This window comes from Neospora caninum, chromosome VIIb (genome assembly GCF_000208865.1).
Source record: "Neospora caninum Liverpool complete genome, chromosome VIIb".
Lineage (NCBI taxonomy): Eukaryota > Apicomplexa > Conoidasida > Eucoccidiorida > Sarcocystidae > Neospora > Neospora caninum.
In genome coordinates, this window is record NC_018394.1 from 428776 (window position 1) to 489723 (window position 60948).

A 60948-nucleotide genomic window follows, 5' to 3' on the forward strand; every position below is an offset into this window, starting at 1 on the left:
AGAAAACAGACGCACGCCCGCGGGGAAAAAGCAAGGAGGACATGCACACAACGAACCGCCAGCTACGTCATGGTCATGTGGGCCTCTGCGTCTGCGGCGCGAACTGCAACTTGGGTCAAACGCGCCGCCTCTCCGTCTTCCACTTAACCCCAAAAGGAGCAAGACACACACAAGCGTCAATTCAGAGCGCGGTCTCCCCAATGCATCGAACCATAATATCTATAGTTGTTTTCTGAACCTTTCAACTCCAACCTCTCTGCTGCTTGATCACGACACCAGCGCTCGACAGGCGCGTGTATACCCGACACAGTGACGGCCGCTCGATCGTTCACGACGCTGTTGTAGTTCCTTTCGAACCCATCTTATCAACGCCGAATGCAGGAGAAACGTGAGCCCTATTCCCGTATTCATTTTTCTCGCGCACATTTTAAGGAGACAGGGACAAGTACTTTGGAACTGTCTTCTCCTTACGGTGACTCGGCTCTCGCGCCTGGACTCCAGGGTACCGTCCAGTTGTGTTCCTCACGAGAACGGCAGAAACCTTTCTCCTGCTTCTTTGTTAAGCCAATAGCGTTTCGCTCCTTCACGACAGGACAAGGTAGCCGTCCATGCGGCACCGAAATTCCTGTCGCACTATACGCGCTATAGCCCTGACGATTTTTCGTGTGGCTTCCAGATGTACCCGATTATACGCCGACCCCGTGTAACACCTCGGGCGGCGTGTGCTGCTCAGGACATCTGCATAATAGATTTAGAAAATGCATTGAGGGTTGTTTTATTGCTTAGCAGCGCTTTCCATTTGCGGCTAAAAAGAACATGGACTTCACTGCATTTTTCCAGAGGCTCACTACTTCGCTGTGACGATTTAGAGAAAGCGAGGCTTCAGCTGCGTAGAAGCGCACACGCCCGTTTGCGCTCAGTTGTCGCAAAGCGATGCGGGCGGAGACGAGAAAACGACGGTGGACCCCAAGCAGCAGAGACCGCCAAGGCGAAAACGAGCCGGAAAGCTGCATCTACTCCTCCACATATATTTTACTTTGTACTATGCGCGGCGGCGAGGAGAGCATGAAAAACCAGAGCGCGAGACGTAACGACATTCCCTTTTTTATGCGCGGCTCGTACACCCTCGCGGCTACAGAAAATATGCAGAGGATATCCGTGTAAAATATACGGAACTGCATAATTTTTTTCGGATACATATATCTGTTTTTCCCGATCGCCAGCATTTCGCCAGCGTCACATGCGCTGCGGAGCACGAGAAAAAACCAATCACACGGCATGCCTTCCTAGTGCGCCTTCCACTTTGTTTTTTCGGTCCGCATTTTCCCCCGTCTTTTCTCTTGTTTTTCTTCGCGTTCTGTGCCGCACCGGCGAAGAGTCCGCGGGAGGAAAGCGTGACTGTTAGCTTCAAGTCTTTCCGTTCTGTTTTCTGCAGCGCCGGCTTTCTTCGTCTCTGTGTTTTGTCTCGAGTGTGAATCGCGAGAAGAAGCGTGTTCCGCCCTTCCTCCGCGAGTGTGTGCCCCGGAGAAAGTGGCGAAAGCGGCAAGTCTGTGGAAGAAGCGAGGCAGGAGGCAACGCTTGGGCCTCCGCTTCCTGCTTCCTCAGAGAGGATCCACGCATTCGGGGTGTCTTCCCATCGTGCTCCCTTCTCGCCTACACACCGTTTGTCTCTTCAGTTCCCCTTCACCCTCTCGCCTGCATCCATTCTCTTCTCTCTGGCGTCTCTCCTCGTCGCTGCGCCGTGCTCGGAGGCTCTTCTCTCTGCTGCGTGCGCCTCTGGCTCCACCGCGTGTGTCCCTGATCTCTCTGCATGCATCCATTCTCTTCTCTCTGTCTCCACCTCGTGTGTCCCCGATTTCTCTGCACGCATGATGGCAGAGGCCTCGGCAGTCGAGATGTGTTGCGTGCGCGTTGATCCGCGGAGAGGCAGCGACAAATCACCGAGGACGGACGCTGTGCCGACACTCACAGTTTACTCGCGAGAGCGAAGAAAATGAATTGAAAAAGATCCACACTTTGGCGCAACTCTGTTTTCTGTGCGGCGCCTCTACGGCCCGAGGTCCTTGAAATCAGCGCGTTTTTTCTGTTTCCTCGTCCCTTTCGTTTTCTCTGTCGTGCTTCTTCCCTCTCCCGCGTTCGTGGTGTCAAGTGTGTGAAGGTTGGACGCATTCTCTTTGGCTCTTTGTCCGTCTTGTCTGCAGGTTTTCCCTGCTTCGTCTCGACTTTTTCCTCCCGTCTCCTCTCGCGTGTGCTCGTTCTCTCCGTTTTTTTCGATCCTCGTCTCTTCCCTCTCTGCTCTCCCTGCGCGCTCCCTGTCACTCCCGGTCTCTCGGTTGTCTCGCGTGAGAGAAACCCTACGCGTTACTTCCACACGCCTTCCTTCCTCTCTCTACATCTTTCGCGGAGAAGGACGTCTCCCCCGCCGTTTTCGGGAACCACCTTCTACTCAGACGCAGAGATGTCGGCGGCTGCTGAGGCCGTGGGAGGCGCTTCGGGGCTCTCAGCGGCGCCCGTCGCTGCTTCGCCCTCAGCTCCGGGTGTCCTCTCGGCTGCCGTCTCGCCTGGAGTGTCTCTGGCGGTGTCTCCGTTTTTTCCGCTCTTCCGCCTCGCGCGTCACGAGCCGGTCGACGCCGTCAAGGAGGCCTTCGAGAAGACTTTCGAGAAACATCGGCAGGAACTCGTGGAGCGGCATCCGTCGCTGGAAGCGTCAGCCTTGCAGGCGCTGCAGGAGAAACTCATCCAGGACCAGCACCTGCTCGTGGACCCAACTTCACGGGGCACACTGCTTTTTGAGATTGCTCAGCGCTCCAAAGACGAGGAAGCAGTCGAGCTCGCCAAGTTTCTCGTCGACGAGAAACGCGTCCTGACCGTGGCGCAACGCGATCGCATGCAACAGACCTGTCTCTTCTACGCCGCTCGCGAAGGCCACGTCGCCCTCTGCAGATTCTTCATTGAGCGCGGCTGCGACCCGAACGCCCAGGACACCGTCGGGCAGACCTGTCTCTTCTACGCGTCCCGCGAAGGTCGAGCCGCATGCATTGCGGAGATTCTCGACCGCGGCGGGAACCCGAACTTGATTGACATCAATCGGCAGTCTTGTCTCTTCTACGCGGCTCGAGACAACCGCCTCGACGCGGTGCGTGTCCTCCTCGAGAAAGGCGCTGACCCACACGTGAAGGACACTCTGAGAAAGACTGCCTGGCACTTTGCCAAGGCAAACAATCACCTGGCGGTGTGCTCCCTCCTCAAGGGTTCGGGGGGTGGTGGAGCCCAGACGAGCGCCGCTGCGGTCGGCGCTCGAGGCCCAGTCCCCGTTCGGAGTTGCAGCAGCATCTCCTCGCTCTCCTCGTTCTCCTCCTTTTCAGGCGCCGCCCCCACCTCGCCGAACGCGGGTTCCGCTGGTCTCGCCACAGGCGCGGAGACTCCTGCCGCGAGCCTTGAGACTCCCGACGGCGCGGGCAACGGACAGGCAGGGGGATCCGGAAAACCCGCGCCAGGTGCGTGCCCGATCTCCTCTCTCTTTTCTCTCTTCTGTCTCTTATCTCTCTTCTCTCTGTTCTCTCCCTTCTCTCTGTTCTCTCTGTTCTCGCTCTTTCTGTTTCTCCGTGTGATGGCCGCTTTGTTTTTGGGACCGTGTGAGCTGTGTGTGTGTGTGGCTTTCGGCCTCCTCTGTTTTCCTTCGTTGTCTTTCGCTTGGGTGTTTTACCTCCCTGCACTTTCGCGCGCTCGTGCTCCTCTTCTCTGCTCAGGCGTCGGCGAGGCGGCGTGCGGCGAGGAGGTACCTCAGAGAAAGAAGTATCGGCTGCAGTTCCGCCCGCTCCCCGACGAGTGCCCAGACCTGTGGCTGAACGCCGGGAATGAGAAGTTAACAGGTAACCTTCGAAACAAAAAAGGAACGCCTCGAGACAAGCCTGTGTCAGCTACCCAAAAATAGAGAAACGTGTCACTCTGCATGCCCAGAGACACACATATCCGGATCTGTATGCGCATGTATAGGTACAAATATATGCATATAGGCGCATGTATGTTAGGCTCAGGCATTGTGCCGAAAACAGACGCGCGTCAACACGCATGCATAACACATACTTATATATATAAATAAATACATATATACCTATCTATATATATACATATATATATATATATATGCGCATGTCGTGGTTGTGTATCTCTCCTGTGTGGCTGCGTGTGCCGTCGCGAACGCACAGCTCCTCGTGTCGCAAAGGAGTGAGAGTGGGGTTGAAGAGGCAAAAGGGGGCAAATTTTTCCCCATTTTTGTCTCTTCTTCCATGAACAGATTCACGTGTATCCGACGAGCGCGCCTCGTGGTTCCCTTTTTTTGCTCCTCACGGTCAGAAGTCGTCGGTGTTTTTTTTTCCAGAGTTCGAGCGGCTCTTCCCCGCCCTCAGTGTATGGCGCCGCGATGCGCAAGAGACCGGTTCTGCGGCGCAGACGAGCAATGAGGGCGGAGCGTCCGTCGCTTCCCAGGGGGCTAAAGAAGCCTCGCAAAACCACTACGACTCGATTCGTCTCGCTCTTCTGCAAAATGCGCAACAAGCGGCGCTGGGTACAGGCAGTCCGGGCATGGATTTGCTGGGTCTGTGGCAAAGTGCGGCCTCGGCGCTCCTCTCCGAACTCAGCAAGTAAGACTCAAAGCGTACGAATGGATCAATGCACACAGGTCCAGAGGGGTGAGCATCTAGAATTGCAGTGGAACACGCGGTAAACTTACCTAGATCAACAGATATAGACTGAGGCAGACCTAAAGACACAGAGCGACATAAAAGTAGATGCATATTTATATATATATATATATATATGTGGATAGATGTAGATAAGATGTACGTGGTGTGATGTCGACATAAAGCGAAGAGAGAGAACGGTGTGTGGCATGGTGGAGGGACGGAGCGGGGATATACAAAGGTCGAGACAGTCGCGCTTGGACGCGGAAAGAGCGTTTTTGGTGTACACACTCGGGGCCCGTCCGGTTGGCTGAGAAGCGTCGACATGCACATGCAGTCGAGGCATTCAGGCTCGTGCAAAGCCGGGACACTTGAACAAAACACGGGGGACGCAATCCAGACCTCGTGCAGAAGCCTCTGTGTGTTATTATAGCTCTCGTTTGCTCTTACGGAAAACGTATTGATCTTCAAGGTGGATTTCCGTGCGAGACCGTGCACCGGACGGTCACACAGAGAGCCGCGTTCGCGGCGCTCTCTGTTTTCGATCGTTTCTTCCGTAGGGGAGCGAATGCCTGTTTTCTCGCAGTTCCACCGAGAAAATGTCGCTTTCACCCCTTTTCTGCATGCAGATATGAAGGTGGTCATATTTTTGAGAAGCCGGTGGATCCAAAGACGGCGCCGGGATACTACGACGTGGTGACCCGACCCATGTCGCTTTCCTGCATTAAGGCCAAAATCCGAAAGAGCGATTACGCCCACCCTCAGCAGTTCCTCAAGGTATGCGCTGTCTTCTCCGATTCTCTCTGTCTCTTCGACTTCGTTTCTTCGACGTTTTACTTCTTCCCTGTCTCTCTTCTTCTCTGTCTCTCTTCTTCCTTGTCTTGCTTCGTCCCTTTCCCTCTTCTTCGCCTTCTCTTTTTTTTCGCTTCCTCTTCATTTAAGCGGAAAGAAGATTCAAGCGGAAAAGCGAGAGAGGAGGGAGAGTGAACCGGGAATGAAGAGAGGGTGGAAAAAACCTCTGGAGGCGACAGCGAGAGAAGGCGCCGCATGAAAAGGAGAGAGGCAACAAGGTGTCGAGCAGCAGAGGAGAAAGTGTAGACATGATGGGGACAAAAATAAGGGTTTTTTGTTCTCTCCGTGTTAACAGGATGTTGAGCAAGTTTTCATCAACTGCGAGATCTACAACCAACAAGGCTCGTGGGTTTGGAGCATTGGCAAGAACATGCAGAAGTTCTTCACGAACCAGGTGTGCGGTGACTCGGCTGTTTATCGTCCTTCTCGTCCTTTTGCGTCCCTCTGTTTTTTTCTTTTGCTCTCCTCTCGTTTTCGTCTTTTCTTCGAGTTCATCGCGAGGGGTGGAGCGGGCATTCCAGTTCGTGACGAGACACGCCGATGCTTCGCATGCTTCTCGCCTTCTCTGCGGTGTCTGGGGCGCCCGTCACGCAGTTGTTCGTCTCGCGCGGCTGCTCTTTTGTTTTCTTTCTTTCCACCTTTTCTTTCTGTCTTTCGGTGCCGTGTGCAGGTGATGATCACGCGCTTCCAGGACTACGTGGACAAGTACAACAAGATCTACAACGTCCTCGCGGAGTGTGAACAAGAAAACCAACGCGCCAAGGCGGCGCGCACAGACGGGGACACTAGCGGTCAGCCAGAAGAGCCCAAGACCGAAGAGACGCCGAATGCGTCTTCTTTGGAAGAAAGCGGCGAGGCGTCTGCAGGAAGAAGCGATACTGTGGAGTTAGCTCCTTCGGTCGAGTCCGCAGGCGCAGAAGCAAAGGCCGGGGAAGAATCTGGCGACAGTGGCGAGAAGGGAGAGAAGGCGATGAAGCGCGAAAACGCGCCTTCGGCAGGTGCCTCGGACGGTGAAGAAGCGAGGTCAAGGGAGAGCCGGAAGGCGGAGGACGCGGAGACGGGCAAGAGCGAAGACGAGAGACGGAGAGACAGCAGACGGTCGTCTGCAGCGTCAGGGAAAGAGTCTTGTGGCCGAGGAGAGGAGGCGAAAACGGAGGAAAAGGAGAGTAAGCGCACTGAGGAAGATGGTGGCAGCGCGAAGAAAGAGAAGGACGAGAACAAAGGGAAAGACACTGCAAATGCAGACGGCCGGAAACGCAGGAGAGACGAGGCGGGCGAAGCTGCCACGTAGGCGAAAGCGTGGCGAAAGGGGAGGGGGTTCACAGCGGGGCGCACGGACGGTTGATGTTTTTCGCAAATGGGCGAAGGGAGTCAAAAAGCGAAAGAAAGACGTGGGCTGAACAGCCGGCAGTGATCGAGACACAACGGCCACACGTGGAGAGAGGGGAGACAGGTTCTCTCGTCCAAGACGTGACGGCACTTGTCAAGAAGATCGCCATGGAGTCGATAGCGACGCGCAGCGCGCTCGCGAAAGCGCAGAGTGTGTGGTTCTCGCGACGTTCCCCTGGAACCGGAGGATGCAACTGGGTAGTCACTGAGAACTCCTGTTTCGCCTGTCTCGAAGGGCTGAAGCGTTGGGCGTCTTCGTATGTGTGCGGTCGCCTAGAGGCGCATCGCCTTCTCTGGAGGTGGCTTCGCGTTGTTCTGCGCGTATCACCCTGAGAGAGAGATCGCGAGAGGCTTCAGCCAAGCGAGGCGCGTACAGGCCGAAAAGCGGCGGCAACGAAAACGCACAGCCAAAAGAAAACCAGAACGCCCGCGTAGTCGTGTCTCGTTGTGTGAAAATGTGTGCACACGTTTTGGGGGGGGCGGCGGTGGGAGAGGCCGTGAGAGTGGAGATCGGTTTTGAAAGGGACGGGATTTTTGGCGGATGACGGAAACGGGCGGCGACTTTTGTGGGCGATGTGTAGCATAGACGAACGTCGACACTTTTCGCCGCACGGAGAAGATTTTTTGCGTCTTTCCGCGAATGGAAAAACGGCGTCCGTGCGGGGGAAACTGGGCGGGGAGAGACTGTGACGGCGGGCGGGTGTACAAATGTTTTTTTGGCGCAACAATATCTGTTTATTATGTCTTCTCTAAAGGCCACTTCACGACGAACTGGCGGGTTAAACGCTTTTGTCGCTTTCTCCTTTTCGCGAAGCCCCGCGCAGCGAACGTCGAGATGCACAGGGGAGAAGCTTCGCGGGGCTCTTTGGAATGACACGCTTCTTTCGATACACAGATTCCCTAAGCTCGTTCAGCAAGTCAACGTTTACCGGAGGAAGCGGAAAATACATGGCCGAGTTTCAGCTTTTTTGATGCACAGACTAAATTCGCTTTCGGACGGCTTGTATACCTACATGTGGGTGACGCTCGCCAGTTCAAAGTTGCAGTTTGTCGGATTTGTGAGCGGCCGCGTGCGCGTACACACGCCCGGCGAACGCCCAGTTTCTCGCGGTGAGTTTCCGGGAAAAGGAAGTTTATGGTGGGAAACCGTTCCTTCTCGCGCCCCCGCGAGCGCGTATGACGCAGAACAACACCCCACAAAACTGCACAACTCGATTCTACACTTCCAAAATTCGAACTGTGCACTGAGAGGGTTCTTGGGGTTCGGGCGATTGATCTCCCTTTCGATACGGAAAAACCAAAAGAGTGGTACACCGCCGAAACACCAGGACCGCGTCGCAGTCACACTCGGTCCTGACAATCTCGTCAACTTTGCAGGTCTGGATACCCGTACTTCCGTTTCTATTTATATAGTATATAGATGTGTATATACGCAGTATGCATACATGTAGGTGTGTGACTGTCTAACTCTAGATCGATATATGTGTATGCGTTTATCACGGTTTTCTGTGGCGGGTCCGGAGGCTACGACGAGACTCTCGAAGAGACGAAGAGCGCAGAGGAAAAAGCGCAGCTCTTCGCTGGAGCGAGGAGGAGGACGTGGATCCTGTAGAGCGGCGCAAAACTGAGGAGAAACGTTGGACGCGCCGCACGCCTCCTGTGTCTAGACACCCGACGTTTTGCGCCGCATGCACAAGGAACCATCGGAAGGCCGGCTAAGAAGTATTTGCTTGACAACGCGCGAGGGTTACGGTTCCGTGTGAAAGCACAAGCGTATTCTCACATGTACGTGGGATCCATTGGAGAGGAGAAAGCTCCTCGAGCGCGGCTCTCTGTGAAAGTTCTTCTGAGAAACTCGAACTCGGGAGACGCCAAAGGAACACAACGGCGCAGCTCTCAGCGCTGCAGACCAAAAAGTGTAAACACAGAGGCACATGTGTGAGTTCTTCCTGTCGAGTACTGCCGACACGGAAGAAAAGAGAGTCGCCTTCCGCCGACTCCGCCTCTCGGGTTTCCCCGCGTTTTTTCACAAGAATCAAAGTGGAGATAACTACCGCCTTGTTGGAGCCGCTCCAGGCCTACGCTGCCTCCCCGTTTTTGCCCTCCGGGACAGCTCCTGGTCCTGCGACAGTCCAGGTTGGCCCACCCCCACTCTGCCAAAGCACACACACACACTTGCATGCAGAGGCACGTATACAGTCGCGAACGGGTATCTCCGTGCTGTGGGGACGAGTAGAAAACGCGTATCAACACGCATTCCGGGCGGCTCGGGGGGCGCATTTGCTTCAGAGGAAGGGACAACGCGTTGTCGATGCCGTTGACGTCGCCAAGACAACTGGCCAAGGCGCCAACCCCTCTTGCTTCTTTCACGTGAAAAAGAAACAGAGAGACCGCGTTTTCCGCACTCCCTCCTAAACATGCCACCGTTCTCTGTGCGTCCGGTTCCGCTGCGGAGTCCCAAATCGCGCGTCCCGTCCCGTGGAGGTTCCCAGAAAGCCCCGAGAGACAAAGGACAGGTCTTCGATTTCCTTTCTAAAGATGGCAACAAAACGGTAGCAGAATATCGAGCGGGAGCTCCTGACGTATACAAGCCTCAAACGCACCGCGCCTTCTCTTGTGACAGCACGGGCGCCTCCTTCATCTGTCCCCGCCTAGACCATCAAAAGTGCATATATACACATGCATCCGCATACACATTTCTACACACATGAACTGCACATGTATATCTATACACCTCTACAGATAGAGGCACGTATGGACTTGTGGGAGTCCTCAGCACGGGTGCTTCCTTGCGTGAAAAATTCTGGAGTTACGACTGGGTTTCCGTCGTGTCTTTCTTCTCAGTTGACAGCCACTTCTTCTTCGAGAGCCGTGCCGGTCTCGCAAGTCGCCATGTCCTGTCGGTCTTCGTTGGAAGAGGGCGACGTCTCTGCATGCAACGCGCGCAGAGTCGAGGGACTCGGCGCCTTCTTCCGCTTCATCAAGGTCACCCGAAGCTGCTCGGCCTTTTCTTGCTTCTGGGACATCTTCTCTGCCAGCTCCTGCAAACGCCGCTCCATCTCCGTGCGGTTCCTGAACGCGACAAACGAAAGATTTTCAAACCCGCGCACCAAACGGTAAACCAGACAGACCCCTTCCGAAAAAGGCAAAAACATCGACGCAAACACGTTTCCACACGCACCTCTACACACACACAATATATATATATATATATACGTATACATGTGTACGTTTATAGAGGTGAATGGATGTGTGTATGGATCCACGGCATTTCTCCGGTGCACGAGGGCCTGCTCTTTTTACAGAGTTGCACGAACGAAGATGGCCAACGACGAGGCAAACAGACTTGGCCCGGAGACTCAAAGATAATTCGATTTCTGAACATTTTAAACGCGCGGCGCGCGTAGGATACTGAAATCCAGCAGTTTTCCACGGGTACAGCTGTAAAGGAAAAGCAGTCTTTACCTGCTGACTTGCTCCTCGGCTTCCGTGATCTTCTTCTGGAGAGTTAGCTTCGTCTCTTCGATGATTTTGTTCTTCCTCTCGATCGCCAGTTCGACGCGCTCCTCGAGAGACTGGAAAACGAAAAACGTCTCAAAGGGTGAAAGACCAAAGAATGAGCTGCAAAGCCGTCCCAACATCTGTGTCTCGAGAGGTGCCGAAGTGCACGAAACGCCGCGAGGGCTGTGAACGAAAGAGGCAGACGCTGTGTAGCGTCGCAAAAAGACCACCCTGTCGGCACGAATTCAAGAAAAAACAGACACGTTCTGTCTCTCCGAGGAAACTGTTGTTCTCGTGTCTCTCCGGAACTATCTCCAGGCACGCATCGATTCCCACACGAGCCTGTCTCTGCTTCCTTTCCGGGGAAAACGATTCACATTGAGCAAGTTGAACACTCAGCGCTCACCTTCTTCTTCTCCTCAATCTCCATTTCTCTCGCCAGGATGACCTCGCGTTTCTCCTCCCACTTCTGCTTGCGCCGAGAGGACTCTTCGTCCAGAAGCTGCTTGCGACGCCTCTCTGCCTCCTCCAACTTCTCCTGAACCGACGTCAGACAAGAAAATAGACAGAAAGCACTCACCCGCAGATGCACACAACGCTTTCACGCACGCGGGCAGATGTATTCACATGCATGCGGCGAGATCTACACACATCCGCATGCACACATGTCAAAGCAAGTCACCGACAGCCGCGAAGACGACCTAGAGTGTCTCTAACGAGGTGAAGAAGAGAACAGAAACACTTTTCCCTCAGGAAGTGGGGAGAAACGCAAGGGCTCCTCCAAGCGCGAAGAAGTTAACAGCGGAAGACGGAGACACAGAGATCCAAAGAAGCAAGCGACCCCACCAGGATGCGATACACCCGGAGACAGCCGTTTTGTACAGAGAAAAAAAGGAGCGGGAGAAGACAGGGGAACCGCGCAAGAGGGACCGCGCTCCACAGACACCGTATGTGTGCCTTTCGCGCCCTTCCCCTTCTCTCTCTTCCTTTTCTGTCTCTCTCTCTCCTCCTTATGTGTGTGTCTCTCTCTCCTTCTTATGTGTGTGTCTCTCTCTCCTGCTTATGTGTCTCTTTCTCTCTCCTTCTCCTGTATCTCTTCTTATCTTCTCTATCATTTTCTCCGCGCTTCTCCTTTCTCTGTTTTGCGGAGACTGCTTTTACGCTTTTCTCACCTGGAGTCTGAGGGATTTCTCCTCTTCTTCCAGTTTGTTCTTTCCCTGGACTTTTTCGATTTGCTGAAGAGCCTTTGCGAGGCGTTCCTTCTCCTGCGCCCGCAGCTGGTTCCTGCGCTCCTCTGCACTCTGCATCTTCTTCTGCAAATTTGCCTGCGGGATCCACAAAACAACGCACAGAACCCCGCTGCGCTGCACGTTCTCCCGACCCTCTCGACTCTCAATTGACCCCAAACGCACGGTTCGTCAGCCCTGGAGGCTTCTTTACCGACACCGCAAAAATACGTGGATGTGTGCACAGATGGAAACACGGAGCTGTTGACGCAGAAATGTACGCGTTCAGGTCTGTGCCCCAAAGCACAATGTCACGAGAGTCTCGAAAAATGCTAGGCTGCCTTGTCACCCCTATATGCCCACGCGACTGGCGATTTCTAGCGAAACAAGCTTTATCGGCTTTCGTGGCTGTTTTCCATGTGAAGACATGAGTGCAGATACACATCCAACCTACATGTGCACACAAGAATGTTTCTGAAAGGACTGCGTCGTGTACCTGAATTCCCTCGATTCTGTTCGCGAGGGTTTCTTCTGCTCGTTTTTGGTGGATGGCAACGGGGTCCGCGTCGAGAGAGAGGGAGTCCCCTCCAACTTCTTCGGCAGTTTCCAGACCAGGAGTCGAACTCTCGAGGAAATCCAAAGCGCGTTTGTCTAGGCGATTCACGCGGAGCTCGAGGTTCTTTGCGCGTTCTTCTTGAGTCTTTCGGATTCGCTCCACAACCGCTGCGCGACTGAGGAAAGGCAAGTGGAAACACAAAACCGTGCAGGCAATCGCCTCCCGGATACCTGCAGCCAGTGTACATACACCTGGCTGAGACTCCCCACGTGTGGCGGTCGACGGCTCTCCATGTGTTTGTCTTGGGATAAGGACAGCAGTCTCCCAACGAGGAAAACGGGGTCTACACATACCGGCGGAAAAGATCGCAAATCGTGTGACCACGCTCACAGCCTAGATGATTACTTCTGCCATACACAGCAATGCAGTGCCCCACGCACAGGCCTCGAGATGCAGTAACGTACTTTGCCGGCTCCTATAGTCACATGCCACTCGCACCCCTGTGTACAACGACACATTCAATCAGCTCTATACATAAACATAGCCACAGAGATGTATCCACAGAAACCTGCATCTGTATAGAATCGTAGCCGCCTGCATATATATATATATATATATATGTGGACACACAGCACAGGTGTGGTTATGTCAAGTGATCGAGATGCGTACACCTGCGCTTCGGCGCCGCGATGAACCTCGGGCTTACCGCTCAATGAATTTCCTCGCCACCACGCGCCGTCTGCAAAGGTGTTCCTCATGGCGTTCGCGGGCACGTTTCTCCCGCTCGACGAGCGAGGATTGCCGCGACAAGCGCTTTCGCTTCGTCTCCAAACGCGCACTCACGCGCTCGTGGATGCTAACAGACAACTCGCTCTGGCTGCACAGACTCTGGAAAAAGCGGGAAACGCAGGACGCACACACCGAAGCAGAGAGCCTTTTCGGCTAGCAGAAAGAGAGACTGAGAGGGAAAGGCAACTCTTCGTGACGGAGAGAAACCAACACTCCCCACCCGAACGGTGCCTCACCGGCCGTTTCTCTCCGGTTACAGAACATTCTCAGTAGTTATCTATCGAACACAATGGTGATGTACGAGCAGGGCTGTATAGGAAACCACGGGCACACGCAAATACAGATTTGCATGGACAGAGACGCACACTACAGATTGATAGAGTTGTAACGAGGACTCAAATTCTCACGTCGAGAGTGCAGCGACGGATCCGAGAACTCGCGAAAAAGGGTATGTGTATGCATACAGCCCCACATCTTTCTACACAAATGTCGTAGGGACAAGAAACCTCTTCGCATGCGTGGTTTGAAAAAGTGCTTCTTCATCTCTCGCTTTTCCTCGGGTTCTGCGCCACGCAGTGTCTGTCGCTTGTCCAGCTTTCGCGTTGCGGCCACGATCTTTCGTCCCCTCCATCCCTGACAACCTCTCTCTCTTTCTCGAACCTCCAGGGTTGAGTTTTACGAGGAAAAGGGTCAGACAGCGAAAGATCCCTGAACACTTCTCCGAAGAGAAGGCGTCGCCCGCCGCACGAAGAGCCATCTCTTGCGAGCGGTCTCGGTGAGTCCAATTCCCGGCCTCTACAAAGTCCGTACTCATCCTGCTCGGTCGGGGCAGCGAGACTGCAGAAGTCTCTGATTGGTCATTTCCACAGGCTTTGCTGCATCAGCAGACCGTCCGTCGAGGGGCGGTGAAGTCCCAGTGGACATTGGCTAGACTTTCCACGGTTTTTCTCCGGGGCGGTCAGTGCGTACGGAGAGGCGAGACCCGATCCGTGTGCTCGCGGAGCTCCGCCCAAAACGCTTGCGTGTTCTCACCTGAAACTTCACCACGTATCCACACGCTCTCTCGTGTTCATCGAGGACGACGAAGTCGTCCATCGATTGCACGTAGCTTTGAGAGTTGGACGAGGCGATTGGATCTGCCGGGGACGATTTCTCGGAAGTCCTGGGCGCCACCGTGGCGGAGTTCGTTGCGGCGGTCTGACTCATTGTGTCGAGAAGGAAGGTTGTTGGAAAAGAAAAACAGATGTGCTGTTCGGGGTAACGAATCTTTTCGGCGAAGAATGGACCCCGAATCCTGGCTAAGTTTCAAGGAGAGGTAGAGACAAGAACCTCGAATGTTCGCACTCGACGTGTTGTCGCCCAAATACGCGCGTATAGCAAGCTCAGGTTTTTTGTCAGACAAGAAAATCCAGAAACATCGGCCGTCAATGCGTTCTTCTCTCCCCAGCGTTACAATTCAAAGACAGATACACCTTTACGCGCAGAGATCATGCGACCTTTCTCCCCATAGACACAACGTGGTATATGCACTACACCAGAAACGCTTCGAGGTTCAATGAGCACAGCACGCCTGGACCACCGGAACCGTCGCGATGAATCCAAACGCGTCCACCGACCGCACCGTCCACGCAAGACAAGCGAACCAGCCCGCATCCCCGTACGCTGCTGCGGTGTGGTGTATCGCGCGCACCTCGCGGGAAAATGCACTGGACCGAGTCAATTGCAGAGGGAAAACGCTATCGGCGTCCCGTTGCTGCTCAGGGGGGAGCGTCCACAGGACGAAGGATACTTCGGTCGAAGCTCCGCAGCGAGAAACAGAGGGGGGCGGAGCGCCGCAGAGAGGCGTGCCGGGGAGTGTTTGACCCACGCATGTCCTCACTGGCAGATGCACGAGAAAACGGGAAATGAACGGGAAATGGAGAGGCGGAGATTCATTGAATGGGGGGTCAAGAGGTGTGGACTTATAATCCTCTGGAAGGGCTATACCGTAAAGGAAGAAAACGCAATCCGTTTGCCGCACTGCTGCCCAATTCGGCTCGTTGGAGTGTCGGGATTTTGCCCGTGCGGGGTTTGTACCATCAGAATGAGAAATTTTAAAACAGTAAGCCAGCTAAAATTGCAGACTATTAAAAGACAAGCACGCAGGGGGGGGAAACGATCGCCACTTCAATCACGGGTACGCGTCTTGGACTCGTGCAGTCACCGCCTTTTTTGCATACAATGCGTTAACTGCTAGGAGACTACTAGCTCTCAGAAGCGCCGCTGCTCGTACTTGTCTCCTGGGCGCTAGACACAGTCTGGTAAATCCTCTGACAAAAATTTAAAGTCCGCATACAAAAGGGTATTCTCCTCCGCGCTAGGGGGGGTTCTCCTGGGGAAGGCGCACTGTTGTAGGGAAGTGCGATCGGACGAGTTGCTCGCGTTCGTTGAATTCGGGCGAATATACCTATCGCGCATGAGGCTGCGACAAGTACAGCTGCAAGGAACCTGGCAGCCAGTGGATTTCTCTGAGACGAAATGTGATGATCGGACGATGCAGATCAAGATCGCGGATCTTAACCGCACGCTGTGAGAATACGATTCCGGTCTTGTGAAACAGCCTACGGACGGAACGACCGACGTACGAAATCAGACGTGGGGCTCAGATAGGTCAACGCGTGTGTCAGCCTAACCGGTTTAACGCTTCACACGAAAAAAAAGAGCTGCAAAAAACGCTAGTTTTCGCAAGTTTTTGTCAGGTGCCTGGGTGCCGGAAGGCGTTCGATGTGGCCAGTTTCGTCAGTCCGTAACTGTCGCAGCCAGGCTGCTGATTTGTCAGCGATGCTGCTTGTCTAGCTCCAAGCAAACAATACAAGAAGTTAAACGATGAGCACGATAAAAAGCAACACACACAGTCTATTGAAAACAATACCTCGAAGGCACGTGATGGACCACGTATCCTTCACTATGTACTCACCCTTACCTATGAAACTAAGTGAAGAATGGCCGGCCTTAAAAAAGCCCACCTTTTTGTGCCAGGGCGTTTGCTCAACAGGAAATCCCGCGTCACACTGATAACTGGAGCGGCAGAAAAAGGCGAAGCGTGAATCCGCCGATTGCCCCTACGTGTGTCACCCTCCCACCTTGGGTGCACGGTTCAACCGTTATGCCTTAACAAGAGAAACCGGATCAACACCCCGAAAAACAGTTTCTTCAATGTCGCGCACGATTGCGTGCGCGTCCGTGATGATGTTGAGTGAGGCAACTGCCAAGCGGAGCGCGTGGAGGGACTTTGGGAGGAGCTGAGAGCTTGTGAACAGCTCTGGATTCAACAGTTCTAGGATATCTTCCAGCAATTCCAGCTGGCTATCTGCAACGGATGCACAGTAGCGCACATGAGCACCTCACGTTTCTTTCACAGAGCGTTCTCTCGTGCTCCTCGACTCCCCCTTAGAGTGGCTCTGCTGCGCATCCTAATAGGTATACCACGTATGTTTACGTCTGCGTCACATTCTCTAGACCAACCAGGTACTCTCGTAATCTCTCGAAGGGACCCACGAAAAACAGTGGACACAAGCACCTGTATACGGCGTGCAATCCGTACGTTCACGCGGCTGGTTCGTGCATCTCAGATCTCGCCGCAAGTGAGTTTGTCCTTTGGGGAAACCGTTCGCAGTCATCTCCTGAGCGGCAGTGTGCCTTTCCCCATTGCTACGACGGCCCAGGCAACGCTCCGCTGTAATTCACGCCGCCGGGTGATTTGGCATAGACATCCAGAAGAGACTGCTCCCAAATGCGTGGAGTGGCAAAAACGAGCATTCCACACCTACATACAACTTACCAGTTGTGTCGATTCGGTTCGTTGCCACGACGAAATCGTTTTGCATGTCTTGGAGCAAGTGCTTCATAGAATCCTCAGGCATCGCAGCAATGGCTTTGTCCAGCGGCTCAAAATACTCTTTCAAAACCGAAGTACTCCGTTCTATGTCAGCCACTTCCTGTGACCTCCGCCGAAACAATTCCTGAAAGAAGTTTTTGGCAAGACCTCGGAAAACACACCCAGTCAGCCGGCTGCCTAAACAGAGAGATCCTCAAACGCCCATACAGACCATCACGGAAACCGCCACTGGATGTTCCGCAAAGCGCTAGCAAACTGGAGCCAGCCCTTGTAGCTCTGCACAAAAGGTTCCGATTTATTCACTGGTGCTGAGGGAGCGCGGGTGACACCACGACTGTGTCAGCTAAAACAAAACAAATTAGGCGACGAAACCAAGACGCTGTTCGATTGCCGAAGCACACTTGGCTGTGGTCTTTGCTGCCAACCCTGTGCGAGCGGGTATCCCCCCCTTTTCGAGGTCAGTGCATCGAGAGAAAGAAATGGAGAGTCGATCCCCATACGAACCGTCCAACCGGGGTACACCCCCCGGAACCGTCGTCCCTCGGTCACCGTCCTGGCTGTCCAGGTCGTATGGGAATGCCTGCCTCTCGGCAAACGCTGATCTCCCTTGCGCTCCTCGTTTACCCAAAAGCAATGCCTTGCTTCCACCTCACCTGGACGGTAGCGAAGTGTGTCTGGGGATTGTCCAGCGTGGTCCGGAGCTCATCGAGAAAGGCGATGTCTCCCTGTCTTTCCTCATCAGTGGCCAGATGGTAGTGAGACCGGATGGCCCGAGCCTGAATGCCCAAGCGGGTGTTCTCCAGCTCGTCCAGTTCATGCTGGAAACGCTCCGATATCTGGCTAACGAGATCTCTAAACAGGACCATCGGCTCTTCGCGTGGAGCTAACTGCCACTCCGGGCTGACGAACGACTCCCAGAGATTCGGTGGAGGATCAGGCACGTACTTCTTCCGCAGCAGCAGGACCGACGCCGACTGAAACAGAAACGACCGGCAGGCTGCAAAACGTCTAAAACGTCCAACTGAAGACGTTGCTTCGTGTCACGTGGACACAGGGTGTCGACTCTTCGTCGCTTACGTTCGAAAGAAAGCAGTTACCACAGTGCGAGTATCCGAGTGTACGATGCACACCCTCTCCACGTGCAAGTAGACGTTCAGGATTCTGCCGACACTGGCTACGCAGAGAAAGAAGCTACTTCGGCGCCAGGTGTCTCGATCACGCTAAAAGAAGACGATTCGAGGGGAAGAAACGCCATGTCAAAATCGGGTCCCCGGGCAAGACGTTGGTGCCGAGAGGCGCCACTGCGGTGGAAACCGCCCAATTTCGGAGAAGCACCGTGTTTTCTACACTTCGCTTACATTCGTCACGTCAGGGTCCATCTCGTCAGGAAGAACGAGCAGAACCTGGCGATAGTATTTCCCAAGAACCTCGAGCGCAGCATGGCTGAGGCGGTGGCGTAAGACAAGAGTCGTGGACTGGTCAATTTCTTCAAAAATCTTAAGAGCCAGCGCGACAGGGTAATTCATGTCAGAGTGTAAGACGTCCAAGGGAATGTCGCTATATTGGTCTTGAATAAGCTGCGGTCGAAGAGACGGAACAACACCAAGCACACACGCGAAGGCTCCACTCAAGGTTAATAACCGTGCACACAGTGTCGAGCTCACACACTCTCCTGGTCTGTGGACCTTTTCCCCTAACCCCGATTCCGGCCACTCTCTCAACACCCCGTGGGCGTCGATACTGCAGAGATTTCAGACAACGCTCCCCCACCTCAAGGAGTTTGAAGACACCTGAATCGGAACCCTCGAAAGAAGTGCGGTATCCCCGGGATTCCGACAGAGCAAACCAAGGGGTGTCCTGTGGACAGCGCGAAGTCACTCCTGCAGACTGGGAAAAGCGAATCATCAAGGTGTGTAGTTGTGACCACGGCGCCGCTCCAGCGACGCGAAACGGGAGTGTGTCCCCGACTCTCTGTGCAGTGAGACACTTACGGATTCAGCCATGGAGAAAAACGCCATGAGACGCTCGCGCTCTCCTAGACTGTTGTGCTTCATACAAAAAATATGGACGTTGTCCTTCAGTGAGCAGATTCCAAGGGCTGAGGCGAGGAACTTGTCGCAAGCATCGGGATCCTTCTCAATCACAATCACGCGGCGCGCCTTCTGAAAGCGAAAGAAATCCAAACCGACAGCACATGGGAGCGAACAGGACAAACAGCCAGTGTTTCCTCTGAAACTGCAGTCGCATATTTCATACAGAGAAGAGCATCCGCGTCCATTTGCGAGCACGCACCGTTCCCCACAGCGAAGTCGGTTTTACGAAGTAGAGTCTGCCGTGCAACATCTGGACATGCTGCTTCACTACGCGTTCACCTCACACAAGGCGGGCACACCTTTCTTGAGTGAATTCCTGAAGCTGAGACGTACCGCCGCGAACACGAAAACCTCACTGGAAGCGCCAAACAGAAACACTGTTTGATCCTCAATGTTGGCGGCGAGGATCTGCTCCAGTTGTTTCTTGGCGAGCTTGCGAAAGGCGCGCGCAGCTTGTCTGTCGCTCTCAAGGGCCTTTTCTGGAGCACACTCCAGCGCGGCCAGGCGTTCATCCGATCGCTTCCGCGTTTGCTCGGCTCCTGCGAAGAAACACGCGGGAACGGAGACACAGACGTGAAGACGAACTGTCGCGAAGATGTGGCGCGACAGCGCCGCGCGGCGTACGACCTCCGCGGGGACCGGGACGAGAAAGACACACTGTGTACGAGCACCACGACGCCCTCAGTTCTGAGCTACGTTCCTGCAACGGAAGCGTCCCGAGACTGACACCAAGGCGTATGTCAGATGCTGGCACAGTCCACGTTTCCCCCCGTCTCTGCGAAGGCGCTTTCGCCCCAGTTTTCCCTCTTCCGCGGATCCCTCACTACCCGGTGACGACGTTTCTCAGGAAGCTCCTAACGTACTTTGTTCGGCATCGTCTTTAATCGCCGACATGACTTTCAGAACGTCGTCCCCGATCAACTCGGGGTGTACACAAACCTCGTCTAACTCGACACCAGCAAAAGGCGCACCGGTGTCGGACTCGAGCGCGTTTCCAGTTCTAGCAGCCTCCGCCCGGATGGCGTTAATGCGCTGCAAAATTTCATTGCGACTCTTTAGATGCACTGCGGCACAGGAGCGAGACCGAGAAAGTTCAGGACACCGATGAGAAAGCGAGGGCGAAGAGTATCGGGTCACGGACACCGAGTAGCCGGGCGTACACGAGAGAAGTATCAGGGTGCACGGAGTGCGTGTGACGAGATTGTGGGAACGGCACTAAAATCACGCAGCCTTCACCATTCAGAGGCTGCACAGGAAGGGACGAAACGCTGCGCACGTCTCGGTGTGACGGTCTGACCGTGCCTGTTGAGGAGAAACATCTTCCCGAGGGAAGAGACCCGAAGGACGCTGAACAGAATGCTTGCGCGGCAACGGCCTGTGTGCTGTCGACAGTGCGGCGTCCAACCTTCCTCACCAAGAACGGCCATGTTCCGAGGCGGCCAGAACGGAGCTCTCTCAACAAAGCGATCGCTCTGAAAAGTGTCTAGCGACTCTGAAGAAATACCTAGAAGCTGGCCGGGTTTTTTTCTTCTGAAGGTGTTCGCTCTTTCTCGCTCTGCTTACAGAAGAGTTTGTTCAGCTGTTGCACGGCTGTAGTACCCCCAACTGGGGCTGTTAAATCCGCAGCAAGAACCACGCCAAAGGCGCACGCGAGCGCCCCAAAGAAACGGCGGGTTGTCTGGCGCGCCATGATGACAGGGAAAAACCGAGGCCCCGGCACCGGGTTCGAATCCGAGACTCGATACGTCAAGAAGCACAAAAATCGAATGCTCTCGAGTCCTGCATGTGCCCATCAAAGCAGCCGATGTGTCACCGCTCGCCACCTGAAGTCGCTGGTCCGTTCCTCCCTCGTGGCTGCTGGAAACAGCATCGACGTGGAGCACAAAACGTCCGGAGATCCCAAAACCATCGAGGTATCGAGAGGAGCGCCCCCGCGTGAACTTCGAGAGCAATGCTGGCACGCAGACGTCTTCTGAGGAAGAAGACAGAGGCATCCCCCCCAGGGAGGAAGACGCTCCCAAATGTGGAGTGCAAGGACACGAGACTACGGGAACCCGTCGTTTGGAGCTTTCAGCTTTGTACCCGACTCTGCGTTCCCGGTTAGCTGTCCCTGTTTCCCTCGGGAAAGTGGTTGCTCTGAGGAGGAATTCGACACATCGACAACAGTTTGGACACGGGGTGTTGTCTTCAGGTATCGCGAGAACCTGCTGGACGACCGCCACTGAGCCGGCACGAGCTCCCCACGCCTCGCGGGTTCGGCCACATTTCCCCTCGTCGAAGGAGGCGCGCCCGACAGAAAATCGGCAGACACACCAGCTAAATTGACTCGCAAAATATCGGCTGCTTTCACGCGTCCTTTTCACCCAAAGGGGGAACGTGAGGCTCCAGGAGCGATCGACTAGCGAAGGCCGCGCTCCGCGGCTCGCAAGGGAAGAAGACACCGCGAGACGGAAGAAACAGGGATTTTCACCCAGTCACAGGAGATAAAGAACGTGCGCGCCGTCAGCCTGCAAAGCGACACAAACGTGGAATAAGAAAGTTCCTCAGATCGAGCCTAACGCATAGGGAGAGCGGCGTGCTCTGGCCGGACCTCTCGTGTAAACCCCGGCGAAAAAACTGCGGGCATGCGTCTCTCGCAGCCCTCTTCACAATCGAAGTGGTATACAGAGCGACGCTCGGAGAGCGCACACCGAGCCTCGAAATTCGTCTCTTCCAGAGTTCACGCCGCCGACGGGGGGCGCTCAAACCTCCTTGAAAGGTTTCTGATGCGAGATCTGCCGTTTTGGAGGTTTCCGCAAAGGCTTTCGTTCGCCTCTCATCATCGTTTCCGCATGTGAACGGAGCCGGGCGGAGAAGAGAGGCGCCCGCGTTCCCCTGGACAGTTGCCGTGTCTGTGGGGTGAAGAACGCGTTTTTCAATGCACGAGGTGGATTCACCACTTTTTTCCCGGTTCAGCCTGTAAAGTTTGTACTCACACAAATCCGCAGGACGCTTTCTTCTAAGGCGGCTGTGCGAAGAAGCCGCTGTGCGCGGTCAAACGTCACGGTCGCGGGTCGCTTCGGTTGAACGCAGTCCCCAAGCGTTTGATCGCGCCAATGACTGAATCCACTTGAAACGTCGGCATTTTTCTGTGCTCAACTGGAACGTGTCTGAATCCATCTCTCTCCCTGGTTTCCATCCGCTTTCTGTTGGACTGGCCCCCAACGGCACGGCTGCGCCACCAGACCATGCCTCTCTCGCCATCAGTCTCCCCTGTCACGATGCGCGCCTTGAGCTTGCAGTAGAGCTCCAGGGATACCCGAGAGGAGGCCGAACACCACAGGCTGTGGAACAGCTTCTTTCAGAACGCAGATTCGTTCTCACCCGCCCGACACCAACTCCAGAGGATGAACGTGGTTGCCAGGGCGTTTCGGGGCGCCGGCGCGACGGCCGCTCTGCATTTGCCGCGCAGAGGAGTTGACGAGCTCTGGAAGGGTGAGATGGCCCTGACAACTCTCCTGCGCATCCGACTCTGCTTTTGCTGGTTCATTCCGTCACTCGTTTTCCCTCTGAGAGCGGTTTGCTCCTCCCCACGGGTTCAGTCAGCGTCACGCCTCTTTTCGCCGACGGTGCGCCGTCGTCCTCTTCTCTCGCTTCGACTCTCTGACAAGAGTGGCCCCCGCGCGATCCGTTTTCTGTCTCGCCTACGGCGCATGTCGCCAGCTGAGCACACTGCGTTGACGGGGGCGTTCAGCAGAACAAACTCGGGAACGGACTCGGGAACGCGGCCGGGTTTGAGCAGTTTCGCCTGTTTTGAACGCGTGTGCGTCGGTCGCCGACGGTAAAGATTCAGGGAGTCCGGGTGAATCCTTGAGAGAATGCGTGATGGCATGTCGGCGATAAATGTGGGACGTTGTGCGGTTTCCTCTCAGGAAGTTATCTGGATCCAGCAATCGGCGCGAAGCAGAAGGAGGCGAACGCTGTTGCCGGAGACGCATGGCCCGCGTGTTTGCTGCGCATGAAGTCTTTCGAAGACCTCCATAAACTTTGGTACATCTGCTTGAAGGAGAAGAATCTGTTAATGGGCGAAAAGTGGGCGGCTCGCCAGCACAAGCAGGAAATGAAGCAGCCAGAGCGTCTGCAAAAGGTGAGTCTATCGGCCGCCGCGAAGAGAAACAGAGATGCGCAGGTGTCTTCTGGACACGACTTTTCAAAAATCCCAGTGCACGTCCTTCTCCGTGCCTGACGCTGCAGGTGCGCCGGACGATGCGGCGAATCCTCATCGTTCTGACGAAGCGCGAAATCCAGCAACAGTGTCTGCGGGCGAAAGACATTCTGGCCAAGCAGCAGAAACGGGAGGTACTGGAAACCCGCCGGTACCAGCTGGAAGAAAAGATGCTTCAGTTGGAACATCGCATCCGGCGAATGGAGCCTGCGCAGTCTCTTCAGAGAGAAGCCTGGCAAGCAACGCTTGATCGGTACCGCGCCGACCACGAAGATCTCCTCATTCAGTTGCATCCGTTGCGGAAAGGTCAGCTAGAGTGCACAGCATGTACGGCCACAGGTTCGCAGGCGGCTGTGGGACGGGTTGCACGCCGAGTGTGCTCTCGCAAGGCTTTAGATGCGAACGGTTCCTTCAGAAGGTTCCCAACCATCCGAGAAAAAGGCGTCAGTGCCGCATCAAACAGTTTGCGCCCCAAAGAGAGACGGGGGCGTCGAAGGAACTGACGGCACGCGTGTTCAGTGAAGCTGCGTGGATTCACGGCTGTGCGCGCACGGACAGTGTGTGACTCCAGTGCTTTTCGCTCTGTGGTCTTTCCCGCTTGCTTGTCGATGCAGAGACGACGCAGCTGCTTGCGCCGGACTGGAGGTACGAACGAAAGTATTCGGACTTGCCGGGGCCGATTAGGTGGAAGAAACAGTACATTCCTGCGCTGGAAGATCAGTACCGAAAACCCATCCGCTTTCACTAGGGCAAAGGAGTCTTCTCGTTTTGCTGTTCACTGTTTTTTCTTTGCTGCTTTTTTCGTATTCGAACATTCTAACCGAAAACGTTGTCTTTGACCCCAGAGGAAAATACCACGACTCTACACCTACCGACATCTCACCACATCTGCACGTCGCTTTTGTTGCTCGGTTCGTATCGTTTTTCCTGCCTTTTTTGTGTTTTCTGAAAAAACCGAGAAACGGTCCGGCACCAGCGGAGCTCTCTGAGTCATGAGTTGCTTCTCGAATCGGCTAGCCTGGAACGCGGCTTCGACCATCCCGTCGTTGCTTTTTTTCCTAGTCCAGTCGCGGCAGCAGCGTAGTGGGGGCGATAGCCTGTTCACTAGTGGCTGACCTTGGCATTCTCGAGGGATTTCGTTCTCTAGCTGGGTCGGTTGCTCGAGGAATCTGTACCGGCTTCCACTCTAGCGTCGTTGTAAAAACAAGCAACAGGGGTGATTGGAGGCTGACGCCCCGCGATGGAAAGTGGAAAGGTATGCCCATCCCTTACAGCCACTTTGGGTTTGTCACATCATCGCAGCGCACGTGTGCAAAAACGGTTGAAACCTCCTGGAGGGTAGCCGTACTGCTAGGTTTCAACAGCAACGTAGCAGAAAAATGTGATGGTGTTCCAGGCAGAGCCGTAGGGACGAGTTCCAGTGCTGTCGATCCGGCCGTTTTGCCGGTCTCAAGGAGTCACAGGAAGAGAGAACTGCGCAGGCTCTGCCTGTCGCAAGCATCTTTACGCTCTCTCCGCAGCACCGCAATGACGCATATGCAGAAAAGCCCGTTTATGGGTATCAAGCAGACGTGTGGTGTTGCTTTCGATGGGACATGTGGAGGGCGCAGCCCCTGTCTGGTGTGTCCGACTGAACGCCGCAAATCCAAAGGTCTGCGGTAGCTCCATGTACTCTCTACAGTCACATCTCCGTGTTGATTGGACAACACCATGACGGACTCCTGTGGCGGAGCCTTTTGTCTCTTACACCTAGCCATGTGCACATGCGGGTGATGCTGTCCGGTGTGCGATATCTTGCGTTGCCACCGAGCTCGATAACGAGAGTGAAAAATCGAGGCGCGCCCGTGCCATCCCGGCGTCGTTTTTGTAGCTCATACTCTACACACCATGCTCACATAATCGCGTGGAACACCCCATCAATACGGGAAAAGGGAATGCTTCTCGTTTGGGTTTCAAGGCTAGCAGGCGCTCGACGCCGCTTCGGTTTCCGACTTGGCGACCGTGCGCCTGTCGTCTTGTGTCCTTGGGGATGCTGATCTCTGTTGCGAACGCGAGTTATTTCATGATGCGTTTGCCGTCCGCACCCCGTGGAAGGAGTGTCTACCTGTTTTACCAACTTTTTGTTTGTCGCTGCCTCTTCGAATGATGACCACACCACTGATGTTTATGTGCAAGGGAAACCTTGCACATAAACAAATCGCTCCGTCTTTGCTGGACGCCGCTGGAGAGAACGAACCAGTCTAACCATGCACTGGCCGCCAGACTAGCATGTACAAACTAGAAAGTTTGCGGCGCAAAACAAAGAGTCTGATCAGAGGCAGCACACCGAAGGAAGTGCAAGGCCTGTCGAACCTTGGCTTTCTGCGCGGCTAAAACGCAGGGGTGCCGTGTCGTGGATAGTTCCGACGGTTGCTCGCCAGCTCGGACTGTGGAGGTAAAGTTGCGAAGAAAAACTCAAAAGAGACTACCTTACACTACACTGTTTCGTGTTTTTTCTCTCTCATTAGCTGTTTTTGAATTGTCACCCTGTGTAGTGTGACTGACCGTATCCGCTATATCCCGGGTCACTCACCTCCCATCTCCCTGCATGCATGAATCGCATTTTCAAGACATCAGCAGCTTTTCAATTTTCCCGTCCTTTTTTCTCCGTCTTTCCCAGTTGTACATAGGTGGATGTGTCACCGTGCTTTGAACGAAGACATGTCCTTTCGGTTCTCGCGGCATCAAAAAAACTTTGTCAGAGGAGAGAGCGGACGGCGTTTTCCCAACAGCAGGCTTTTGCCGGGCTGTTGTTCTGAAGTTATTTGGCGCTGCGCCTTCTTCTCGGTTTCGTCAGTGTTTCTTCCCGCGCTTTTAGCCTCGAACGCGGCTCTTAGCGCACTCTATCGACGTGCGCGACTGCAGGCTGTGTGTGTGGCAGATTGCCAGTCTTCTTCCGCATCGCAGGCTTCTAACCGTGTCGGAATCCTGTCAAGTTCACCGGGTTTTCGCCACAGAAACACTTGGTTCGTGCGCCAGGGATTCGGGTACGGCGCCGGCGCCCTCCTGGCGCAAACTTGTGTGACACAGCAACGGAAGACATCCTCAGAAACGGAAGACATCCTCAGAAGCCTCCGCCGATCAATGCTCCTCTGGCCAGGGGGTCTCTCAGGGCGACACTTCTCAGTTCTTCGCATTCGTGGGTTGGCGCGGCTTTTCTCAAGATCCGGTTGCACGACGACTTGCTGAGCTGTCCGCCGGCAGAGAAGCCTGGGCGTCTTGCAGCCGTTTCCAGTGCCGAGACATCTTCCGGCGCGGGCGTCCCGCGCGTCGAAACGGAGGGATGGCCTCGAGCAGCGAAGCGAGGTATCGCTTTCCTGGTCGGTCCCTTCGACTTCCGAGAAATTCGGTGGGCGCACTGTCCAGCTGGGAAACTGCATGCAAATGGCCAACAGTGCACAAGTTTTTTCCCCTCGGCTTCCTTCGCGGGTGTCGCCCGAGACGGCTCTCCGGTTCGCCGTGGCGGCGTCGACTGTTGAGCGACGCAGTTTGCGCTGTCGCTCTCAATCCTCTCAAGCCGTGCTTCATCAGGAAGGAAAGCGTGAAGAGGCCGTAGGCGCTCCGGCGCACTCCTTCCAAAGAGCCGGCGAGACATCGCGGCGAGGCCCCACGCGATCCAGTGTAGCTACAGCTTCCCTGCGAGAGGAGCATTCCGCCTCACTGTCGCCATCGCTTCGCGAACGCCGCTCTCCGGGCAGGGCGAGTCACGAACAAAGGGATGCGAGCGACGGGTCAGAAAGCAGCGAGGACGACGCGTCGGTGGAGCCGCGGAAGAAGTCAAGGTCCGGCGGCGCGGCGGCGAATCTTCCGCTTTCTCGCAAGACTGCGGAGAGAGAGAAAGACGCAGAGGGACACACTACCCCGCGCGTTCCTCTGCTGACCACAAAACAGCAACGTCTCCTCCTGCGTTACCTCTGCATCTCCAATGACGAGGCTTCGCGAGTTCTCGTCCAAGCGGCAGCGCGGCACTGTGGCCCTGTCGCCGGCGCGGCTGCAGTCGCAGCGCGGTACCTCGCGGCGCGGCAAGCTCCAGGGAGGCGCTCCGGAGACGCGAGGCGGTCGGAAAAGGAACCCAGCCAAGACCGCGGTGTTTCACGGGCGGCTCCAGAGGGATCGCCAGGCGCTGAGCTCGAGGCAGACACGTGGGCGTCCGCGCTGTCCGAAAACGTGAGGGTGGACGGCCCCCCACAAAGATCGCGCGGAAGAGAGACCAAAGGGATGGGGAGCGCGTCCAGCTGGTCTTTTCGAAGCGTCGCAGGTGAGGGCAGAGTCCGGTTTGCTCGCACAGGCAGCAGCGTTCGCTTCCGGTCTCCCGTCGCCGCAGCGGAGACACAGCCCCGCCGCCTTTCCGACAGGCCTCTGTTCCCCGACGAAAGCCAACGAACGGACCTGAACTTCCCCGCCCGCGGAAGCAGCGCTGCCGAGCAGGCAGAGCCCGCCTGTGAAGCCTGCGCCAGAGCTAAATGGGGCTCTCACCTCGGACGATCTCCCGGAGACGCTTTTTCTCCCCCAGCACGTGTGGCGCTACGGGGCACCGAAGGCTGTTTGGAAGAGTGTGCTCACGCCGCAGCTGCGGTCCTTCCCACGTGCAGCTCCTCTCGCGCGACGGTGAGCGTTGCGTCGTCTCCGACGCCAGTCGGAACACTGAATCGTTTTTCCCGGTCTCTGCACGGAATGCTCGTGCATGATTCAGATCCGCGACCGTATGAACGCTGTAGAGAGCACTGCGCCATCGCCGGCAGCTCTCCCGCCGAGTTGTCAAAAATCTCTTGTCACTGTCTCGGAACGGGAGGGAGAGAATGTGTCGGAGCCCCGAACGTTTCTTCGTCCTCGTCCGCGTGGTCCTGCTGTTCCAACGCGTCCGCTGTCCCCGCAAGAACGGCCTCGAGTGGCGACAGGGCGTGCTGTCACGGGAACAGACACAGTCCTTTTGCCGGGGTGTCGGAGACGCGTCGGCCGGCACAGCCAAGTCACTCCTCTTCTTTTGGCCCGACCGCGAGGGCTCGGGGCGCCGCAGGCGACGCGTCTCGCGAGTCTGGTGCCCGACCCTCGTGTCCGTCTTGTCCATCCTGCGCACCGTCCCCGGCGTCGCGTGCTGGCTCTTTTGCTTCTCCCGATGCCGTTGGCGGCAGGTGCTCAGTGGATCAGGGTTGCGCTTGTAGCTCGTACAGCGCCTGTGGGAGCTGTCAGCCGCTTCTGGACTCGAGTGGTCTAGAGCGGTCCCCCTGCCTCCATGCGGATCAAGAACGTCGGATGGGTTGTCCAGGAGCAGATAGTCTTGCCACACGACCCACTGTCTCTGTTGCATGCACTCCTCCATGCACAGGAGGCAGACGATCGAGCCTTTGTGATGGCCCGCATGCAGATGCAGTGCACGGAAGCGGGCAGAGGCAAGGCGCTCCCGTTGTCCGGCATCGAGTGTTCCTCCGACCCGCAGCCACTGCGTTGGAATCGCCTGGGACAGCGACTCCTGTCCGGCGAGGAAGCCTTTCGTGCAGGTCTGGCCACGTAGAGGAGCGAAGACAGACTGAGGCGCGTCCCTTTCATGTGCACCAACAGCGAGATCCCTCCGGTAACCAGGCCGGGAACACCTGTGGGGTGGGAGAATCTCGGACTCAGCGAGAGGCCGAGCAGTCTCTCGGGCGTTTGGGGAGTCCAGCTCAGACGCCTCCGAGTCTCCATACGCGACCGCAGAGCCACGCTCAGTGGGAGAGCACACGGAGCAGTGTGTCTCCGGGGTCTATGTTTCTCCCGTGTCAGGAGCTCGGGCCACGGCGCGCGGGTGTACCTCCAGCGGGGCAGGTTTGCTGCAGCGTTGGCGAAACGCGGAGCAGGGAGGAGGGTTCTGTGGGGTCAGCTGAGGCGTCAAAAACCGAGGCGGAGAGCAATGGACGAAAGCAACATGACAGCGGCATCACAGTGGCGCTACCATCTTCGATTCTCGCTCCGAGTCCCCGCAGTGAACACGCGACTACAGTGCGTCATCGTGCACCTGTGGCCGCACGCACCAAGACAGAGCATCCGAGCACAGAGGAGGGACAACCAGAAGATCTGTATAAAGTTCTGGAACGGCAGCAACGAGAATTGGCTGAGCAGCTCCGCCTTCTCGAGCTCATCGAAACCCATCAAGTCGAAAGTGGATTCCTGGGGCAGAGGAGAGACCCGCAGCCAGGAGCGTCTGGTTCTCAGTCGCAGCTCTCGGTCGTGCGCGACGCACGGCAGACTGGCGCACACGAGAATGTGGGTTTTCTGGACAACGCCCCGCACCTATTGCATCTAGACGTCGAAGTGGTTCGCAGAGGACGGGGGAAGCCGTGGAGCGTCTCTCAAACGGTCTACGCCCAGTCTCCGGACGACATTCCTTACTCTGGCAGTGCTTCACGGGCAAAGACAGAAGGGCAGTCGCATGGGTGGTATCCGCCCGGTAGCACGCGTGTGAACGAGGGGAACCGGCTGCGCCCTGAGGCTGGGAATCGTTTGAAAGCCAGTGACAACTGGACCACGACACAGGAACAAGATGAACAGCAACTGAGGGAGTTAGAAGATGTTGTCTGGACATTGGCAGTCGCCGAGAGGAATCATGCAAGCGAACTTTTGCGCGTTTGACGGGTTCCTGGGTCTCAGCTTTGTCCAGCAGGCAACGAAGAAGGACGATCCAAGGGTGCGCGTCTGTGAAGAGATGCCTGCTTTGGTGCGAAGGAAGTTAGGGTTGCAATGCATGTAGCAAGTCGGAATCTTTATGTGTGAAAGCAGCCCGACGGTACAAGGGACAGGAGAAAAATGTGAGGAACCCTTTCTTTCGTTCCCCACTTTTGCTCCTGAGGGTCTCCACTGTAAGCTCCACTCTTCGCTCTCTCCAGGGGGGACACAAACAGTAGCCCAAGCGTGCCTTACAAACCACCTCTCTGGTATACAAGCGACATGAGCCTTTACATGCAAACACGAACGGGCTTACCGCGGAATTCAATATTCCAATCACGTTCTCTTCCCGGCACAGAGCACTCCACGCTCCCAATAAAAAAGTTTGGATGGGCACCTCCAGATCCCATGAGCTGCACTACGCAGCATTCACTAGCGCGCTTAGCGGCTGCGTCGTTGCCGAGGCACGTGACGCTCTCCCTCCAAGTGTATTGCATACGAAAGCAGATGGCGACTGCCTGCAATGCCTCGGAAGAAGGATGAAGGAATGCATGCAAATGCTCAGAAGCATACGGATGTGCAGATGCATACGGTCGTGTGGGAAAATCGTGGCATTTCATGAAGGCAGGCAATGAGAACTCCGTATCACCCCGTTTACACACAAGTTGGGTTAGGAAATCTGTATACGTCATCAACGTGTGACCGTTAGGGTACGAGCCTCTTGGCCAGGCACCGTGCGAGTTTGCCGAAGAGTTTTTCGAGGAAAATGCAGCGTAACGCTGTAGACAGAGTGGCAGTGTGCTGTTGTGTATGGGGACCCCTGGCAGATCTGGAAAGCGGCGGTTCCCTTACTGCTAGCAAATGGGCAAAATCCGAGAGATGGTCTGTTCATCCCGAGTACGGGGCTCTCTGCTTTTGGCAGCAGTGAAGGTGTCGGGCATCTCCCCAGCGTGCAAACGCTGTCGACAGTACAACACCAAAGACGAGGGAACGGGTCTTTGGAAATGGGGTTCTCAAGCGGTCGATACTGAGCATACACCAGTGTCGGAATACGTGCCGGCCACGCTGACTTGTTTCGTGGTAATGTAGCTGTGACACGCTCTGGAAAGACCGCGCTTCAGTCTGCGGAGTCCTAGGCTAAACACTGACAGGAGAGACGCAGTCGACGGAATCGGACGACTGCGGGTGCACCCGCACCCCAGAAAGCGTAAGGATCTCAAACTATAATCAAAGACTTATCACTGGTCGAAGTGTTGTTTCGGGTACAATAAATTCACCAGTCGGCAGTCGTTCATTCATGTGGGCCAGCTGTTGACGCCACCCGCTGAACCCCTCTCCCCTCCATGTATACTGCTTTGTGATGTGCAGAGAGCACGAGTTTTTAGCGGATTTAGTGGACGTCAATTACATCCCACGAAGCAGTCAGAGAGACTAAGCCAGAGCAAGAGACAATGGAAAGAGGGGACGCCCTTCAGAAAGTGCTCCTAAGATTTTCCATAGAGCGTAAGGAAAACGACTTTTGAGCCCAGCGGAGCCCCGGCTGCCGGTCAACTGAACTTGAGAAATGAAAACACTGTGACAGACCGCGGCAGGTCTAAGGAGTATTCCGCTTCTACTCTTGGACAATGGCAATGAGGTCATCGGATCGGAAGACTTGCATCTCCTGCTCGTCAATAACTACTTTCATACCGCCGTACTCGGGGACCACAACAGTCTGCCCTACCTGCAATCCACACGCAAACGCGGAAAAGAGCGCGCACGAAAGTGTCAGAAAATTAGCACCTCAGTGCTCACGTAGGATCCCAGATTCCAGTCAACAGCGCGAGGCGAGTCAGAGCAAGATACAGGCAACGGAGAAGCCGGTCCAGATTTATGCTTATCTGTACTTCCCAGTTGCCCCGTTGGTGCCGCTTCTGAGCTCGCGCGCAACAGAACGGAATCGCGTACCGAATGTGCTGGCCCCCAAGAAGGCTTCTGGATACCCACACCAGGAAGGAAACAAAACTGACACGGTAGCTCGGCCACAAGGGACTGAGTGACGATCCACCCCTGGTTCCCTAATCTGTGCGGTGAGTCTACCGCCTCTCGTGGACCTGGAAAAGCCCGAGCGTCACCGTCTGTGGTCCATTCGACTCAAACTCGCGCCGCAAAAACAAGCCGTCTTTTGGTGAACCAGGGCAAAATCAGGTCGGAAGACTCTTTGCTAAGGGGACAGCTGGAAGAAGGGACCGCTTTCCCCGAACGTCGTGGAGGCACAGGCAGATGGGGGGACACATATTTGAATGGGCTTTCTGTATCAGACACGAACTTGCGGCTGACGTTCCCCGGTGGAGAGAGCCTGAGTTGCATCTTTCCGCAGAGAATACGGTTCCTTACCTGAACGCACGGTGGGATAAACTCGCCAGTTTTCATGTTAGGGCGGCCTTTGCCCACAGCCAGAACCTTGGCCATGTGCGCGCTGATGTTCTTCTGCGCCGAGTCAGGAAGGAAGAGACCGCTCTTCGTCTTTGTCGGCACCGCGATCTTCTGCACGAGAACCCGATCCAGGAGGGGAATAAACTTTGAAGCGGCGTTGGCGGCCTGCAAAAACGCATGCAGAGCCCGAGCAGAAAATTTCCTTTTTGCTCACAAGACCGGGAGACTTCGGAGACTCCCGAAAAACGGGAGGGAGTGGATGGCCGACTTTGTGAGTGGCTGTCAACGGAAGTTTTTAGTGGAAATGTGGGCTGTCGATTTCGTCACAGCAGACGAGCGTTGCTCCAGATATCGGGGCACGACTGAAACCAAGAAAACGTCGTCTTCGCGCCCGCTGCCCATGTGTTCAGGAGAAGCAGAGGACAAGTCTTGGAGATAACAGTAACGGGCGGGTTCAAAGACACACTCTACTCGTCAGAGTAAGCCAACATAGCCCCGTCCCGGACTTCGTCCCGTCCCCTTGACAGACGATTTACGGTTTGAGCTATACAGCGTTCAACAGCGGCATCAGAAGTATTTGATTTCTGCGGGTCGAGGACTCGCGGTTCGCCGGGGAGTCAGAAAGGGATCATGTGCAAATGGCTGCAAAACTGTAGAAAAAAGACACTGCTGCAGTTCAATCTTCAGGCGCGCGCGGCTAAACGTATGAGCGCCGGTCGGGGTGGCGTTTCCTATCAAAGCTCCGAAGACGGAAAAGGAGAAGGCTGTCCTGGAAGAGGACGGAAAACTTTGCAGTTCCAAGCTTAAGAAAGAAAACAGGAAGGTAGAAACTGGCCATTTATCTCACTATGACACCTTGGATAAAATGTGGGGCCGCTCGGGGCGACAAGAGCACACACGGCTCTGTCGCGAATAAGACGGGACCATTCCCTTCCTGCTTTTGAAACTCACCATTTTGTGAGAAGTTGACGCAAACTTGTGCTGAATTGGAGGCACAGTAAGAGAGTTGAAGATCGCAGAGACTAGAAGTTATTATTTTCTGACCGAGCCCGCAAAGCGGGAAGAACTCTGTCAGGGTGTAAGATGCGCACGCGATGCACCCGCACCGAAATTAACTCGAGACACTGCGCAGAGTAATTCCGCATGCTTGCACTTCTGTCCCAGTTGCGCCTCCAGATAACTTGACAGAGTCCGTCGTATTTCCGCAACTGTTCGTCTGGCTTTGGGGAAGGAAAAGCTACCACAGAGTTGTGGCGTCACAAAGTGGGTGTAATTTGCAGTTGCTGTCGTCCCCAAAGCGAGTATGGGCATTTCTACTACACACCATTACGTGGGATACGTGAACCGGTCCCTGGAGGTGAAATTCCATGTACATTGTTGGACACCACATGCACGTATATAAGTGTAAATGTCTGCTGACTTGTTTATTGGACTCCTTCACGCTTCAGTAACTCTACAGGAGACCGACTTAGTGTTATCTAGGAACCCAGGCAACCGGAAGCATAAGCCTGTGGCCCGCTGTCGTTAGGGAGTTAGGGATAGCTGGTACCGTGACACCAGCAGTTCTGTAAAGGCCAAACTTCAGAGTGATGGAAATCGTGTACTCGTGAATGTGTACCTAATGTATATATACATATGTACGCGAACTGTTCGTGCTGAGTGCTTCCTGAGCAATGTCCCTGGTAGGACTAGACAGTGTGATAGCTGTTGCGATTTGAATGAAGAGAGGAAGGATCTTCCGCAAGGACACGATACGAAATCTTCGCATATGCTCTTTGTCGAGTGTTGTTGACAGCTGCAGAGTACAATCGTTTATTGTCACTCTTCATACTGAACCCTCGTCCAACCGGTGCACCAAATCCAAGGCTGACCGTTTCCAACCGCGGGCCACCAACTTGGGGCATCTGCTGGCGCTAGAGAACTTCCATAGCTGCATTGGCATCCCTACACTCCGACATAGTCGTGGTTACTTGCACTGATGGATCTCCTCGCTCAGATATATCGGCCAGAAGGACCAGTGAAACGTCTCTGCGTTCGGATGCGAACAGAAAGCTCCTGTATGTTGAGCAAGACTCCAGAAGTAGCAGAAAAGGTTAGATGAACACAGGCTCATTCACCCAGTTGTTTTGTCAAGATTGTAGTCACGCTCATGGATTCTCCATACAAACAACCTGAAGCGGAGTCCTCTGTCAATATTGAATCACCCCCGATCACGCGGGCATGTGTGATCTTATATATGTATACGCCTGTGCGGGGCCCCATGATCAGACTGAGAGATATTGAGCAGAACTAACCGCTGTAGCGTTTCGGTTGTTGCACGCCACGGAAAGAGGCCGTACTGCTGTCTTTAACTAAATGGGCATAACGCGTGCAATCCACTAGCAGTGCAAGGTGGCATTCAGGTCTATGTTGAGGGCGGCAAGAGGTTGATACCCACTGAAGCGGGGGTGTTCGGTTGTTCCAAAGACTTCCCCTTCGGCTGTCATTGACGAACTAAGCAGGAAGCACGATTCGTGATTAAACCAGGTGGTCACTGCGAGCTTCCTAGCGTTGCTGCCATCTCGACACGCGCACGACAAGCGCCTCCATGGATCGATGTGGAAGGAGTCTGCTTGCAGATGGGTTGTGAAGCCGTGTTGCGGATAAGGGTGACGGTCCATGTGTGTCGACTCCAATCCCGTCTATACGACACCCGGATAGAACCAACAGACTCAGTGTGTGCCCTATCTTTGCGATGCATTGCCATTTGACATCGTGAAACTCAATTGCCTCTAATTCTTTCATCAGCCAAGCAGCGAAGGAACAAACGCAGTCAAGGGGAACCCGAGCGTGTGGCCCATGCGTTTCCACTGCACAATTCATTGGCCAAGCAGTAGAGATACAACTCTCCCTGATACGCAAACGCAGTTCAGTATCCATACGACTTGGACCACCGGTTTAATCATAATCCGAGAACATGTGCTGTTCCTGCTCACCCAACTATGCACGTAAGACTGGAATTTTCGGGACGAACGCCATAGTCTAACAATTTCAATGATGTTGTTTCCGGGTAGAGCCAGAGCAAGGATCTTGTCTTATGACTCAGTGGAATAAGTCAGAAGTTTTTTCAATCCTTTCGTAGCTGTAGTCATGTTGGAGTTTGCGCTCTGCGGTGCGGCGTTTCGGATAGTGCGTCGTTTCTGGATTTCAGGTGTATGACTAAATTGTGAAGCTGCGAAATACTTTACAAATTACCTAAACGCATGGACACTGCTAACAATACATGACCCGTGGTAAAACCCTATTTTCGACAAATGGAGAAAAATACCAGCATGACTTCGACTGACGAGCTCATCCGCACACATGTCCTATTCCTACCCTGTCACCTTCCTTGTTTCCCGGTGCCACGTACATAGAAGAGTCATCGTGATTTCAGCTCGGTTTTACCGTTTTTCGATGTCACCGTCACCAACCGTTGCCTTTACAATTGGAGAACTTTCAAAGTCACGAGAAATGCTAGGCGACGAGGTCAATAGTAGTCGTCAAACGCGTTTTCTGTCGTTGACGCTCCCCCCTCAGGATTTACTGTTTTGGAGTTTTCAGACCAGGACATACTGGTAATGTCTGTTCGGGGAATCCCGATTGGCGTCAGCTCAGACGATGGGACCAAGAAAAACGGTATGTCACCGCCTCTGGTCCCATGGTGCCCAGTGCCGCAACATCGACGCCTTCCTTCCTTCTTCACAAGCATTGTTTGCCGCTAAAAGGAAGACATAGGTCTTGGCAAAAACTTTTGTGTGAATTCACGGACTGCCATTCCCTTCCGTTATTTTTGCACACATCGATGCGCCCGCGAAACTTTGGGACAGATGCATCTTTGTCACAAGCCCCGCAAAATAGCAAGGAATCCCGTTTGTTTCAATTTTGGTGCCCATATGAAAGTCAGCTGCCTCGCGCCTCTGTGGCGCCGTTGCAAAGCACTGTGAAAAGGAATGAAAGCGCAGAAATCAAGCGATATGCAGCATTTGACGCATCTGCTACACTCGCACTTGACTCCCCGTCCCCGTTCAACGCAGTCACTAGCGCTTCTCTATGCATTTCATGGCAACGGGCATTTGTCTCCTGGTCCACTCGTGCCAGCTTTGGTAGGCGGCTAACGGCTCTCGCTAGACTTGCTCGAGTTTCTAGTTCGGACTGGTGCTAGGGCGCCGGGTCTTTGCTCACTTTCAACGGACAGTGTCTTGCGCAGAACGGCCTGCTTCGCAATGGAGCGGAGCGCTGCCCCGCGAACCGCTGTTCGTCGATTGTGTGTTTGCTGCTTCGGTAAACCTGCGGTCTGTGCACTTACTCGTCTGTTCTGCGTTTTTTATAATTTTTGAGTCTCTGGGCTCGCCTTCTCGTGTTTGTTCTTCGCCGTACTCTTTGTGCGAAGCGTTTTCTAAGGCCAGCGTCGTCAGCATTCCTTCTCGGGAAACTCGAGAGCTGAGCTGCACGCTGTGGAAGTCGCCGGCTAGCCGCCACACAACTCGGCACGAACCCGGTGTTTCCGCGTTTGGCGGATCGTCCTCTCTTTCAAGTTTTAGGCGCGGTTTCCTTTCGTTCTCTTCGAAAGTTGCAAACGTGAACTGAGGCGCTGTTTCGGGTACGCATTGCGTCCTGTCGTTGTTGGATCCCTCACCCAAGCACGGCGATTTGCGGGTTGCACGTTTTCACAGACGACGAAAATGACAGGAAGAAACTCAAAGGGACCGCAGAAGCTGCCGTCTCAGGATGGCTCCGACTACGGCTACCCACAGAAGCCCCAGAAATATATGCCGACGAAAGCCGAGCTGATGGATCCTGACTACTCGTCTTGCTGCAAAGGTCACGACACACAGAAGGACGGTGCTTACGGTTCCGAGCAGTTTGCTAAACAGGAAGCCCAGAAGTACGACAGCGCAGCAAGCGTCGGACAAACAATCCAGAGGGGACGCGAACGCACCGTAGTTGAACGGCCATTACATCCTGTTGCTGCAGGAGATGTGCCCGCCCGGAGGCTCCACCTTTCCGATCTCGACGAGGCACACAGATGCCACTCGCCCTCGAGACAGCCCGGATACTGTGTCGAAGAGCTTTGCACCTGCGGAATGCACAAGTGCATCCCCTCGAGAGCGCCTCTGCCATTCGTGGGTAACACTCAGTACCGTCAGGAGTTCGGGCCGAAACCGCTGCCACCCGCGTAAGTCACACGCCTCAGCAGATTCCTTGACCCCGATAGGACATATTTTAGCTGGGGTTACGCGAGCAGGTCACTGGTTTCTGATAGCGTCCGCGACTCAGAGCGACGGTCTCGACACTAAATACGTTCGAATGTCAGAGTGACGAAGTAGGCGCCATTCATCGGAGCCTTTCTTTGTATGATATCGGTTCGTTTCGTTGAAGGCTTTTCCGACGTTTCGGTTCGCGAAGGCGTGCACATGAGCGCCTTTTCGCCGTTGTTGGTTTCCTCGTGCGCAGACTTGGGTCACTGCAGCTGTCACGGGAAAAAAATCCAGGACAGCACGTTTTGAATGCCTTTCTTTTGTTTCCTCAGCACTGCAGCAACGCAGGTGACGCTTCCTCCCACGCTTCCTTTCGAAGCGGAGAGCAGCTACCGCACCGAGTTCGTCGCCAAGCCTCTGCCGCCGCCGGTAAAGTTCGCTGAGGCTAAGCTTCCGCCTCCACTCCCCTTTGAGGGCGAGTCCGCTTACAGAGCGGACTACCGACCGAAGCCGCTGCCCCAAGTGCCGAAGCCTTCGGAAGTGAAACTTCCTCAGTCGTTGCCGTTTGAAGCTCAGTCCTGCTACAGGTACGCTCCCCTACCCGTGCTTCAACCGGTTTTGTGGCAACACCTACCAAAAACTGCCAGGATGCCGATGACACCGCGTTTTCATGTTGTGTCTTTTTGTGGATTTGCGCAAGCATTTTGCTTCAACACTGGCGAAACAACAGGACCAAGCCACGAGTTTTTCGGCCAGAAGAAGCGAATCGTTTTGCTCATTCGGTGTCTCACGAGAGGGTAGAATTCAACGAGAGTGACACGTGCCTGCGGGCATCTCTGCATTTCCGTTCCGTGTGTTTTTCACAAAACTACATCAAGGGTGCCCCGCATGTTTTGCATGTTTTTCCAGGAGTGAATACGTTGCGAAGCCTCTGCCACCGCCAGTGCAGGCCTCTGAAGTGAAGCTGCCTCCCTCACTGCCTTTCGAAGGATCGACGCAGTACCGTGATGAGTTCGGGCCGAAGCCTCTCCCCCCGGTCGCTAAGGCTGCCGAAGTTCACTTGCCTCCTGCGTTGCCTTTCGAAGCGACTTCGATGTACCGTTCGGAGTACGTTGCGAAATCAAACCCCATCTGTCCGGTGGCGAAGCTTCCTCAGTATCCGGCGGCGACTTACCCTCAGAACCACGTTTTCTGGGATCCGGCCACGAAGCAGTGGTACTAAACTGGAGTGCTGCCGTGTGAAGGGAATACGCAGCGGCAAAATTCTAGAGCCAGAGAGAAACCGCCTATAAGGCGTTTCTCGCGGCGACTCGGACGAAGCTCTTTGTCGTTTTTCACGTTTACGTGATGTTTGGAGGGGAGAGCACGGTCCGATATGAGTGCGGAGCTGTGTTGTTTGTCGGAAAAGGACTGTGCTCAGTTGCAGCCGCAATAACTCCTGGTGTTTCGCCGGTTGACGGAGGTGGCCAGGTGACTTCTTGTTGTCTCGTTATTTTTTGGTTAAGTTTTTTCCTCGTAGTCTATCCGCGCAGGACTTTCTCTGGAGACGAGAGGCCGAGCGACAAACGTGATGCACGGACATTCACGTGGAAACAAATGCGATTTCTTCACAAACGGCAGCGACAGCTTCCCTGATGACCAGCCTGGATATGAGGGCCAACATTGCTCAATGCGTTGCACTTCGCTACGAAGGGATGTTAAGCTTTTTTTCGGGGTGGATATATTCGGAGTCTACCCAAGTATTTTGTCACGGACAGAGATGGAGTGAACTAGATTTTTATTCAACACAACAGAGACTGGAAAAACGGGTTGGCCTTTGTCTTCGAATAGTCTTTTATAGCTAACGAGAGACCCCGAAGCTCCGCGCGATCGGTCTCGAACGGATCAAGAACCGATATCCAGAACGTCACAGATGGTCTTTCCTTGACTTCTCACGACCACAGCATTCTGCGGCTGCTCGGAAATACTTCAAGTATAGCTAAGGTACCAAACACGACACTGGAGAAAGGAGGTTTGTAGTCACTGTAGCCCCCCCTCCCCCCCAGAAACGCATTTGTCCTCACGGCAGTACATATCCGAGGAAGGCAGTGGCCTAAAAGTGTGTTTCGGCGTGCCTGTCTGACCGTCACTCTTTTACCAGTGTTCGCAATGACATTCGTCCCGCTTTTTGCCGTCCACTGGAAGGCAGGTGACGGGCAAATTCAAGTGGAAACTGACAGCAGTCGCGGAAAAGCCTAACAGCTTGTCTCAAGCGCGACTACACAGCATTTCCATGGTGGTGCGTGCGGACACTGTGCACGAAATCCTTCAGCGATGACAATCTGTACCTTCTCTGTTACCCAGTGCTAGGGCATACACGCACGAAAACAAACATTTCCCCTCACTTTTCTACCGTCCCCGACCTTAATTCTGCCGATTCCTAACACAAATCACGACTGTGTGCTTGACGCTGAACAAAGAAGTTGTCCACTTTGCATCCCTAAGAATTAACCTCAACCGCACACGAACATTGACCCTCGTGAAAACTGGCTTACATCTCGAATGTCTTTGTGTACCGGTTCCAAGTAGTACTGCGTTACTAGGACAGCATAGTTAAGATGACTAATGTGGAAATAAAACCAGTAAACATGGCTCGCCAGAATAAAGCCTCCCCGTCGCACTTTTCACGGAAAGCGCAATGCCGTCGCGATTGATACCAGTCACGACCTCTGTTAGTGCGTACCACATCTGCGATAGTACCCATTTCGGCGCCGAACTAGCGAAAACTTTGGGAATGCAGACTGAGAGTCTGTGCGTGCATTGGGTTGTCAGTAGAGAGTATCCCCGCTCTTGACGGACCGGGCAAGTTTCGTCACGAGCGTGAGGTTTGCCGCGAGACTCAGTCTTATGTCTCATGAAAGACGACGCTTCTTGAAACCTTCGACAAAGCTGGTCGCACACCCAAGAGTGTTTCTGGGATTTCTTGGCTGTCTGGGGCCGTTCCTACTTCCGCTCTCATGGCCTCACACAACGGATGTACGAGCTTGGGTTGTAGAAACAGTATTTTTGTTTCTGTGCGTTGCTCGACTGTAAGAAGCGAAGCCAAGTTCCTTTCTGAGAAACTGTTTCGCAAGGGTCGCCAACCACAACACCGGAAGTCGCCAACACCTGGCCGGTAGCCGAGTCGCGCCTCACAGCCTCTCCAAAGTCTACATTTGAAGACGTTCCTCTTCCTTAAGCTCTCCAAACCACTCTGACGGCCTGCTCTTTGTCCTGCCTCAAGATCCCCATTAGCATCTACATGTGTGAAAAGATAGTTACATATATACAGGGATTTCGGTGTGGTCTGACTGGAAAAGCTCGTCCTGCACGTGAAGAAATAGCGCGTTCTTTTGGCGTGCGCCCGTGCTCGTCTTTTTGTTTCTCGCCTTCAGGCGTTCTGTATACGCCTTTCGTTCTCAGCGCCGTTCTTCAGTCTTAACCGCCGCACGCATCCGTTTTGATTTCTCATCGCCCGACATCGTCTCGACTTCGAAGGAAGGCTGCCGCATATCCTTCTTCCTGGTGGTGCTCTGGTGCGCTCCCTTTTTCTGCTATTCGCGGTTCCGGTTCACCTTCTTCCTCGTCCAGCAGGGACTCATTGCCGTCTTCATCGTAGAACTCCTCAGAGAACGCGGAGTCTCTTCTCCGTCGAGGTTCGTCTTCACTGCCGGCGTCGTCTCCCAGGGAAGATCGCTCCTCTTCAGACCCATCGATGTCTCCGGTGTCGTGGAAATCTTCCGAGTCGCTCTCCGAGCTCCTGCATGCAGCCACGAACTCCTCTTCCCCGCCCTGAGAAAAAGATTTCCGAGCCTTTCTATCGCGGGCGCCGCGCGTTCCTTCCCCACGAATCCGTTCTTGAAACGACCGCAGGGCTGCGTCGAAGTCTTCGTCCTCGCCGTCTTCCTCACTTACTACAGAGTACGTTTCCCCCACTTCGTCGCTCAGTCCTTCGTCCGAAGCATGCCCCAGATCTCGAGTCCTGTTCTTGCCGCCTGCCACTGAAAACCTCTCTCTCGCCCTCACTCCGCCGTCTTCCTCTTCGTCGGCTCCCTCGCGCGTGCGACTCTGCCCCGCCGCGCTCCTCCCGCTGTCACCAGTGGAAAATACCGAAGACGGAACCTGAAACGGAGAAGCAGAGACGCCTCGACCGCCCAGACCTTCTCCAGCACGCGACGACGCAGATGCACCACCTTGTCGAAGCGAAGTTGCAATCGTCTCTGGGAAGGGAGGCGGTCGCTCGAAAGCTCCAGTTCTTCGGGAAGTTGAAGGTCCATCAATCCCAGACAGGACAGACGTGACAGTCTGCCTCGGCGTGGAGGGCTGTCGCGGCTTCCACCCGCCTTCTCTCTCCAGAAGGCCTTCCTCGTTTCCCTCCTCTGCACTTTTCTCACGGGCGTGGGAGGACAGAGCTCGGGAAGGCGGTAGCAAAGGCGGCGACCCTGGGCGCAACTTGTCGCCACGATGCCACGAAGAGACAGGAGCGGCTTCTCTGTCGCCTGTCCAGACGCCGGTCTTCGGAGGCAATCCGCTGACACTTTCCTCTCCCGACGAGGGATGCATGCGAGCCTGCGACGGCCTCGAGACAGAAGCCGTTTGGGAAGGCGCACGCGACCGGGCAGAGAGACAGTCGTTGAAATTGAAGCGGAAGAGCAGGTGAGCGCTCGGCGAGGCGGGAAACCGGTTGCTGAAGGCCTCCAGTTTGCCTGCAGAGGACGCGCACCACACACAGGGGAAGGCGCCGGGATGCGCATGCAAGCTCCGCCCGGAGCTGAAGGGTAGAGAGACAAAGTGGTGCGGAGAAAAAAAACTCGGAAAAGACGGAAACGGCAGGAGAAACGCGGCTGGCCTCGAGGGCCAACGTCAAGAGGAGTAAACTGAGAGACACAGAAAGCAACGGGAGAGCGCGAGAGAACGCGTGCCTTTCTCCTCGCCGAGACACAGCATGGTTTCCAGGCCAACGGAAAGGGGAGAGAGCACGTCTCTGTCTCCTTCCGCAGGAAGCGCTTTGTCTCTTTCTGGTCTCCCGCGAGCTCAGCACCCCCCCCCCCCCCCCCGAACAGGGACACGCGGGGAAACTCTGTGCGCGCCTCATTTTAGAACGTCCCGATGCAAATCGAAGACGCCGGCAGCCGATCCGTGTCTCTCCTCTGTCTTCCCCTTGGCAGTCGACCAGAACGAGCAGTCCTAGAGCGACGAAAAGACCCCATTTGCCTCGTGCCTTCTGCCTCACTGCCTGTCTAATCTCCCCCCTTTTCCTTTCCGCGGGGACTTACTGAGAAACTCTGCAAAGTTTTCTCGGAAGCTCGTCCCGGCACTCCGCACCATGCCCCCGAAGCCTGCGCTGTCGACCGTCGCGCGAACTTGCTGGCGTCGGGCTGCGCGGATCCGTTCTCGCGAGTTCATTCCAGGCGCCTTCGCTTGCGCTCCCGCGCCGTTCTCGCATGCATTGCGCGCTTCGCGGGGTTCCGTCTCCGACAGTCCCCGCTCGGCCTCGCCAGCTGCGTCGCTCTTGGGTGCGAGGGAAGTCGAGGCGAGCAAGCCTCTCGTGGACAGCAGAGGGAAATCTGGAGGGTCAAAGGAGAACTTTCTGACGTGCCGACTAAAGACGAGGCAAATCGTCAAGCATTTGCTGGCTGCCTGGAGCAGGCCGAGATCCTCCAGAAACAAGTCGCGCAGGAGACACGAAAGAAAGCGCGCATGCAGTTCTTGGACATCTGCGAAGGAGTACGTCGGCGAGGCCGCGCCACCAGACGCAGGCGAGCACGCGAGGGCCACAGATGAAAGCGACTGGAGATGCCGCCGTAGAGCAGAGTAGTGAAGGGCGATAACCTGAAAAACCAGAAGCGAAACACGGCGGTTCAATATAGACGAGTCAACACCCAAGCTACCATGGTGATCCTAGAGGAGAGGGTGACACCACTGAGCACGCCTTTCCTTTCTCTTTTTCCAGTCACTTACATATATGTACGCTGATGTACATATATATATATATATATATGCCTATATGTATATGCATGTATGTGTATATGTAGATGTATGTGAACATGCATATCTATGGGTGTGTGAAAAAAGAGCTGTAGAAGTGACAAGAGAATTCCTCCCTTCTTTCCCTGTCGCTCCATATTTGCATGGATACGCACAGAAAGAACACAGATATTCATGAATACACCTATCCGCATATATATATTATATACATCGTGCTTGGAGTTTCTCCTGTTCCAGCCTCTGGCGACGTACATCTGTGGTGGCGTAGAAAAGAAGATTTCGCGTGAAGATGCGCATCTCCTCGCCGATCGCCACAGTTTGGCGAAGATGGACAGGCATGTCGGCAAAGGAGAAGAGGCTCTGCGAAAAGAATGCAAATCAACAAATCAACTTTCTGGTGCGCCTCTTGTTCGCTTTAACATTCACCATCGCTCGTCCCCACGCGTAAGTTTTCCACGTAAATCTACTCCACAGCAATGAACCAAAAAAACTCGCGAAAAAACACTCCTCCTGATTTCTCCACGCACACACAGAAGCAACGCATGCGCCCTCGCGTATACGTATACACAAAGGCACACACCGATACAAACATTTTAGATATGTACAGCTCTAAACACATCCATATAGAGACAGGTACGGATATATATATATATATATGTATATTTATTCGTGGGCATATTGGGACTCTATATTATATGCTTCCATATGTGTCGCGTGCCGTTGTTACCATGAGCCAGGTGCACAGAATAACGGCTGCAAGGATTCGGCGAGTCGCATGGAACAGAATTTGCGTTCGTCTGTGGATGTGCTCTGGAAGACGTTTTTCCCTCCATCTTTCTATTTCCTGAGTCGACTCGCCACGCAGTTGGAAGAGCCGAGAAAAAACGAGCGCGTCGTCGGTTCAGACTCACGCGTGTTTCGTGGATGTGCATCCACAGCTGATTCAGCTGGCGATGCGCAAGGTGAAGATGCAGGAGAAGTCGAAAGACGAGCTCGTAGCCGCACAGAGCCTTGCTGGTGTAGAGGAGCGAGAGCGGCCAGCCGCAGCGGTACCGCAGACACACTCGCCGGCACCACTCTGAAGAGAGAAAAAAAAGAAAGAGATAGAAATGGAAGGCAAGAAGAGATAGAAAGAAGAGAAGAAACGGAAGGCAAGAAGAGATAGAAAGAAGAGAAGAAACGGAAGGCAAGAAGAGATAGAAAGAAGAGAAGAAACGGAAGGCAAGAAGAGATAGAAAGAAGAGAAGAAACAGAAGGCAAGAAGAGATGGAAGGAAAGAAGAAGAGATGGAAGGAGAGAAGAGATGGAGAGAAAGGAATAGAGAACCAAAAGGAAGACAGGGGAGAGAGAGACGACCGAAACATGTGGAGATGGAGAGGAAAGGGAGAAAAGGGACGGATGCGAAGGACGAAGGCAACTGATGGAAAGGACATGGCATCAAACAACGTGGTTTTGATGAGCGAAAACTCGGACCAGATTCATGGACGCTAACGACAGAACGACACCGACGGCAACTGGATGAGGAGAAATCACTCCGAGGCACTTCGAGCCTCCCCTCTTGCCGTTTGTTTTCTCTTTTTTGCTGTTCGTTTCAGCTGCTTGTACCTGACGGCGAGGGCCTGCGGAAGGGAGTCGAGCTGTTGCCGTTCGTTGTGCCTTCGCCTCCGATCACTCCGGAGGACTTGGACAGCCCCAAGAGAGTCCTCAAGTTGTCTTCTTCGTGTGCATGCGCCAGGAGCTGGGCGGCTTCACACAGCGAAGGGACGGGATGCATGAAGAAGGAGATCTTCTCTTTCAGTCTGAAAAGACAAAGGCCGGAGGGATACAGCCGCGAGGCTGCGAAAATCCCCTGGTTGCCGAAAGACCCACCACCCCCAGAATCCACATAGCGAGTCATCCAGCTTCATGAGATCTCTCCCCACCGATTTTGCTACATATATATATATATATGTACACATATATGTTGCGTGCCTAGAGCTTTACGTGGGGACAGAAGCAGTCGCAGAGTCGCATGCTCTGGGGCCTTTCGGCATCTCCTGCATGCAGCTGGCGAATAAAAGCATCTGACCCCAATCAGGAGGATGCGACATGCATACAATTCCTTATGCATGCGCATCTCCACATTGAACATTTATACAGGAAGCGAGAGACACACACACAAAGACCTACACATATTCACGTTACAACGGCTGCTGCCCTACAGTCTCTCTGTGTGTATGCAGATATGCATGAACCTATAGGTAGGAAACTCAAGGCATATGTACACGTCTAGATACACATGGTTGCTTTGCCCCGAAAATGAAGGCTGCATATTGTTTCCTGTTTGTTCCTTACGTTTCCAGTCCACTGACGCTCCGAATCGCTTGCTCCATGCACCCTTCCAGACCGGCTATTTCTTGTAGCGTTGCGTGCCACGTGACCCCGCCCGAGAGACCTGGCGCCCCAGAGCCTGCGCAGAGAGCGCCGTCGGCTGGCGCCGCAAACTCAAAAAAGTGCTGGAGGAAATCGGCTCTCCCGACGAGGAAGAAATCGTGTAGCAGCTCGAGGGTTCGAGGCAGTTCCAGCGAGTGAAAGAAAAAGTGCATGAGGTGGGAAGACGCCCGTGCGCACGCAGCGGGGAGGAGCGGAAGCAGACGCGGAGACAGCGAAGGCGACGCGCCAGGTCGCCCGTCAGCCGGCAGAAAGGACGCGGGCGGCGGCAAACCCTGGAGGGAAAGAAAAAACGCGAGGGAGAAGGCAGAAGGAAGAGAAGAAACGAAATCTACAAGCGGTCGGATAAGCCCGTTTGATCAACTCTCTCCGCTTTCCAGCTGGGCCGCAGAAAAGTGGAGAAGACACCGAGCTCTACGAGCGACTGACGGTCCATGCATGCATACTCACAGACACTACACACACAGGATACCATTTGAATAGCACGGCGAAAAAGAATTTAAACTTTACACATGCAGAATGCCGTCTGTGGCGATTGAACGTCTTCCCTGCTAAATCCCTTTTCGTGGTTTGAGACCGAGAGGCAGAGCGCAGGCTGGGAACAGTTGCCCGCGAGAGATGCGCGAGGAAATCGCTTTCCTCTCTTCCTCTGCTTCCGAGCAACAGGGACGTATAACGAGGTGCCATGTGTCTCGTATACAGACTGATACTCTTTCTTCTTGCAATCAAAAGGGGCGCTGCGCTAGGCTTGTTTCCACCTGCAATTCACACTTTGTAACACACCTATCTATGCACGCATCTGCACACATATGCACGCTCCTTACGCCTCTCTGGTACCGCAGTCTTTCCCTCTACCCATACACGTATATATATATATATATATCGCTTTCTTCACGGGTATTCCTCCATTCCCGCCTTGTCAGCCAGAGCCGCTCAGAATTTTTTGCGCCTCTCACTTACTGTGTAGCTGCAGCTGTTGAGAACGTACACGTACAGCCCGGCTCGGTGAATATCTCGCGCGTGCGGCTTTAAAGAGTTCGGGACCAGACTCTCGACAAGGACGAACCTCCGCCTGCACCATTCACCTGCACAGGGCCTGAAATCGGTCCACGGCTGATCGAGGGAACTTCCTGATGGCAAAAGCGAACGCAGACGAGGAAAGCGACGCGTGAGAAAAAGACACGCGCAACACCTTTTCAAGTCCACCCTTACTAGACAGAGGGTCAGGACTCTGGGAATAGCGATGCATGCAAACCAACATGTCTCCAGATATACCGATGACTGTATGCATGCACGTGTTACAGTGCGTATGACTATGCATGTCTAGGGTATGTTTATCTATGTTGTCTCATGTAAGTAACGGCATACCGTGACATATGGAGTGACGTATGCATGTGCACCTGTACGGTTTGGATTTCTGTTGTTCATATGTCGACAGACTAATGCATGCCGTGTCGCGATCGATGCATGACAGAAAAGGCTACACACCGAACCCAGCCACTCTCTTTGCGGGTGTGTATGTACACTTTCCACCGCGTGCGAGTCTGTCACCGGAGGCTCCTTGTCGCCGGCTTCAACAAAGACGCTTGCAGAGACTGCAGAAACCGAGGGAGGCATTCGCGCTGCTGACACGCGACGCTCTTCAGCGAGCCGGGTGCCCCCTGTCTTCTTTCGGGAGCGTCAAACGAGCAAAAACGTGGAAACTCAGGCAAGAGCAAGAACTCTAGACAGATATGCATGCATTGAAATACATCGAAATTTTATATGCAAAACGTCGCGCTCTGTACACTCCCACAAACATACGCCGCACACAGATCGGTGGACAGATCTACGGATCTCTACGAATATCGATCCTCACACGCCTCCAAAGATGCACACACGCTTACATCTATCGATCCGTCTAAATATATGGTAAATATATGGATATAGATATCGATAGACGTGAAAATATCGAGAGGTGGGCTGATAAAGTTGTAGATATGATGCACTGACATAGTCGCCAGCATGCGCCTACCTGAGGTTGCCACGCCAGACAAGGACGCAGCTAGAGAGGCGCCTCTCCATTCTGAGGTGGGCTCGCCCTCGGCGACGACCGTCGGGTCCTCGCTGCAGATTCGGAAGCGCAAAAGCGACAAGGAGACAGAGACAGCCCCATAAAGCGTCATTTGTTCATGCTGAGGGGAGTGTGTGTCAGGCACGCGGAGAGAACTTCATAGACCATAGACGCAGCTGTGCATTAAAACTGGGAAAATGAAAACTCAGTCTGACAGCGGCTACGAGCGACTTTCTCCCACGAGCGGCTGCAGCCTTTCCAGGGAGCGGCGCATGCACTCGAGAACCCTTTGGCCTTTTAGGCCACGCGGCGCTCCGACCCTTCCTACGGTCTCACCGGATGAAGAATTCGCCGTAAGTATCTTGGAGGACGCCATGGTGGACCCAGTTCTCGACGATTCGCGCAAGAGGCGCAGCGGCTTTTTCAAAGATGAAACGGCAGATTTCCTGATTTGCGTCGTTGCACGGCAGGCGCTTCTTCACCTCTTCAGCTGCGTCGAGGAGTTCGCCACCCCGCTTGCCCCACGCCTCCCGCACGACCGCCTCGGCGACGCCCAAGGCCCTCGCGACCGGCCCCAGTTGGGCTCTGAGGCCCTGGAGGGTCAGGCGCCCCCTGCGGATCTCGCCCTCCCACACGCCGACGCGGATCCCGAGTTCCTCGACGATTTTCTTGATCGCCCCACAGAACGCCTCGGCGATCTCGCCGCCCCAGCCCGAGAGGCTCGTCGCGCGCGTGGAAGAGCCGAAAGCTACCACTGAAGCTTTCGAGGCACTGTTGCGCCTGCCGGCGAGCTCGAGGAAAACGAGGAGAAGCCGCAGGCTGCATGCGGCCGGCAAGAGCGGTGGGAGCATTTGGCTCAGAGCTGCGTCTTCCGAGGCTGCTTGAGAAACCGACAAGGCGAACGCATGCCCGCCGCGCGACTCGGACGCGTGAAAGGGACCAGGCGGGCCAGAACTGCCGGGAAGCCCAGGGACGAGAGACGTGGAGCGGTCATCTCCATCGGTCGACACTCGGGAAAGTTCTCCAAAGTCCGGCGACTGGCCGCCTAGACGGAGCAGCGGATGAAGCCAGTAGTGGAAGGAAGGGAGCGGCGGATCCGGGGACGCACTGGGTGCCGGGCGGGGAGGACTGCCTGGCGCGTTTGTAGACGCGGGTTCCTGCTCAACTTGCGAGGAAATCGCGAGAATGCGGATGAGCGTACCGTCAAGACCCGACAAGCAGAACAGCAGGTCTTCGAGGAGGAACCGCTCCTTCACCTCTCGCGAGAGCGCCGACCAGTCCGCGTGGAGTCGCCGCATCACCCAATCGTTTTCTCCCAAACTCTCGGCGCCCACAGAGCGCCAGCTTTCGGCCAGCGAAGGCCGAACAGAGGCGCCCGTTGCCGAGGAGCGCGCCGCACCAGAGACGGAAAAGCGCGCGGCCAGGGCCCGGTCCGCAGCGGCAACGCGCAATGAAGGATCGCCGGCGGCGCCTTCTCGCTCTTGCGCGGAGGCCTGCAGAGTCGGCTCGTCCACGTAGGGAGAGAGAGAGAGAGGCGGATTGGCGAAGGGCGACGCGTTGGAGATAAAGCTGGCCAAAGGCACGCCCAGGAACTTTTCCCGCTTTAGCAGGGAGTCGTCGATTTCACTCGGGCCGAGGAGGCTGTGAGGCACGACGCGATCCCAGGACGGCGCAACTCGCACGCCTGCAGGCACCAGGCGCCAGCCGCTGTGCATGCAGGGCGGAGAGGCTTCAGAGTCAAAGAGCGGCTTACTGGCCTTGACTGCCCCGCGGCAAGACGCAGACGAGAACTGAGAGAGCCGAGAGCCAGAAGGAAATCTGAAGAACCCTGGGTCCGAGGGTCGCCGTTTCTCGCGGTCTTCGTCCGATGCCGACGACGCAAACGCGGGCTTCCCCACGGCGACAAGCCGTGCAGAGTTTTGAGCATCTCCGCCGTTATCGGAGATGCGCAGAGAGAGAAACTGGCCCGTGTGGCAATTCTGAAGGAGAATCTCTTCGTCTAGATGCAAGACGGACGAGGGAGGGGACCTCGCAGAGCCAGAGCGACCGTCCGCGTTCGCCGAGTCGGGGTCGGACACACTCTCGGAGGAACCGCGAGATTGTTCCACGCCGCCACAAGTGCCCGGCGTTGCGCGAAGAAGCCGCCAGCGACAGCGGCGATCGACGCGCGTGAGAAGACTCTTCACGGACCCGTCTGGAACGACGCCTCGGGCGCAAACGACGCCGACGTCCTCTTCGTCTGGCGCACCAAACAGTGCACAGGCTGCGGGAAGGGAAGGGGAAGTTGACGTGCCTGAGGAGCCGACGGGCGGCGACGGACTCTGCCCAGGTCGAGAGCTGTGAAGGCGCTGAGCGAATTGACGGATTTCGGTTCGGCGCGGGCAACAAAGGAGCCAGAGCTGTGTGCGAGTTTGAGAAAGAATCCCTTCTCGTGATTCTTCGGAACCAGACACATTCTGACTCCCGTTTCCAGGGCCCAACGGAAAGGAGCGCGGAAGGCCGGCGACGAGAAGCACTTCCTCGTCCGCGTGCACGACGTCGCCGACGACTGGAGATGAAGCCCGCAAAAGCGAAAACTCCGAGCTGCAGAGGGGACGGTACGGGTGAGTGGCCGTGCAACAAAGAGGCAAAAGGTGTGTGCTTGAGGCGGAATCCGTCGACGGCAGCGGGGCCGGAAACGGCGAGGGTGGAACCTGCCCACGCTTGGTCACCGAGGAAAACGGCGTACTTGGAGCGGTGACTTTTTCCAGAGAAGCGAAGGAACTCTGGGGAAATGCCGGGCAAGGACTGGATTGGCCTGAAAGATCCCCCAGACTAATATAGTACGGCTGCTTCGCGCTGCGAGAGGCATCCAGGGTCGACCGCAACCCAACTTGTGCTCCGTACGCAAGGGAGCCGGCTAACGGGGGGAGCGGCATTTTGAGGAACGCGGAGAGAAGAGGGAATCAAACGAAACAAAAACTGAGGGTTCTCCAGGCGAAATGTTCTTCGTAGCAGCAACAAACGGAGCTGTCACTCCGCGTGTCGCTGGTCGACAGAGCGCACGACTGACTGCAGCGAGGGGTGACGTGACGCCTCCAGCTCCATCAAGGTGTATGTACACTGGGAGGTGTATAGGGCTGGCGGCGCAAACGAGGCCACAAACATTTATTAGCGATCCTAGCCATGTAATGATTGGGGTGTGAAGCAAATCAAAGGCCTACATGCAGTAGGCGGCTAGGTGTTTTACTGCTCGCTCCGGCCAGCGGCACATTGCATGCTCTCGGGCAGAGCCATTTCTCCAGCACGCCCTTTCCCACGTGTGTGGCATGAGCATTCGTTCGAAATGAGGGACTTCTCGAGAGAAAAGAGAGCGAAGGAAGGGAAACGGAAATCCAGTTCCCCAGTTCGGTCGCAGAATTTGCGAAAAAGCACACGCTCGCGGTAGGGGCCCAACGCAAAACAGGCAGAGGAAAGGAATCCGAGGACAAAATACTGCAGAAAGGTGTTAAAGGAGTGCGTGACTCTGAATGCCATACGAATGCTGTACACCGGCATGAAAGCAGGTCGTGTATATTGAAGTAGTGTCATGCCATCCCTCTGAGTTTCCACATGCGACAAGACAAGATAAAGTTGGGGGGTGGAGGGGGTGGTGGAGGCTTGATTCTATACGACGGCTACACAGAGTTTGCCAGTACCGCGTTTGCAAACCAGCAATGGAGTTTGTTCTGCGACATGCCAATCACAAACACGAAACCGAACAAGCGTCTTTCCGGTTCGCACATGCAGAAAATCTTTGAAGCACTACTTTGGCAGTCGCAGTTACCGCCCGGCCACCCCGCGGCGCCCGTCTCGACTGCATGCCCATGAGCATGTGTAGCCCCGTCAAAAATAAGCAGAATAGCCGTCTCTGTTCATTGTTTCGTGCTCGTTTCAGTGCTCTTAGAGGAGATCTTACTCGGCAAAAGTGTAGCAGAGCGTGCGGATGAAAAATCAAGGTTGAGCTTGAGAGCGGCACACCGCAAATGGTGAAACACGGGGCTCGGCGGCATATGACTCGTGTGTCGAAGACAGCCCGAAAAAAGACGCGACCCGACGAAAGAAAAAGCCGCCAGTGTGGAAGAGAGACAGTGCACCAGAATAGAAAGCGATTCTTTGCATGCCGTCCTCTGGTTCTGAATACTGTGGCCTGCTACTGCAACGTATGGGTGAGGCGTGCCACTCACGACATGAACCTTTCTTCGCGCCTGACCGGAATTGCCTATACCACAGTACCAATATTGAACTGACACCGTAGCAATGATGTTTCGCATTTCCACGGTTTGCCATCACTCCCTCCCGGCTTGAATGTTCCGAACTGAAAGCTCGTTTGTCCCCGTCACACGTACAGGACGGATCCCGCGATAGGACATGCCGGCATAACCAATAGCAGCAACTACCGCGTATCCAGGCGTCACTGTGTGTGCCTTGCGCGCGTTCTAGCTTCCTTTTCTTTAGTCTGTACCAGCTTATGAGACTCTCGGTTCTCGTCAGCGGCAAAGACTCTCTCCAGCTGCGACGCGTGCCGCCTCTGAAATTTCCATTCAGCTAACCTGCAGGGAACCCCGCCGTTCATAACCGAGAGACAGTCCCGGACAACTTTCAAGAGCGGCGACCCTTCACAAGACATGTGCTACTATTGCCTCCCCTTGACTACCACCAATCATCTGGGACCACGGGAGAAATCACTAGGGCCTTTGTGAAGGAGTGGGTGACTCCACTGACCATTCCTTTTCTGGGATGCCGAGATACTGCGATTCTCTCCATTTCGCCCTAGAGTCAGAATGGCAACCGCCTGGGCCCGTTCACCGGAACCCCCTTCCAAATTTGCCGCTCCAGATGCTTGAGTGGGATGGTTTTCAGGAGCGCGCGCGGCAAAGCGAATGACGATGAAAGCAGTCACAACCGGTGACCACGAACTGCCTCACTGACAAGGGCGGTCTTGTGCTGTATCTTCTCAGGCGTCTGAGCATGCAGATGCGCAGTCGACAGAAGAGGCTGGTCTTCTCTTCTCTCATGTAGCTGCCAAGAGACGTGCGGCTTCTACTGTCTGAGCATTAGAATTCGTGGTGTATATATGTGAGTCTACGCGTCAGCGAAGCTAGCCTCCTTGGTGGGCATATGGGCATTCCCTCACCAGCTACTTTTAAGTGAAGTCGCCCCTTGCACAGATCTTTTTGTAGCTCGGCATTTCGGCAGCTGTTCGACACCTAGTCTCCTACATTCACGTACGCTTTCATCTCCAAGACAAGAATCTGCATTGGATTGATTTGATGGACCACAGTCTGAAAAAGTGTCACAGAGCCAGAATCCCCCTTGGACGGTTCTCGTGCGTCAACAGCACCCGGATACGTTCACGAGGAGACAGATACACCCGGAGCGAAGAACATTCTTGTGGTGTTTCCTGGAGTTCACCGTTCTTTGTGGCCGATAGGATTCAGCCCGAGTTTTTCCGCTCGGCGTTGTCCTGCGGGTTGCGTGGCCTGTGTTTAGCCTCTTGTGCATGAACCGGGGTCGCGCTCGAGGGTGAGGGGAAAGGCCAGGCGTCGGAATCGGTCTCATCACTGGAAATCCGAAGGAGTGTTGAAATCGAATCAGCAGTGAATCTCGAGCGCACGTGAAACCCGGCCAAACTACCGCGTCTCCTTTGAGGTCACCTCCCTGAGCCGCCAGCGGAGCCGTGGCCGTTCAAAGCGGCGGCACGCAAAAACAGGAATCAATCAGCCCGCACGTTAAAAATGCGCCACGGTTTGATTGCCGGCCTCTGCAGTTCGAAAGGCGCTTGTGACCGCCGAAGATTCCCTGAGAATTCGCACGGCCAGGCACTTGCTCGTCGGCAGCAGCTCCAGAAATGCGCCTGGCGCTGGTGGCTCGATCGGTTTTGCTGGCGAAACAGAGCCGAAATGTGTGCAAGTTTTGTCACGTCAGCCCTGAGGATGTAAAAACGAGGTAGTTGGATTGCTAATTTAAACGTAGCCTTTTGGTTTAAAAAAAGGAAAGGGAGTTCCCGCCAAAGGCAAAGTTATCCGGGAACCTGCCGCAGTTTTCGCGCAGGATTTTCCCGGTGGTCGAGAAGCTGACGCTGTGCCAGCAGCACTATACTGGCGTCCTGTTTTACGCAGCCCCCATGATTCTTTTTCTCCCATTTTCCCGTCAAAATCGTTGCCGTCTCCACATCCGCTGTTGCAGAAAGTGTGTGTGTGTGTGTGGCAAAGGAACGCTGGTGTGACAGTTTTTCGATCGGCCTTGTTCACGTCCTCTTCTCTTCCTCCGGTCGAGTCTAGAAATTGCCTCTAGAAGCAACGAGCAGACGTCCAGGTGGTTAACGTCCTGGTGGCTCTCTCGTTTCCCCGTCTTGAGGTCACAACCACACAGAGTCTCTGACCTCCAGGGATCCCCCTCTCCCATGAATGCGGACTCTTTTTCGGGTTACGCACTTTCTGTCCTCCCCTTTTTTGCCGCTCCTAGTGGTGTCTTGTCTCCCTAAAGCCGGCGGGCGGCGGCCTCACAGACTTTCCGAAGGCCCTAAACTGAGTCTTCCAGCGTCTCGGCTTCTTCCCACCCCAAACATCGGTAGGTTTCCTTTTCTCTCTCGACGGCGTCAGTGACACTGATTCCCTTCTCGGCTAGCGCCCGGCAGAATCTCGCCAGCTGTCTACGAACCGCCCGCCTCACAGGGCCTTTCTGCCTCTGGAACGGCGCCGGCAACAGCTGTTTTCGACAGAAAACTTCTCCGTTCGGCAAGGTCAGGTTTCTTTTCGTTTCCTCGAACCCTTCGCCTCGCTGTAGTCTCGTCCGGCGCCGAAATCGCTGGAGACATTCCGCCTCACCGCCCTCGGAAGAAAGATCCTCTCTTTCTCGAATCAAACCACACAGACATTGGAGATTTTCTAGCACTGTAAGCCCGAGCCACCAATGGAGCATGAGCTGGGGCGGCAATCTCTTTCCTGCTCGACTTCCTGGCGAAGAGCCGAGACGGCACGTTGCTGCTGTCCTACAGGCGTTTCGCGCAGCTCCAACACGTCAGAGAGGCTTTCGCCGAGTCCTGTTTCCGTGCTCCCCTCCCCAGGCTTCGAGGAAGAGCCTCATGCAAACCGTGTCCCTTTTCCCCACAAAAAACGCGCCATGCCGTAACCCGGGGAAAAGGGGACAGCCTTGCAACGAACGCGACGAACCTTTTCGACACTGTCGGGTCCTTTATGCGTCCGTTTCCCGCCATCTCTTCGTCCCACACAGAGCCCCTGTGAAAATCGATTCCATTTCGGCCCGTCACATCCCGGCTCCTGATGTAGCATCTGCGCGCTGTATACCGACGCTCCGGCCCTCTCGTTCCGTCCTTGCCGTCAGGCGCGTCTGTCTTTTTTTTGTTCGCGTTCTCCTCGCTCCCTCCTGCCGCGACTCTGTTCCTTTTTTGAACGTTGCATACGCGCGCGAACTGCGCACATGTTCTCGACTTTTCCTTCGGTTGCTTGTGGCTCAGCGGGAGGAGGGGGGCGAGGACGTGCACAGAGAGCCACCGACTGGAAAGGAGAGTCTCACATGCTTTTTCTGGCGGCTTCTACCGGCGAACGGCGGGTTCGCCTTGTGGCAGCCTGCCTCGGAAAACGCTTCTACTGGTTCTCAAAGGTCCGGTGACTTCGTGTCTCGCTGTTTCTGCAGGCCTGACTCGCCATTTGAGCTCTCAAGGCAGCGCGAGTTTTGTTAGGCAGACAAACTGTTTTCTTCCGCGTCTCTCGAGACAAAATGGTAAGCTCATATTTTTCCTGTTTCTCGACGCCTTCCCATCACGGGTCAGTTCTAAGAAAGAAAGACACGAGCCTCAACAAGTCCTTTCGTTTACAAACGGGGACGCGCTGCCGACACAGTCCGAGAGTTAGAACGCTCAGGAGTATGTAACCTGTAATCCCCTGTGTACCTGACGACTGGTCCAGGATTGAGAGATGAAACGTAACCCTAAACCCCATGAGAAATGTGGCCGACACTAGTGGTTCGTCAGTATCCATGTCGTCCCTTACTAATCTAGGTTCTTCATCTGAGATTCGACCTTTAAATCCCCGAATGTTGATTCGTCAACAAGGGGGAGGTAAGGGACAGATGCGAGTGTTCCCCCGTGGTGTATTTACGGCAACCGTTTCAAGCTCGTGTGTGTCCGAGGCGTCTCGCTCGTGTGAAGGTCGAAAAGAGGGACTGACGCCTTAGGAGCTTCTGGTCTTTTTATCTTTTTCTGTTTCTGCGTCTGCAGTTGGCCACACTGTTTGGCAGTGTCTGTACGGTTGAGATCTTCATCGACCAGGAAGGCCGCAAAACGACGTACCTCTCCAGAGACAAGAAGGGGGAGAAAGTTCCCATTTTTTCGGTAAGTCTGAGCTCTCTCTGTCTGCACGCCTCGCTGCAGAGATGTGGCCACGCATCTGCTGCCTCTTCCCCTCGGCGTCACGTCGTCGTTTTGAAGCAGAGAGAGAGCGGGAAGGAATGCCGCTTCCCTTTTCGCTGATAGAAAAGACAACCGCATGCAGCTGGCAAGGGCGGTGTTGCATGCCCGAGTCCATTGTGCCTCTCGCTGCTGTAGACGACAAACACTTTGCAGTTCACAAAATTGATCAGGCAATGTTCGAAACGCCGCTCGTGCCGTGACGTGTCCCCCGCGCTCGTTCTTGATCTTGTGGAAGGATGGAGAGAGACCGAGATAAGTGTTCACGTAGAAGAAACAGCCTGTACGCACGCATATATAAATGCCTGCTGGTCCAATAATATGCACACGTACAGCTAATTGTATATCTCGATAGATATGTAAAAACTGCAGGTTTCTGTATATACGCGTTCCACATAGGTGGGCGGAGACGATTTGCATCTCCTCTCACTCTCGCTGTAGCTAGAGAGAGAGAGAGCTACAGATGTCCAGCGTAAGCACATGCGATTCGATGGCCTGTCGGTGACGCTTGTGTGCGCAGGATGGGGAAGATGTGACGGGCTGCGCGGTTCTCAGCTTGAAGCCCGGAAAAAGGCTCGACCACAATGGCATCAAAGTGGAGCTGATCGGCCAAATTGGTGAGTGCGTCAGGTGTATGTACACCGCGGAACAAGCCGGCGCGGGATAGAGACTGTCAGAACACTTTTCTGTTGTGTTTCTTCGCCAAGAGTAGCCACCCGCTGCTCCGGAGCGGGACTCTCGGTGTGCATTTCCCTTTAACTCAACCAACGTCGCCCATGTCTCCCAAGAGACGATATCTTTGCATGCATGTGTGCATGCGACGTTCCTTGTGTTGCTGGCTCTCGCAGACACGCTGTACGATCGCAGCAACTCCTACGATTTCTTCTCGATTTCCAAGGACTTGGAGCCTCCTGGGGTGTTGGTTGAAAGCAAAAAGTACAAATATCGCTTCAATGCTGTCGACAAACCCAACGAAACGTACTCCGGCATCCACGTTCGGCTGCGCTATTTCATTCGCCTGACCATCATGAGAAACTACGGCAGGTGAGGAACAAAGACAAACGCAGGCGTACCTGCTTAAAAAACCGAATACATGGCTGCCAGCAGACCTACAGATGCATGCACATATGTAAGTATATATACTTGCAAGTATTTTTAATGCTGTACGTGTAAACGTAGAGGTACGTGGAGCCCGGGAGGACAGGTCTATATATGCATGTATCTGTATGTATCTTTTTTGCTTTGTAGTATACATTTTGACCTGCAAATGAAGACAGGAGAGGGACTGCTGTATCCAGGAGTCGCTCCGTCCCTTGAACAGAAAGGCGAAAACCCACGCACAAAGCGCCGTCGACTCACTGTTGTCTTGAAAAGTTGAGGGGGGCTGAGCGAAGTCTGGTGTGCTAAGACCGGTCCGGACGCTCCTTTTATGGCAGGAGAAAAACTGTACGCCACTGAGAAAAGACCGTCCGAGGCCAGAGCAGCCGAAACGTAGACACCTCGTGCTTTTCGGAGGAAGCTGACGCTGGAGGCAGACAGCTCGAGCAAACTCGCGTTTTCTTTTCTTTTCACTCGTCGTGATGAGAACGTTTCCGAGGTTTTTGGATCCCATCTGTGGGAGAATTGCGTGCCTGTGGGCTCTGCGTGTCCAGCAGCATTGTGAAGGAGCAAGATTTCGCCGTCCAGAACCTGGGCATCCCCCCAGAAGTGAACAATACAATTAAGATGGAAGTAAGCAACCTTCGTACGGGGACGAGAGCATTTCTGTGCCGCGGCTTCGCATGTAGATCTTCCGGTGACCTGCCACATTCAACGCGAGAAACTGTTATATAAGAAATATGCGAATCTATTCAAATATATATATATATATATATATTATGCACAGAAAGTATCAAGATGCATACTAGCATATAGTTCTGTGTATCGCTAGTATGGAGATTCACTGTGGCACTTTGTCTTGGAGAAGCAGTGGAGTTTGGCGAACGTGGAGCGAGTCGTGTACGTCAAGAATTCTTTCCGTTTGCGAATTGCTTTGCTCTGGTCAGGTCGGCATTGAGGATTGCCTGCATATCGAATTCGAGTACGACAAGAGCAAGTACCATTTGCGGGATGTAGTGGTTGGGAAGGTCTACTTCGTGCTGGTTCGAATCAAAATCAAGGACATGCAGATCGACATTATCCGCACGGAGACAGCCGGCACAGGTGAGCACCGTAATTCCCCGTGTATAATCCGAGGCCGTAGTGCAGCAGAGGTGACCAGTCCAGGCTCCGTGCGGTCGAGCGAAAAAGGTGCAAACTGAAAAACGTCAAAGTTGGTTTGAATGATGCGACACATACACAACACAAGAGACAACTGCAGACTTGCACGCGTACATCTATAGATAGACACAGACATGTGCACGCATTTACACATATATGTATATGCGTGTGCGTACGTGATGTGCGTACGTGGATTTGTAGTCTGAGGGTTTTGTACCTTTTTACGCCTCCGAGCAAGAGCCTGACAGGTGTAGAAACGGGATGTGCTACGAACGTGCATTCACATGTATACGTATCTGCTAGCGTTGCATGCCTTTCGCTTGCTCTCCCACCATAGGTAAGCAGTTTAGTAACTGGGGAGGAACGCTTTCTACGCAAGCAGTTTGGTGTTTCGTTTTGTATGTCCTCGACATTATGCTTTTGAGTGGTGGGAGGTTCACCGAGAGACTGGCCAGGAGGCTGGACGCTTCCGAGGCGAAATGACGGTGTCTGAAAAAGTTCACTTCTACACATGTGCGAGGCAGTTTTGTCACTCCAGCACGACCGCTTGCAGAGAAAAAAGGAGGCTCAATGGATGTGGTGAAACGAGCGAAAAGTGCCGAAACATTGCCTTACTGGACTTGAATTTTGATGTGTAGATTTGGCCTGTTAACGCACTGAATGTGTTTCGCGTTTTTGCGGTCTGCAGGCTCCAACGCAGTGACCGATTCGGAGACGCTCACAAAATTCGAGATCATGGACGGCGCACCCATTCGCTGTACGTTTCCTTTGCCAGCGTCGCGCCTAAAACTCTAGCTGAGTGCAACAGCTTCTCTGTTGTCGCCTTTTGCATAATTTCTTTCCTTTTCTGCCGAAAGGCTTGTCGACGCCGCCGCAAGCAAGACCAAGGATTGCCGCAGTCTCGCCTTTTCCTCCCTCCCTATCTCTTTCTCTGTGGCACTTTCAGTCCTCGTGCGACACGTCTATATCTCTGCGCACGTGTATGCATATTTATGTATTTATACATATGATATATATATGATATATATATATATATATATATATATATATATGTATATGCGAAAGTAGAGAGTTTGCTGAGACTATCTTCAGTCGTCTCTTGTTGCGGGTTTCGCGCTTGAAGCAGTCTCAAATGCAAGTCAGAATCTGGCGTTGCATCTGGATACGGCGGCTGTGGTCTCCGTCGCGAAGGCGGCGTTTTTGAGAGATAACTGGAGACTGCGTTGCAGAATTTTGCGTGTTTTCAGCTGAGTGCATTCCCGTTCGGGTGTACTTGAGCGGCTTCGACTTCACACCCACGTACAAGAACGTCCAGAACAAATTTTCCGTTCGTTACTTCCTGAACTTGGTCCTGATCGACGAAGAAGATAGGCGGTGAGATTATGGCAGCCAGTGCATCCAACCCTCCTATTTGTTCTGCTGTTTCTCTTGTTCTCGTTCTCTTGTTCTCTCTCTTCTCTTGTTCCCCGTTTGTGGTGGTCCTCTCCGTCAGTGCACTCTCTCGCGGATTTGTGCCCGGGTCTTCTATCCAGAAAAAAGAAACTCGTGGAATCGCGCGCGTGCGAGAGAAGGTTCAAAGAGACCCTGAGTGTGCAGACGCAATCTCTGATGACTGCAGCGATCTCGCCTGCCTGCCTTTCTGTTTTCGGAATATGCACTCGAGTCTCTCTTGCTGGTGACGCTCTCGCGCACGAGCGCAAAAAAGTTTGAGAGCTCTTTCACAGGAAACGGGGCGAACAGGGAAGAAGTTCAGCAGTCTCACTGACACAAGCACAGCGTTTCCTGGGCACAAAACATCGCCTTTTTGTGTCTTGTATAAACCGGTTACACGGTGTTTGTATGTGGCGAACGCTTATTCATATATATATATATATATATATAGATATAGATATTTTAACTATATGAGGACATGCCACAGGCCGTGGGGTTGGCTTTCTGGAAGGAAAACTCGTCCAAAGAGTGCTGTGAGTTTTCCTGGTTCTCCTCAGGTATTTCAAGAAGCAGGAAATCACAATGTGGAGGAAGAAGATTGGCTAGACGGCGGCTTAACATGCCGTGTCTCGTTGCTCCGTCTTCCCGCTCTCGCTTTTTCTTTCCTCTCAACTGGGGCTCCTGACCACGAGTCGCACGCGCTTCATCTTCCCCACAGCTCTCGAACGTCTCTCTCTCCACAGGCATTCTTTTCTTCGCATTACGCTGTTTCTGGAAGAATGAACGGCGGGCATTCCTCTGCGGGAGACAGGCCGAACCAGGCGGCAGAGGGAACGGAG

The 60948-nt window shown here is 54.4% G+C and overlaps 9 protein-coding genes across 9 annotated transcripts; 5 read left to right on the top strand and 4 right to left on the bottom strand.

Annotated features, from left to right (window-relative positions):
- Positions 1-2458: 2458 nt before the first annotated feature.
- Positions 2459-6825, top strand: NCLIV_024360 (hypothetical protein; the record flags this gene model as incomplete). Its single annotated transcript, XM_003882631.1, has 6 exons — positions 2459-3497; positions 3750-3872; positions 4382-4643; positions 5312-5459; positions 5830-5928; positions 6205-6825. 6 exons carry the CDS (start codon positions 2459-2461, stop codon positions 6823-6825), a joined length of 2292 nt encoding a protein of 763 aa, XP_003882680.1.
- Positions 6826-9763: 2938 nt separating this feature from the next.
- Positions 9764-14201, bottom strand: NCLIV_024370 (putative Trichohyalin; the record flags this gene model as incomplete). The annotated part of the gene is made up of 7 exons (XM_003882632.1): positions 9764-9995; positions 10389-10498; positions 10831-10962; positions 11597-11749; positions 12147-12381; positions 12913-13094; positions 14028-14201. The coding sequence occupies 7 exons, from the start codon at positions 14199-14201 to the stop codon at positions 9764-9766; spliced, it is 1218 nt and encodes a 405-aa protein (XP_003882681.1).
- Positions 14202-16138: 1937 nt separating this feature from the next.
- NCLIV_024380 (conserved hypothetical protein) lies at positions 16139-20655 on the bottom strand (the record flags this gene model as incomplete). The annotated part of the gene is made up of 8 exons (XM_003882633.1): positions 16139-16344; positions 16816-16996; positions 17526-17846; positions 18231-18449; positions 18864-19034; positions 19299-19504; positions 19829-20029; positions 20529-20655. The coding sequence occupies 8 exons, from the start codon at positions 20653-20655 to the stop codon at positions 16139-16141; spliced, it is 1632 nt and encodes a 543-aa protein (XP_003882682.1).
- A 1696-nt stretch (positions 20656-22351) lies between these two features.
- Positions 22352-23917, top strand: NCLIV_024390 (GekBS177P, related; the record flags this gene model as incomplete). The annotated part of the gene is made up of 4 exons (XM_003882634.1): positions 22352-22439; positions 22895-23091; positions 23199-23475; positions 23784-23917. The coding sequence occupies 4 exons, from the start codon at positions 22352-22354 to the stop codon at positions 23915-23917; spliced, it is 696 nt and encodes a 231-aa protein (XP_003882683.1).
- A 2669-nt stretch (positions 23918-26586) lies between these two features.
- On the top strand, positions 26587-29814 carry NCLIV_024400 (conserved hypothetical protein; the record flags this gene model as incomplete). Its single annotated transcript, XM_003882635.1, has 1 exon — positions 26587-29814. The coding sequence occupies one exon, from the start codon at positions 26587-26589 to the stop codon at positions 29812-29814; it is 3228 nt and encodes a 1075-aa protein (XP_003882684.1).
- Positions 29815-31459: 1645 nt separating this feature from the next.
- On the bottom strand, positions 31460-33216 carry NCLIV_024410 (10 kDa chaperonin, related; the record flags this gene model as incomplete). The annotated part of the gene is made up of 3 exons (XM_003882636.1): positions 31460-31570; positions 32224-32427; positions 33214-33216. The coding sequence occupies 3 exons, from the start codon at positions 33214-33216 to the stop codon at positions 31460-31462; spliced, it is 318 nt and encodes a 105-aa protein (XP_003882685.1).
- Positions 33217-36965: 3749 nt separating this feature from the next.
- Positions 36966-38703, top strand: NCLIV_024420 (hypothetical protein; the record flags this gene model as incomplete). The annotated part of the gene is made up of 3 exons (XM_003882637.1): positions 36966-37459; positions 37814-38068; positions 38391-38703. The coding sequence occupies 3 exons, from the start codon at positions 36966-36968 to the stop codon at positions 38701-38703; spliced, it is 1062 nt and encodes a 353-aa protein (XP_003882686.1).
- Positions 38704-40967: 2264 nt separating this feature from the next.
- Positions 40968-50888, bottom strand: NCLIV_024430 (putative gamma-tubulin complex component 2; the record flags this gene model as incomplete). Its single annotated transcript, XM_003882638.1, has 9 exons — positions 40968-42205; positions 42776-43331; positions 43740-43847; positions 44399-44565; positions 45093-45286; positions 45822-46192; positions 46878-47047; positions 47932-48023; positions 48307-50888. 9 exons carry the CDS (start codon positions 50886-50888, stop codon positions 40968-40970), a joined length of 5478 nt encoding a protein of 1825 aa, XP_003882687.1.
- Positions 50889-55731: 4843 nt separating this feature from the next.
- On the top strand, positions 55732-60715 carry NCLIV_024440 (hypothetical protein; the record flags this gene model as incomplete). The annotated part of the gene is made up of 9 exons (XM_003882639.1): positions 55732-55734; positions 56231-56344; positions 56940-57036; positions 57268-57463; positions 58075-58150; positions 58465-58621; positions 59367-59435; positions 59926-60052; positions 60667-60715. The coding sequence occupies 9 exons, from the start codon at positions 55732-55734 to the stop codon at positions 60713-60715; spliced, it is 888 nt and encodes a 295-aa protein (XP_003882688.1).
- Between the last annotated feature and the right edge of the window lie 233 nt (positions 60716-60948).